The 72,089-nt window shown below is 28.0% G+C and overlaps 1 protein-coding gene and 1 long non-coding RNA gene across 3 annotated transcripts; one reads left to right on the forward strand and one right to left on the reverse strand.

Annotated features, from left to right (window-relative positions):
- The first annotated feature begins 23,123 nt into the window (after positions 1 to 23,123).
- On the forward strand, positions 23,124 to 44,297 carry LOC107451054 (transcriptional regulator ovo). 2 transcript variants are annotated; one of them, XM_016067031.3, is made up of 5 exons: positions 23,124 to 23,701; positions 37,896 to 38,521; positions 38,798 to 38,967; positions 39,647 to 39,804; positions 40,558 to 44,297. In XM_016067031.3, the coding sequence occupies exons 1-5, from the start codon at positions 23,497 to 23,499 to the stop codon at positions 40,851 to 40,853; spliced, it is 1,455 nt and encodes a 484-aa protein (XP_015922517.1). In that variant the 5' UTR covers positions 23,124 to 23,496; the 3' UTR covers positions 40,854 to 44,297. The 2 variants fall into 2 exon arrangements, with proteins under 2 accessions (XP_015922517.1, XP_015922516.1); XM_016067030.3 differs by having other exon boundaries at positions 23,126 to 23,701; positions 37,896 to 38,548.
- On the reverse strand, positions 32,298 to 37,319 carry LOC122270246 (uncharacterized). Its single transcript, XR_006225696.2, has 2 exons — positions 37,206 to 37,319; positions 32,298 to 32,470 (listed from the first exon to the last, which is right to left on the reverse strand). It is a non-coding gene; the product is annotated as an uncharacterized lncRNA (long non-coding RNA).
- Positions 44,298 to 72,089: the final 27,792 nt, after the last annotated feature.

The raw sequence follows: 72,089 nt of genomic DNA on the forward strand, positions 1-72,089 counted from the left end.
GTATAAAGTAATTTTGACGTTGTTAAAATAAATGCTTGATTAAGTATTTGCTAATGTAATGTTAGTATTTGCTAATTCAATTAATAGCTTATTATCCTGGCAGAAATTTTGCGAAATGTTTGAAATCTTTGAAAAGTAATTTCGAAAAGAAAAATAATTCTTCATGTCACTGTCTTCAAGACGTAGCAGTATTCTTATTTGATTCTATGTATTAGAAAAAGAATTAAAATAAAAGTTAACTGGATTTTTTTAACTTTTTACAGTTTTTGTTTCAAACTGAAAGGTTACATCAGGCAACCACCTTTGTTTCATTTGTAATATTAAAATTTTTTTCATGCCCCGTTTTAACAATTATCAATTCAATTGTGGCAAATGCTTCCCATAGCCTTACAAAGCTACAAAATGTTTTTTTTAAATATAACCATCTAAGTAATCATTGTTTGAATTTAGTGAGGAAAGAAAGAAAATCTCTTTTATTTATTTAATTTTACTGCATTGTTTTTAAGCTGAAAAGGGAAATCAGGTTTCAGTTCAATAGCCTTTGTATCAGCTGAAAAATTAAAAAATATTCATGTTCCCTCTTTACAACAAATACAAATTAATTTGTGTTATTTTTATAAAGCTGCTGAAAATTCGTAAAAATACTACATAAACAATCCTTATTTTATTTTACTGTAAAAGGCAAAAAAAGAAAAGCTACATTTATTTTGTTCATTTATTTTATTATCTTTACTGTTTTGTTTTTGAACATGAAAGAGAGAATCAGGCTTCAGGCAACCGCTTTTGTATCATTTATAATAATAAAATTTTTTCATGCCCCGTTTTTTTCAACTTACGATTCAATTGCGACGAATGTTTATTCTAGCCTTACAGAGATGACAAAAGTTCTTCAAAATATAACCGTATTAGCCATCCTTATTTGATTCCATTACAAAACGAAAAAAAAGTTTTTAAAAAAAAACCTACATTGATTTTTTTTCCTCACTGTTTTGGATTTAAACTAAAAGGGAGAATCAGGCATCAGGCAACCAACCAGTGCTTAGGTCAGGTCATCCTACTAAGCACAGAGAACCTGCTTGAAAACAGCAAAGAAAAAAGTCTTTGAATATTAAGGGGAGTTACCAACCCTATACCCCCTACCCCAATACAAAACCATTCAAGCATTTTCAATTTAATAGATCTTAGGGATTTCAGAGCACCTATGTAAGGGTTCTAGTGCTACCCCGTGACCTCCTTTCCCTGTTTTTAGCTTCAGTAGGTGCCTGGAACAGACGGTAAGAGTGAAAATAAGAGGGCACATGCAAGAGAGGGTGATTTTTGAACGAAAATATGACCCACATTACGAAATTGAAAGTGGAAGAGGTGCAGTGTTTACATCAACTTGAATGCTAAACCTGTTTATCCCCTTGCTGTTTATTGTCGTGGTTTTAAACGTTCAATTTAGGCAAGCTTTACTCAAAAGAACCAATTTGCTGTAATAGTTACTGAAATCGATCTGATTTTACTGACCTCTTTCCCTAAACTGTAAGTTTCCGTTGTAAGAAAATATTGTGAAGAAAGGAATAAATTTATGTCTCCAGTAAACTTTTTCAGTTCTTGTTTTTTTCCAATTTTACTAAAGAGTCTTTGTGGATAGCTATTTAACATATGGTGTTGTATCATCCTATCTTTGTTTTCATTTTTCTGCAGCGGATAACAGATGGCTTACAACGGGAAAGTTCGTAAAAAAAGTTCATAATCGATTGACTTTTCAAAGCGGTTTTCCACTCAAAGACACTGTTATGTATGAAAGTTTTGTCTTAAAAAAAAACGTTGATCTATTGAAAAGATTTTGAAAAAAATCCATTTCCTTATTCCTTTTTACTTTTATTTCTTTTCCTTTAGTTTACACTTCAAAAATAGCACTTACTTTTGGAGTATTATTAGAAACTCTTTAGTCAATAAACAATTGTTTTTTTACAATTAAAATATGTGACAATTCAAATGCATAAAAAAAAAATATCAATACATGTAAAATAGATGCCTTTTTTACTTCACTTTTGTAGTTAAAATTATCCACATAGAAAATGAAAAAGAATATATAAATATTCAAACAAATTTATTATTTCGAAATTAGTATTAGTCTAGATACTAAGTAATATTAATATTATTAATATATTTAGATAATATGTATATATAGTATAGTATATAGTATAGTATATAGTATAGTATATAGTATAGTATATAGTATAGTATATAGTATAGTATATAGTATAGTATATAGTATAGTATATAGTATAGTATATAGTATAGTATATAGTATAGTATATAGTATAGTATATAGTATAGTATATAGTATAGTATATAGTATAGTATATAGTATAGTATATAGTATAGTATATAGTATAGTATATAGTATAGTATATAGTATAGTATATAGTATAGTATATAGTATAGTATATAGTATAGTATATAGTATAGTATATAGTATAGTATATAGTATAGTATATAGTATAGTATATAGTATAGTATATAGTATAGTATATAGTATAGTATATAGTATAGTATATAGTATAGTATATAGTATAGTATATAGTATAGTATATAGTATAGTATATAGTATAGTATATAGTATAGTATATAGTATAGTATATAGTATAGTATATAGTATAGTATATAGTATAGTATATAGTATAGTATATAGTATAGTATATAGTATAGTATATAGTATAGTATATAGTATAGTATATAGTATAGTATATAGTATAGTATATAGTATAGTATATAGTATAGTATATAGTATAGTATATAGTATAGTATATAGTATAGTATATAGTATAGTATATAGTATAGTATATAGTATAGTATATAGTATAGTATATAGTATAGTATATAGTATAGTATATAGTATAGTATATAGTATAGTATATAGTATAGTATATAGTATAGTATATAGTATAGTATATAGTATAGTATATAGTATAGTATATAGTATAGTATATAGTATAGTATATAGTATAGTATATAGTATAGTATATAGTATAGTATATAGTATAGTATATAGTATAGTATATAGTATAGTATATAGTATAGTATATAGTATAGTATATAGTATAGTATATAGTATAGTATATAGTATAGTATATAGTATAGTATATAGTATAGTATATAGTATAGTATATAGTATAGTATATAGTATAGTATATAGTATAGTATATAGTATAGTATATAGTATAGTATATAGTATAGTATATAGTATAGTATATAGTATAGTATATAGTATAGTATATAGTATAGTATATAGTATAGTATATAGTATAGTATATAGTATAGTATATAGTATAGTATATAGTATAGTATATAGTATAGTATATAGTATAGTATATAGTATAGTATATAGTATAGTATATAGTATAGTATATAGTATAGTATATAGTATAGTATATAGTATAGTATATAGTATAGTATATAGTATAGTATATAGTATAGTATATAGTATAGTATATAGTATAGTATATAGTATAGTATATAGTATAGTATATAGTATAGTATATAGTATAGTATATAGTATAGTATATAGTATAGTATATAGTATAGTATATAGTATAGTATATAGTATAGTATATAGTATAGTATATAGTATAGTATATAGTATAGTATATAGTATAGTATATAGTATAGTATATAGTATAGTATATAGTATAGTATATAGTATAGTATATAGTATAGTATATAGTATAGTATATAGTATAGTATATAGTATAGTATATAGTATAGTATATAGTATAGTATATAGTATANATCGTTTATACGACGATCACTTATACGACGTTTACATTTATACGACGTTTTAGTGTGGTCCCAAATCATTCCTATTCATTTTAATGTAAAAATATATCGTTTATACGACGCACAGAATCGGTTATACGTCGGTTTTTAGATTTTGTTCACGTTTATTTAATTTTTTATTTTTACTTGTGTATTTTAAAAAAGGGCGGAATTTGCCAACATGAATGATACAGAGAAGGGTGCCAACAAGAATCCTTGGATGTCGACCGTAATTTTTACTAGATGACTGAAAAAACTTGACAATGTTATGAAGAAGGAAAAACGAAAAATTTTGTTATTCATCGACCAATGTGCAGCGCACCCATCGATACTAATTATTTCGGAAAATGTAAAAGCTCCCTTTTTTCCTGCAAATTGCACAAGTGCGCTTCAGCCATTAGATTTGGCAGTGATTGGAAATCTAAAATTGCATCATAGAAAGCAGTAAGTTCAACTCGCTATTCAAAGCATTGTAGAGACAAATAGCAGGAAAATATAATTAAAGGTAACATACATTCAAATTGCTCACTGCAATTTTTCTTCTTTGGTTATTTGTTTGTTTTGCTTTGTCTAATTCAGAAATTTATGTAAATCAACACGTTAAACATTAAATTAACTGAAAACAGAGTTAGTTTCAGTTTTAGGAGTTAAAATCGATTATACGACGTTATCGTTTATACGACGTTTTTCGGTGGTCCCTTCGGCGTCGTATAAACGATGCTCCACATTGCCGCGGGGTGCTGTCCTTCCGCCACACACTCTGAAGAGGAGGTATCGGGTTCAATATCTTTGTGTTGTTCTTATTTTTATACTATCTGTGAACTTGAAAAGAGACATTGCGTTAAGAGCACGAGTTTCCATCGAAAGAATTATTTATTAACTGTTACGCATCCCTGGTTAAACTTTGATTCGAACCCGCTATCTCCATTTTAAATAGCGTTTGACGGAAAGACAAAACTACTGTAAAAAAATAATTAAGAAAAACAATACTATTTCAAGTATTAATTCATTTATTTATTGTTACACATGCATATGAAGACTTGTGTGCTCATTACAAAGTTCGATTTATAAGCTCTTGCCAAGTTGAAGAAGAGATTTCTCAAATTAGAGAAAGACATTACTAAGATGCATGTATTGTAACGTAGAGGTATCGGGTTTGAATGATGTAGGATGAGGCTTTTAAAATCTTTCTCTATCTTGTGCTGTCTGCATTTCACTTTGACAAGGTTTTCGAGTGCTTTATGATAGCACAGCTTAAGGAGGACTGATACCGCACACCATCGGTACCTGCACAGGTTGATAAAAGTGGTCATCAAACAGTTTAATGAGAATACAAGTCTACATATGTATTGTAACAATAAATAATTCTTTTCTGTAATGGCTGAAACTGAACTTCTACGTCCTTCGGAGTTTTCGGAACTTAAGTCACGGAGGCGAGCAACATTACCCACGCCACACTGCCTCAGATACCCGTTTATAGGGTGAGCCACATTCATACATCACACAATAGCGAACAACACACAGAGAGAAACATCCATGCCCGGAGCGAGATTCGAACCCACAGCCATAGCCTTCTCAGTCAGACACGCTAACCGCTCGACCGTCTGGCGGCTCAATAGATAAATAATTACTTCTATTGTTGCGGTGTGATTCGAGCCCCCTACCTCTACGCTTCCATTTTAGGATGTTGGGACAGCACTGATGCGTATCAGTTAAGCTACTGATTTAGTTTATTCTTTTCCAGGCATTGGTAGATGTTAACTAAGGTTTGAAGATGTTAAGTTATAAATGCTAAATAGAATAGAGATTATTAAACTGAAAATTTTTGCGTCGTCTCCAACTATACTAGTGCTGTTAAAATTATAGTTTTTGTTTAAAATTACCAAATTTTACCACATTTACTACCAAACATCGTGATTTAAAATCATATTTTATTGTTAATTTGACAGAAACGTCGATATCGAATCGCTTCGGTAAAAATTTCAATGATTTTTTGGTGTTCTCATAGAAACAGATACATGGTAAAATTTACCATTTTCTAGTAGTTTCGACCATCCTTTTTTCTCAGTGTAGTCAACTCGTAAACATTTTTTTTTCCATTTTCAGATTTTAACAATTATAGCATCATAGTAAACAATTTATAGATTTATTTAGACTTGAAATTTACTATTATCTGAAATGTATAGACAAAAATTTAATTTATATACCATTCTAATATTCTTTTCGTTCTTTCTTTTGTTCTTTCTTTCCTTTTTTTTTTTTTTTTTGAGACGGGGGTCTNTTTAATTTTTTTTTTTTTTTTTTTTTTGAATAAAATTAATAAACAGTACTAAAAATAAATGCAGAATGACTTTTCAAAAAAATTATCTTTCATCGGAGTTTTCGCGGACAATGTATTTTTTGCCCCGTTAATTGTAATGTTATTTGAGATTTTATAAAATCAAAAAATAAATTATAAATTTAAAATTTAAGTTTAAAACTAAAATAATATAAATTAAATATTTACTCAAAAAGGAATTTATTTGCGATTAGTGAGATGACGTTTAATTTTAATAATATTTATTACATTTTTCTCCGGTATTTAAACGAAATGTTTATGTGTATATCACTACGTCAACAGTAATGTCATATATTCTTTATATGAATCCCCATTTTTATAAAAAAAGAAACACAAAAAAATTAATTTATGAAGTTATTAAATGTTGTAACAAACTCATTTATTATTGACTACGAATAAAGGCTTTCAGAATTTGACCTCAATTTAAGCATTGTCTAATTAGTTTCTTTATTTTTTACCGTTCCTGGAAGAGGAAAATATTACACAATTGCCATGCAACACGAAATATGAAAGCTAAGAAAACGTGATTTCTTCTTTTCCTGGAGTCAAACTGCGGCATTACTTGCCGAATGAAATCGAAAGTATTACGTATTTTTCACGAAATCACGTGTGAACATTTTTTTCAACTTATGCTGGTTATTTTATTGTGGTTTTCTCTACGGCTTTAAAAATGTAATAACGAAGATTCTGATGATTTTTTTAACTGTTTTATATTTATTTGTACATTGATTCGATGAAATGAGTTTCGTAGATTCTCTTTATCTAAAATTATCATTCATGCGAAGATGTACAAAGAGGGTGTCTATGGTACTAAGTATCAAACCAAGGACCATGTAAGTAATTGAACTGAAAATTAAGTCTTAAATGAAATCCTTATTATGACGATTTCTGAGGGAAAAATTTTCTGCCCCCTCTCTGCTGATCCTGTCTATTTGAAAATCACTTCACTCATAATTTGCACTATATCGTGAAAATTTAATAGATTCATTCTCGTTTATAGATGGAGTTCTGTAATTGCCTCTCTTAATAAATACTTTTAAAATCCTTATCAAAAAAGAATTAAGCAAAATAGCACATAAAGGGTCGAAACGTAATATTTGAATAAAAAACATAATAATAAAAAAAAAATAATCAAAATCCGACGAATCATTGTCGAACAAATTAGAATTGAATTCATTAATAACTAATTACCTGGGTAGTTGCAGGGAGTTTTATTATACTTTTAAAATCCTTATCAAGAGAAGAATGAAATAAAATCGCACATAATGGGTCGAAATGTAATATTTGAATGGGGGAAAAAAATACTATCGAAATCTATCAAATCAAAACTAAATTCATTTATAACTAATTATCGAGGTGAGTTGCTGGGAGCAAGTTGTCTGGGTTCACCCTGTTCACTTTAGTTATTTGGAAATCGATTGCCCCCAGATTTAAAATTTAGGGTCTTGTTCATGCATGTTTCACTGTAATCAACGCTCTTGATCTAAACTTTTGGATCCTTATCAGAAATGAAGAAAAGAAAACAATAGGGGCTCGACCATTAGAGTCACTTGAGGAGGAAAATTTATCTTAAATGTGAAGATACAGATCGTTATCAAAATCAGACGAATTATTATCGAATTAAGGGGGACTAAATGCATAAAAACTAATTATCAATACGAATTTGTTGGGATCCCCCTGTTTATCGTAGCTATTTCAAAATCAATTAGTCTCAGAGTTTCGTTCCACTCTAAGAAATTTAAAAAATTCTGTCTCGTTAATACTATCATTCTTCATATATACTTATAGATATGTTTCAAATATAAAATAAACAAAGGAATAGGGCTTAACAGGGGTTGAACACTAGGGGACAAAACTTAATTTTAAGTGGAGAAAAGTGAAAATATTATCAAAATCTGTCGGATCATTTTCAAAGAGAGCAGGATTAAATAGATAAAAGAAAAAAAAGAAAGATAAAGCTAAAGGAAATTAAAAAGAAACGTGACAGGAGATTATTAGAAGTATCTTTTAGTTTCTTCCGGCAATTAAATAATTTCCAACTCATTAAATTGAACTTAGTTTAATAATAATTTGTCAGGTTTCAATAAAGTTTATAATTTGTGAGCCCTGATGTGCTTATTTATTTACTTAATTTTTGACAATAATTTTTAAGTTATTTAAGTTACGGGTTTGCATGGTGGTTGATTACTATAAAACCTATATTAGAAGAATTAAGAACACGCGTATGCACCCAATTGTAAAACGCAGGGTTTTCCGCAATCACTATCCTTAATGTATATTTTTAGAAGCCTCGTCGAAAATAAAGTAGAAAAACGGATGCATATTACGGATTGTACATTAACATTTAAGAGAGAGAAAAAAACAAAAACGCCTCAAAGTCTAACAAGTCACTATTGAAGAAGGTGGAACTGAAAATCTCGAAACCTCTTCGGTTGCTGGGGGAGTTAGGGAGAAATTAAAAGGTGATTTAATAGAAACATCCCAAGTTTCATCTGACCATCAAACTGATTTCAGTGGTTTGAGTTCCGCTTTCTTCACTAGCGATTAGATATATTTCGATAACTTTTTTTGTTTCTTCATTGCTTCAAAATTTTGTTGAGTCCTTTTAATGTGTGTAATTTTTCTTTGCCAAAAAATATACTATGGGAGGTGGTTTTAAAAATATATACTATGGCTGGGAATTAAAAGATATTCTGCTGGTGTTTGAAGAGTTGTGCAACAGAAAATTGCTTGAATATATTAGACATTACTATTGCTGAAATCACTTAAAGAACCTTATAAATACTTGTACTAAATGAAAAATAACTGTGAAAATTGTTGCAAAACTTACATTATGTGAATAGGAAGTGAAGTGAAATCTTTTATTTAAAAAGAAACCACAATTGTTTGAGTAACAAATAAAGTTCTTCCAAATCTGTATCGTTGCCAAAAAGTGAGGACATAAAATAAAATTTAAATTTCACAATATAATATCTCCATGCATGACTTTTCATTCTTTTATCTTTTTGAATTAACTAAGAAACTGGAAAAATATGTGTTTTGGATTTAAACTAATTCCTAACTGCAATGTTGCAATTTTTGAGATGTTTTATTTTTTATGCTCAGCGGATTATGTAGTAATATCGCTGAAAAAACAATTATGGATCATGTAGTAATATTTTTATTGATTTATTCTGTTGTAAAGGCATTGGAAATACTACTTATTTTTTTCAAAAATGTATTCATCCTAACTGCACATTTAGTAATTAATATTTGAAATTAAATGTTTTTTTAGGTAGGTTCACCGTGGAAAATTTTAACAGCTTTTCTTCGCTTAAAATAGCGAGTTAAAGTATTATATATATATATATATATTCGAATTCGTAATTAATTATCTTTTTATGATGTACAATTATTATGTGATTTAAAATATTTAACTGGTTTTATATATTCTCCTTGAAAAGAAATCACTATTTAATAGCATAATCCCTCATTCTATTGAATTTTACTTAATATTTTCTCAAATAAATTTTTTTTAAAATTCAAATAGTAATAAATAAAGCATTTTTCGCCGTTTATTTGTAAATTATTATTATTATTGTTGTTATTATTTTGACATAGTACACTTATTTAAGAGCTGTGAGGGGGCACAGAGCTGTCTTTGTAAGAGACTGGAGATTTATCTTCGGTGACGGCTTAAAGCTCACCCAATGTCCCAGCTACAGTTATATATATATATATATATATATATATATATATATATATCAATTTGCTGGGAATTAAAGGTGGCCGGTGCGCAATTCCAACCGCATTACCTCCATTATGTGAACCCTGAACCTCCATAACCCCGTCGGCCGATAACTAGTTGTGGTGATAGGTAATTTTAAACTTATGTAAGTAGGTTTTATTAGGCTTTTTTGTTTAGGTACGCGTTTAATTCTTGAACATTAAAAAGTCCTATCCATCTGCTCCATTTTAAAATAAATTATTTTTTATTAAGAAAGGAGAGGCTCTTAAGGAAAAATTGCTGAACATTTTAGTATATTTTTTTAAATTAATAAAGTTATGCACGAGAAAATAAGTTTCAGAATTGCTTTTATTAGGTTTTTACCTCATCTTTTGCGTAGAATTTTTACTAAACATATTTTCATACTTTATTTCTTATTTGGTACTAGTTTAGGTCAAAATAAGTTTAAAATATTATATTTAGCATTTTAATATTTAATGGTTATGGAAATACAGCATGAAACATCGGTGTCCTTTTCTGCGCTAAAGCTTCCTCCAAACACTGCTCACTTCCAATCAATAATTTTTCAAATTTGCACTTATTTGCAGTTATTAAAACTCTAAGAGAAACTGTTATTCATCAACAAAATTTCTTCAGTTTATAAAATCAATTATTGATAAATTTCTGAATAGGAATAAAAAGAAAGTTTTTTTAAAGCTACTTTTTCAGATTTTATATTTTAGTACAAATATAATTCCGCTAATCTATCAGATATTTTTAGTAACTATTAGACTGCTCTTAAATGATACTCTAAAGTTTTATTCCATACGAATTAAAATGAAATACTATGGAGTGTAATAGCGTCTAGAAATGGAAACAGGTTTTTCTTAAACCTGCGACTTTTTTATTTATCATAAACTTCTTGAAAGTTTTAGAAAAATAAATGTACTTTTTTTTTCTGACGAACATATTTATTTTACTGTTTTTAATGATCCCTTCTCAAATAAAAATGTTAAGTGTTAGTTATTTGGTTTCATTTTAAGTTTTAATTCCATCTTAATCAATAAATTATTTTATATTTACAAAAAATTTATTTTTTCAAGCACATTTTACTGCAAAATATAAAATCTTCTTGTTCAAATTAAATAAAAAAAAACATATTTACTTAAACTTAACCCACTAAACGGATTTCATTTTATAACTGGCGTTGAGTAGCCAACTTAGGTCTGAGTTTACGACTATCAATGTTCACCTTTGCAGCTTTGTAATTTTGAGTCCTAACCCAGAAGACACGGGAACTCCTGTATCAAGAATTGGGACAAACTAGCCTTCGTGGAGGTCTTTCTAATGAAACTAACCCGCATTTGCGTTACATAGAGAAGAAAACCACGAAAACCTTCCATGGTTAGCCCGACGGCAAGGGGATTCTAACCCATAATTCATCTACCACTAAGGATATTTTATATCAGTACTGAGTTCGGTGTCTGGTGGGGTTGGTTAATTCGTATTAACTAGCCACCGCTGTACTTCGAACCTGGCACTATTGAGATTTGTGGATGAATGATGGATCCTGTTCACATGCATCATGCCTTATGCAGTTAGACGGTGTGTATAAAGATTAATGGCACAAGGCGCAATGCTGAATTAATAAGTACGTGGGTTAAACCCTTTTCAGATAAATGGATTCGACGACCCTGTGGCCTCCAAGTAGTTTTCTCCGTCCATATTTTTGTTTTTACTTAGACAAAGTTTTTGCCGTTTGAATTGCTTTGGAACAATATTTCTTTTCAAACTCTTTAGAACGTACTAACTCTTTAGAACGTACTGAGAGCGCTAAAGAAACTTTATGAGCTCCCAGATAGAACACTCACTCACTTCTTAAAATTCTTTATCTTTTTAATTCTATAAAAATAAAATAATAATAATCTATAAATATTTCGTTTTTAGTTATACTCTTGCAAAAATCCTTTTTTAAGTATTTTTACGGAATTCCATGCTTTAAAAACTTTAATAAAACTTCCTCTTATAAAATTTAAAATATTTAAATTCGAAATAAGAAGATGCGTATGAAAGTAAAGCAACAAGATCAGCTTTATACGCTTGTGTGCATTCACGTTTTCACTTTCTCTCTTAGTTCAAGTTGAAGGCTATAGTCAGCTTTTCTGCCACGCTCTGATAGTGCCGAGACCTGTTTGAAAGGCTTGTTCCGTATGTTGAGGATTGTGTCAGTGGCAAAAAAAGAGAGCCGGCCTGATGCCTGCGCGGACCATTCATGCAAAACATAACCTTGCCTTCTTAATTAAACTTTTCCCTTCTTTTTCAAACTTTGCGCATGCGTTTGAAAGAGGTTACTATGGTAGGCGAAAAATCGCTCTTAATATTAATTAAAAAAGAAATCACAACGCATTGCTAGAAAGCAGTATATAATTTATTTACTAGATAAAATGATTTAATAACAGAATAAATATAGATAAAGTGAATAGATCAACCGAATAAATATAAATAAAAAGGATTTAATAGCAGAAATTTTAATGATATTCTAACCTAGATAGATATCTTACTTTTAAAGCTGATTTATAAGACCAACTGTGAAAAAAATTTACTTTATTGAAGAAAAAATTGAAAAATATTAATAGAAAGCAAAATATTAACGCATCGAAAAATTTCATTGTTGATCAATTTTTTAATGCAATTCATATAGTATTAAATCTCATATTTTCTTCTGGAATAATTATTTAGAAATTTAATGAGTCTCGCATATATCGGGAGATCGTGTTCTCTGCAAGCACATCTCCATAATTTATTAAAGATGGATTTATTTTTAATTTGCCATTTATTTAGTTTAGAACTTAAATGAATCACCATTCTTGTGTCAATGAATTATCAAAAATTCATCAACATCAGATATTCAACATTTCTTTGGCCAATTAGCTGCATTTATCAAATTTTATATTCCAACAAATAGACGATCGCAAGTTTACTTAATTAATTATTCGAAGTACAGGTAAGAAAAATTTCAAAGATAGGAAGTATGTTGCTCTTCTTTCTTATCAATAAAGCTTAAAGCTTTTAGAGGTTTGAGGGATCGACAATAAATTACAATCAGAAAATAAACTTTGGAACACCCTATGCCAAAAAATACGGTAATATATTTGTAATTTGTAACAGTTTTTTTGGTTATTATATGCGATAATTGCGCTAACCTTCGTAAACCTAGCTTACATATTTATTAAAATATGGACACTTTTATTTAAAAAAAAAAAAAAAAAAAAAAAAAAAAAAAAAAAAAAAAACTAGATTTTTTGCTTTTTTGCTATAACTTTAAAAATATTCAATAAAATTAAGCAAAATTTTTGAAGCAATTTAAAATTAATTAAAAAATTATTGCTTCAAAACTTGAGAAAAATTTTTTTAAAACTGAGCAGGATATGAGTAATTAAAGTAGTGTTTTTAATACTCTGCATGAGAGGGAAAAATTTATTTATTTTTTCTTATTTTTGTAGCGAATCATATTTGACAACTAATAAAAGAAGTCTGATTTGAATATTTCAAAAATTTAAAAAGTTTCAAGCAATTTTCTATATAGTTTTCGGACTTTTTAAAAGAAAGCTTAAAATGATAAGGGGTTTTCCACAAATATCATTTTGTTCTATTAAACAACATTTATAAAAAATTACACCAGCATTTTTGGGATCATCCCCTTATAAAAGGATCTTTTCTTTCGCATGTTTTCTTTCCTTATACAATCACATTTCGGTGTATGAACATTTATAGTAAAGTATTATCATTGGTTATTCAATTTTGTCTAATGATGCAAATTAATATTTGTAGAAAACCCCTTATCATTCTGAGTTTCTTTTAAAAAGTACAGAAACTTCTTACAAAATTGCTTGAAACTTTATTAACTTTTAAAGTATTCAAATCGGAGTTTTTTCATTGGTTGCCAAATACGATTCACTGCAAAATTATGAAGAAAAAAAAAGGATTTTTCCACGCATGCGCAGCATAAAATAACTACTTTAATTACTTATGTAATGCACAATTTTCAACGAATTTTTTTCAAATTTTAAAGCAAATATTATGAAATAAGTTTTAAATTTCTCTAAATTCTTTTTTTTAATTTTATTGAATGTTTTTAAAGTTATAGCAGAAAAACGTAGAACAATTTTTTTTATATTAAAAATGTCCATATTTCCATAAATATTTAAGTTAGGCTTGCGAAATTTTGTGCGATCATTACATATAATAACCAAAATAATTGTTACAAGTTAAAAATTTATTGCTACATTTTTTGGTATAGGGTGTTTAAAAACATTATTTTCCATTTGCACATTATCACACTATTTTTTCAACTTCGATCTCTCAAGCTTTCAAAAGCTTTTAACTTCACTGATAAGTGTGAGAAATTGCATGACCTAAACACTTCTGAAGTTATAAAATAAATCTTTAAGTATTTCTTGAAAAATATGAGGAAATGTATTATAAAAGTGTTTCCCTTATTTTGTCCTCTCCCTATATTTCTTATTCAGCTTAATAAGTATCCTGAAACTATTTTCAGAAGATTGTTTCCCAGTACACAATAGCTAAACTCACTTCCCTGTATGCATTATTAGCTTTCAACAAGCTTATAGTTTAAGCAAATTGGCGGATGTAATTATTTAAACTATAATTCTCTCGGTATCTCAATACCTTTCTTAAACATTCTTACAATGTGGCAAGTCAAATTATATACTCTTTTTGCCAATTATGTCTTGTTTTTTATCCAGTCTTTACTTTAAATCGAATATAGAACAAGGCAATTAAAAAAATTCATTATAAAATAAGGACGAATATTATTCTGTAAAATGTAACCCCGTCGTAAGAGAGGTGATTGTGTGAGTAAGCGAGCTTTAGGAAAAGAACACATAGTTTATAATTTAATGAAGAGTCAGTCCTAGGCTGTTCGGTTCATTCACCAAAGTAAAGTTGACACCAGCACCAGGCAATAGAGGACTTATTGGCACAAGGCCACGAGTCACGAAAGATTTTTAGCACCTCAAATTGAGTTGACGTGCAAAGATCAGCGAGCATATAATTAACTAGATACAGGTTCTTTTGTAATCACCACTTTTTTATAATCCTTATCAAAAAGGAAAATTAAAATATGCGCATTGATGATCGCAAATTAATAACAAACCAAGGATAAAATAAATAAATTGTTAAACTTCATTATATCACAATGAGGAAAGTCGTGTGTTAAAGCATCAAAACTAGTCTGATTGCCGGATGAAACTTAGTGTTTCTAATAATCCCTTTCAATTTGTGTCTGTTTTTCCCGATAATCAAGCAAGTTCTGATGCTATGAGTTCCGGATTTCTCAGATAACTGAGACTTGTTTTTTCCTAACTTAAAATTAATTTACAACCCCTAGTGTAAACGTTATTTTTTTATTTTATCAAGGATTCTAAAAGTATGTATTAAGGTCGGTGATTACAGAACTCCTTGTATTTTATTTTGAAATTCTAGTCTCAACTGAGGAAAGGAGATACTAGAATTTGCAGTATCTCCTTTATAAGAATTACATTAAGGTCGGTGATTACAGAATATCCCGTATTATTTACTTTAAGATTCTAGTTTCAACTAAAAAATAACGACACCAGAATTAACAGTATATCCTCGGTGATTAGTTACATAACGCCCTTTATTTTTACTTTGAGATTATAGTTTCAACTGAAAGTAAGAAGATGAGAGAAGATTTTAAGAAATGTGTTTATTAAGTGCTCGCGGTTTGAATGTATTTTATTTTATTTAATTTATTGATTTACTTTTAATTTATTTATTTAAAAAAAACTAGTTTTAGCTGCTCTTGATACTTTGGTCTTACAAAGAATATTAGTAAGTGCAGATACAATTAGAAGTTTTTAATAATAAGGCAGCGTCTCCCTAACATTAATCTATAAATTTAAATTTATTCAGCACCTAAATGAAAATTAAAATGCGAAACTGAGAAAGCAATTAAGTTTTTTTTTCTGAAAATTATAGAAGCTATCATACTCATTTTTATACGCTTCTTATTTTGTTATACCACTAGAAATAGACTGTTAGTTATACCACTGGAAAATATCCACATGTAATGTTTAATGTGAAACTCTATATAGTCGTATCTGTGTATTAAAATCAAATGATAAGATGATTTTGACTTGAGAATCAGGCTGCACATACTTTGCTTAGTAATTTCTTAATTATATTTATTAATTTTATAATTAAATTGCTTTATTTTTTAATATATTAATACATTTTGTGTTAAATTTAATAATGATGACATATTAATCGGATTCTGTTATTTATGTGTTATAAATATAACGAGTAGTAATTAACATCCTACAATTGTTTCTTTTTAGCATTATAGCATGTTTTTATTAATGCCTTTATATATTTGCGAAATTTAGTAATTTAAAAAAAAAGTAATATTAAGTTTAACACTAACTTCTTAGAAATAATAAATTTTAAGGCACCTTTTTTTTGGGGGGGGGAAGAGGGGGTTGTTTAAAAATTTTTTAACAATAGTGCTTGTAGTATTGAAGTTATCTCTAATGCCGGTAGGAAAACTTATGCCATGATAAGATTAACAAGCATATATTCGTAGAATAATAAATTGTTCTTTGTTTGTTCGAGTACAAAATAATAGACCTAGTATTCAGATTAACATGGCTGATCAGTGTAGAACAAATTATTTTCTGGATCATTATCTTCTCAGGGTTCGCGAAAAGGGAGCACCACCCCAAGATGAGGATCCCTTACATTAGTAATTATATCTCATTGTATTGTTCTATAATGTAAGATTCACTTAGAATTCGTGACGCTTTGTGTTACTCTAGTGACCCTGTTCTGTTATCTAATTATAAGCACCGGTCTTTTTTTCTGATAAAACGGGCTTAATTGATTGAGAAGAAAGATACATTTCCTGGTGTGAACTGAAAATTTAGAAGAACACCTTGCCGTCTTTTTGGAACGGAAATAAGCTGTGAACCAAATTTTAAAGACGTTCTTATTTCGGCAAAAATATCGTTTTTTGCGAGGGAGTATGCAGGATGAATACAAAATTGACTATGTCTAGAGCCTACATTTTTTATACAGGCTTTGATAAAAAAAATTGCTACATCATATTAAATAATTTATAACTAATAATTATTTATAATATATTAAAATATTTTTTTTTAAATACTAAAAAAATGTAAGTTTTAAAAAAATTTAAGAAGTTAGAAAACAATATAAAGAAAAGATATAATGTCGTCGTAAGCACACATGACTATATCCGCAAATTGAGAGTGCTTTCTAATATTGTATTAATATAGCCAAAGCAAAATACATCAATACGATAGTGTGAGCTATATTGCGGATATAATCGTGAGAGCTGATGACCAGATTATATCTTTTCCTTTCATTGTTTTCTTGCATTTTAATTTTTAAATTTTTTTTTTAATATTTTGAAAAAAATATTTTCAAATAATTTTTCCTCTTCTTTTTTAAAATATTTTTCCCTTCATTTTATCGATATATATACAGACTTAGATAAAAATGAAAAACTCTCTGCAAGAATTGATCAAATCTCGTAACTAGTTTCAATCTCTTCGTCACCACTTCATTTTGGTGAAATTTGTTTTAAAACCACGTTTCGTTTGTTAAAAATTTTTTTTTCATTTTCATGAAACTCTGTATTGATTCATAAAAAGCCAAAAAAGCTAAAAATAGAAATCAAAAAACGCTTTTTAAATAATTGAAAAAATACCTGAAATTGGAGCAAGAAAAAGTGTATGTAAGAAGCATTTATCCATAGAACGTTATAGACGCTTTAATAAAAATATCGAAGCAATTTTTTTCTTATTTAAATTGTCAATCTCAATCTGTGGTTTTAAAATTACATGAATACGAATATCTACATTCAATTTTAAAATCACGCGTATAGGAATCTCGATGTTTGATTTTAAAATCCCGTAAATACGAATCTCGATGTTTGATTTTTAAATCGAGTATAATGAAATGCTGGTTCTTGATTAATAATTTTTAAGTCACTTGAACACGAATCATAATAGACGCTTTTAAATCGTATAAATAAGAAACGCGATACTTGATATAAAATCGTGAAAATGCAGAACACGATGAACGATCTTCAATCGCGTAAATAGGAATCGTGATGTGGGATTTAAAATCATGTGATTGTAATTTTAAATCGCGTTTGCATTGGTAGGAAAAAGAGTAAAAACGAATATCTTTCTTCTGGGAAACCTAAATGAGCAATAAAAAGTGGGTTTCTACATACGGCTTTAAAGTTGAGCAGAGAGGAGGGAGTTAAGTCGAGTACATTTTTGCCCTTTGAAAATAGTTTACACTTGTATCATTAGATTTTTCGTTCACTGTGTACTTCTCGAAATATGTTTCTCGCTTTCATACTTTTCGGATACCAAAATTTCTTTTATAGCTAAAGTTTTCAGCTTAGGCAAAGATTCTAAATTGAATAGTGATCTTTTTTTCGTTTTTTTTTTGGATCAGAGTTAAAAGTAAGGACACGATGCATGCATATTAATAGCACTACTCAGAAATATACATTTAGATTTTAACACAATTCTATTTACAAAAATCTGAAAACATTCCTTTAGAATATATCCTATTGTTAAAGATTAATTAAAAAAAATTCAAATTTTGAAATGAAATGTCATTAATGTAATTTTTTTTTTTACTGCAGTAATTCACTCAGTTTGGTTGACCTGTAAGTTTTATGATCGGCACATATGTCGCTTTTGCGTAGTTTTCCTCATGTTCACACATGAATGTTTTGCGCAATGTAGTTACTATATCAGTTCTCTGCAGAATTATTGCAGAATCAACCTATGAGAACTCGCTATATGCTACGTAAGAGTGGTAAATCTCTCCCTCTATTGTGATTACATTAAACACATCATATGCTCTATTATTGCAAATAAAAAGGATTAAATGTTAGTTTGAATCCTAGTAAACATATGCATTGATTGATTACAGCTACATTTATTACTTTCTCAATGCGATATAAAATAGTTAAGACATTTATTTAACCAAATATATATATAATTTCTTTGAAAGAAATTTTCTTTAAATATAAAACTTAGACATCGCAACTACATGCAATCAATTTAAAAGTATAACGTGGTCAAAGAATTGTTATTTGAAATCATGACTACTTCATATCAGGATCACTTATAATCAATGTCACACATAATCATGATTACAAATATCATACTATTACATTTAATCAAGATTTTAATTACAATGAAAATTATGACAGCTTTTAATCAATTACCATTTTGTTGAATTCTGCCATTGAAACACTCATCAAAGCTTTCTGAAAGTTTTAAGATCCTTTCTTGTTCTTTTTGAGATAAAAGTTTGGAAATCTTAAAAAAAATCAATGTACGCTTTCCTTAATTGTAAGAATCTAGAGTCTCACTCTGGAAGTACTAAGGAATTCCCGAACGTTTTGTGAACATTATCAGAAATATATATATAAAAATTACAATATACGAGTTATCCATACCGGCCAACAATCAGAATCTTTCAAGGTTGATTCCGGTGTTAGACAGGGTTGTATACTTTCTCCAGCCATCTGTTTAATTGCTATTGATTGAAGCAGTGGCGTAAATAACACCCCCGCGATGAGGCGTACGAGGTTTGAGGACGCACAATCCAGAAATAATAAATACACTATGAGAGGAATGCACAATATGCTGTATACCAGCTTTTCGTGTGAGACCCGCGATAGCACCTAAATATAATTTCTAAAAAATATTATAATTTTTTTTTGGAAAATGAAAAATATAAATTTTGAATTGTGCATTTTTTAATGAGCCAAATCTAAATCAATGTAGTTAGTTCTTCGATCGCTTTTTTCGGTGGCTATCGCTACGAATTTTCAAAGTTTTAAAAATCCCAATATTTTTATTTCGACAAAATTATGATACTAGAATTTCGAGTTTTAGTAATCACTTTTAAAATTCTTTTTTTATGTGCAGTTTATAGTTAATCTAAGTTACTTTTCGATCGTATTTTAGGAGGTTATTATTGGATTATCACGTGTTTCTTAAAATTCCAATCTTTTTCATGCATACATTATAACCTCTCGCGAGTTTTGAATTGTGCAAATAGTAATCACTTTTAACGTGATTTATTTGCGTCAATAGTATTCGCGCTATTTTCTATGTACCCTCTTTCTTTAGGTACTATTTCTGTATCGTTTCTATAAGTACGTATATCGAAGTTAACTCGTAACTAAAGTTTGATTTATACTTGTTTTTCAAAGTATCGTATCGTTTCTTTAAGTATTTTTTTCGATTGTTTTTACCACATGATCCTGATATTTTTTAATAAGTATTAATACGACACTCGAATCACGCATTTAAATATGCCCTTTATTTGTGCCACAAATAAAGGGCACATAAATTTTAGAGGCATCGCAAATCTAAGAGCTTTTTCTTAAATCGTTTTTTCAGCAGTTATTGCTACGCTTTTTCCTTGGATTTCGAAAATATTGATATTTTTTAATCTGGTATTATAACGACTTGCGATTTTCATTTACGAACATTAGAGGTAATTTGTTTTAAAATAAACTTTTGTGTTACGTGATATGAGAAAAAAAACATCACTTTTCACCCGTCTTTATATTTTTTTTCTCGACAAATCTGTTCTTTGATAAGAAGAAAATATTTTATTTTTGAAAAAGTATCAATTTGGTATTTTTCAGTTTCAAATGAATTGTAACATTTAAAAGAATTTAATTTTATGCAAATATTTACAAAGTTGCATGAAGAAAGGGGAAAAAATGAATTGAGGTAATAAATTCTTTTTAATTATTTAAAAATTTTAATTTATTGCAGATATTTTACTAAGTTGACTGATAAAAAGAATTGTGTCTGAAACACTGATATTTATGTTAAAATTATCATTATTTCCGTCAACATGTCTAGGTACGGGGGCATACGGCCCTTTATTCAAGAAAAGGTTGTGCACCCCTACAGTATATGAATTACAATAAAAATATTTTTTCTTTTATAGGATTTTCTTTAGTTCACTCTTCAAATAATAATAACCCTTAATTAAACTTTGAATATATTATAGCAATAAAGTGATTAATTTTTTCGTATTATTAAGATGAATTTCATTCAAATATGATAAGTTGCTAAGTGCATACAATGTTCCAATTCTAAATTCCCCCTTTCTTTCGTAATTATTAATTCCTTTTTAGTTGAAATTAAAATAATTTAAATTGAAATATAAGAATAAAATGAATGATTATAAATACTCCAATGTATCTTCATAATGTTTTTATTTCATATTAAAATTTTAAAACATTTAAATCTAAGATAGGGAGCATTTATAAATTTTGCAGAGAGGCACACCTAAATCTATCTACGCCACTGGATTTGATTATGAAGAAAGTATCAAAGAATTAAAGGGGTATAAGATGGAACCTTGCTGAACGTCTTTATGATCTTGATTTTGCAGACGACTTATGTTTACTGACCAGCACTTTTCAGGACATGAAAACAAACACAAACATTTTAAAAGTAGAGCAAAGAAAATGGGACTTATTATCAACCAAAATAAAACTAAAATTTTGAAAATTAATCTTAAACAATTAAATGACATATTTTTGGAAAATAATAAAATGGAGGAAGTAAGCTGTTTTACGTATCTTGGAAGTATAATTAACAACAAAGGAGGAAGTGATGAAGATATACTAAATAGACTAAACAAAGCCAGAAGCAGTTACGATATTCTCAATAAATTTAGAATTAAAAAAAAAACATAATAAATTCAACTAAAATTAGAATCTTCAGTACTAATGTTAAATTTGTCCTACTATATGGGTCTGAGACATGGCACTGTAATAAAAATAACATGAAAAATCTTTAAGTATTTATTAACAACTGTTTAAGAAGTATCTTACGTATCAAGTGGTTCCATAAAATTTGTCAAAGCAGAAATCCTTAGAAAAGCAAAACAAAAACGGATTAATCTGAAAATTAAAAAACGTAAATGAAAATGGATAGGTCATTTACTACGTAAACCTGAAAAATTTAAAGGGAAAAAGTTTTTTATTGGAACCCTCAAGGCAATAGAAAAAGAGGAAGACCTAAAAATACTTTGAACAAAAATAATATGATTAGCAAATTGAAAACAATATTAAAGACATGGAGAAAGGCAAAATATCTGGCCACAAATAGAATGAGATGAAAAGTTATGATAGAAGCCCTATGCTCCAATTCGGAGTGAAAAGGAATATGTATGTACTTATCTTCTTTCCTTTAAGTTAATTTTTTTTCGTCAGATATAGTTTAGTAATTTTTTGGATCAGTGTAGTTAGAGTGTTTAACGTCATTTACGTATAGCTCTTTAATCATTAGCATCTTCATATAAATGAACCACAAATTGACATTCTGCTGTTCATGTATTAGCTTTGAATATAATCATTTAACTTTAAATATTCAAGCATCGTTTCGTGCGATATTTATTCCGATACCCTAGTTATTGCTCCCAGCTCCCCAATAACATTCATTTTTTATTCTGTAATAATAACTTAATATTTAATTAATTTTTATTAAACTTCAAAAATCTCGTTCACAGACATAAGAATAGTTCACAGAATAGCTATTTTCCGAAAAGCTATAATAATTACGAACAATAGCTTTCAACATGAAGTGTTGTTCATAGCAGAATTTAGAAAATGTTTAGCCAGTTTGAAATAAAAATAGTCATTTATAGAAATATATCATCTTAAAATTATTAAAAACAGAAATCATTGACTTAATCCATGATATCAGTGTTTCCATGACTTACCATGATTGACAATCATGGTAAAATTAATGAATAATATTATTTTTTTTGTAAAGTTGTTGAATATCCCATCTCAGCTTAAGCTCACCATTCATTAATTTATAAAACGGAAGGTCTACATAACATTCAAATTGAAACGTTTTGACCTACTAGGACACAAACACATGTGGGACAACTGAATATAGCAGGAATATTTATCCCAGAAATCGCGAAGTATCAACAACAAAAGAAGTTGGCAAGTTTTACGATCAACGGAAATCGAAACCTAAGTTCACGGCTGACTTCCATAACATCTTCGCTGAAGGACCAGTTGAAATTGGCGCTTCCTTTTAAAAGCATCTTGGCGAGAGATGCTTTGGTGGCCTTCAACCTGGTAACCCGTCCCGTCAGCTTGCTTTTTTTTCACGGCCACCTGAAATTCCCTTACTTTCCCCATGTACAATGGATGATCTGGCCACCTCTCCGTGACGTCACGATCCTTTTTCGTCCATTCACTTTCGTTTGTGTTAACGAGTAGGCCCTCCTATAACTTCTCGATAGACTAGTACCCCACATTTACAATCAACATTTCGTTGGGGTAAGGAGTACTTGCAAAGTATCCTCCCGAATCAGTTTCATCCTTACTTCAGGATCTTTAACTTAGTTGATAAACATCTTCTCTACGCATATAGATATTCTTATTTGAAGTTGTCTTCAGTGATGAAACTCTTGTTTTATTTACTTTGACCAACAATTCCTTGGACTTCGTTTAAATCCGCGATTTTGCTTTTTAAAGGATAGGACTCGAAACTTTGTGTTCAAGATGCCAAAATCGTTTTTGGTTGGACGAAAATACCGCCAGCAATTATGGAAAAATGGAAATTGGGGAATTGTTACACCACCTCCCCAATACCGCCAGCAATTACGGAAAAATGGAAATTGGGGAATAGTTACACCACCTCCAAGTCCAGAACATCTTCAAACTACTCCTCCAGTTAAAAATGAACAAAGACAAACTTCGTTATCAGGTATTTATCTTTCTCTTAAACTTGGAATTTTTTAGAGATATGATGATTTTTGTTCAATGTGCATTTGATTGTCGTTTAAAAAATTTGCTTGTATTTTTAAATATTTTTGCATTTATTATTAAATGTTTATTATTTATCTTTAAATATCGCAACAATGTATTATCTTGTAAGTTTAAATTTTATTCTCATAAACTGATTAACTTCGATTATTTTAATTTTTGTAAATTATCGGACATTAATATTTTGAGAAAAATATTAATCATCTTAAGGGTTTAATATTACAAGTTCTTCCGTAAATTAAATTTTATTTTTTAAGATTTAAGATTGTTAATTCTATAAATTAAATAAGAGGTAATTCTTCAATTATATTATTATTTATCTTTTTTAATTTTCAAATTGTTTAAATTCTTATTATTTTATTGCTCATTCGCATTCTGTTTAAGAATTTTGCGGAAAATTGTTTAAAAATTGTCATAATGCGTAATTTTTTTATAAAATTGAAAAAAAAATTAACATATCAAGTTTCGAATCTGTGTTCAAAAAAAAAAAAAAAAAAGATTGGCGTTTTTTTTAGAACTTTTAATTACTGTCTTCAGTTCTCAAAATGTTACCATTGACCATGTCTTATAAAATATGTCAATGATTTTAAGTTAATAATTTGTTACTAGGTTAATAGTAGGAAAATGTTATTTTATTTAGGATTTTAGATTGTTTAAATTGTAAATATTTTTTTTCGTTAAAAAATATTAACCGGTAATGAATATTGAATCCCAATAAAAATTCTTACCGGGATCATCCGGTTTTTTTTTTCTTTACTTAGTAGGGCATAATTACGTGACTTAGTGGGAGAGTTAGAAATTTAGCAAATTAATCTTGTGATTGTTTTATTTAAAAATGTTAAAAAATTTTTGCTTTCAATCTCAATTAAAAATATTATGATTTTTGATAATTCAAAGAAAAAATTGTACTTAAATTTGAGTTTTTTTTTTTCTCGAAAAAAAAAATTTATAATTCGACAAGAAATTTTCATTTGATAATAAAAAGTGTTTAGAAGCCGGTTTTATTTATTATTTTGCCGGTTTCAGAAGCCACTGCTTTGTTTTTGCATGGGGCAAAATTTTCAGATGATTCTTCAAGGAGATGCATATGAAAATAAAATTATATTTATCTAACCCAGCCAGCCATAAATTGCGTAGTGTAGTAATTTATTGATTTTATCATTCGGTTAATAGTTAAAAAGTTAAATCCTAACCACTGATATATCATAACAGTTTCTTATCGCCACCCACTCTGCAACTTTTTCCCTGTTATAATGTAAATTTTCCTTGTCTTTTTTTTAAAATTGCGCAATCTGTTTTGGTCGTTTTGTAATTATGACGTCTTTAGACAGGATATCTTGTATGTTGAAATAAGAAAAATTCCAAAAATCTGAAAGAATAACTGCGTTTGATCGTTTATTCTCAAAACACAAAAGGAAGACATTAAATAGAAGACTTCGTAGGTATTTTGTTTTTCTTTCGTGGCCACTGTCCAAGATCATTTTCGAAGGCGGTCAAGTTCAGTATCAAGGTCTTCGCGGAATTGAGTTTGTTTTTAGTTTTTAACGAAGCTGTTATTATTCCGATTGCGTTGGAATAATCTCTCTCGTAAGCGAGGTGCGTAATGCCAGTTAATTTGAAGTAATAGGTGTTATGCGGTAAATTGATTTTGTTAATTGCGGTTTTTGTTATTTTATTTATTTTTTGTTGCAAAGGTATTTGTGGCTTTTTGGTGTTTCACTGATATCCCTTTTCCGCATTACATTTGCTGCGATTTTAAAAGTGCGGTTTTTAGATAATGTATATTTTGTAATTTTTTTTGTTTTATTTCATGGTTATGGTTCTAAAATTTTTAGTTCGCTACATTTTTACTTTTCTTCGCTACATTTCTGGTTTTGGTTAGGTGTGCAATCAGATGTAATTTTTCACCTATTGACTCATTTATATTGCTAAACCTCAATAAACCACTTAAAAAAAAAAATTTTAATTACAGTTTCAACTTACGTTAACTCAACATATAAAAATATAGGATTTATACCACAATATTTATAGAGTTTGTTATATTTTGATAGAAATATTTTTTAAATTTAGGATTTAGTTAAAATACTATATTGATAATTTTTTTAAGCGATACAGTGTTGCAGTTTAGAAGCAGAAACCGAAAAAAAAGCCCAAACATTAAACACGTTTTCTTTTTATTGCTATACAATTAAACTAAAAAATATCAATTGGAAAATTGAAATTATAGTTCCAGGTTTTTCGATTGACGTAATTGTTAAAAACAGAAAGAAATTGTAATGAGCAGAAAGAAAATAAGTAAACTCTATTTGAAGAATTAAGTCCGCCAATTTTCTTTAAGAAGTTTATAAAGATTTTTTACTATATTCTGTATATTTAGATTAAATGATAACAGATTTTGATACCTTGCTATTCATATTTTATTAAGTCTATAAGAAAGTAAGCTATTAAGATGAATTTTTAAGATTCTCTTTTGTCAGTGAAGTCTACAGCATTGTTTTAACTTCTAACAATTTGAAGTTCGTTGAAATAAACTAATAACGCTTATTTCCTACCTTACCTATATGTAAAAATTTCCACGGATTTTTAAAAGAAAAAACGTTAATAAGCTCTCACCTTATGCTTAATGAGATAAAACGAAGAATTTTTTTTTTGCACTTGTCCTTTTTTTATATAGATAAAGTGTAGTTTTCTTTTTAAAAAATCCCAATCCGTAAGTAATATTTTCTAACTGCTACGAAAATGTTAAGATTCATTTGAAATCCTAATATAGATTAAGTTCCGTCGTTAAAAATGTTGCTCCAACATTGACATATTTGTAAATACACTTTCTTACTTCAGCTATTGAAGTACTGCTACCGCCACATCTTCAGTTTTGAGTTGGTATCCCAGGTACCGACCTCGTCGGTTTCAACTACCAGTTTTGCTTAGCGAACCTAAAGTTTACCAGGAATAGTCTTCCTGTTGTGTTTTAGACAAAGTTTCTATTTAAGTTTTTAAAGTTGTCAAAAACAGCTGTATGTTCCAATCTGTATAATTACCAGGAAATGGCTTAGCAGTATGCTTGAAAAGATTAATAGAATATGCGATGTGTAGCGACCCCTGGTGCACACTAAAATAAATCTATTTTAAAATTTAATTATTTTTTGTCACATATTATTTTATTTATTTATCTTCTGTTTGAACGTACAAGTTTATACGGAACTTATAGGTTTATATACGTACATATAAACACGTCTGCTCCTTTGATAATAACACTTAAAACGTATGACTTTTATGCATCCCATTATAATCTGAAATGCATTATTGCCTTCTTACCACTCCCTACGCAGTAGAGAAGAGGGGCACTTAGTATTTACTTCAGTAAATTTTAAAATGTCCTGGTTAGGAAAATATTATTGAATAGCAGGAAAACTGTTGACAGAAACCGACTAAAATAAGCGACGCTAACATATTTAAGATTCGTTCATAAATCTAATAAAACGGATTAAAAAAAATTTTTTTCATGCGTTATATAACAGTTAAAATTAGCGTTGGTTTATAATGTTCGGTTTCTTTTTTAATTTATTTATTAATTATTATTTTTTACGGCTCTAAAAATTTTTTATTAATCAATGAAAAATTTCACCACAAAGTATTTTTAGCGCTGTTATTTAGTTCAAAATAATTTAGTTTACTCTTAAATAATTCATTTTGTTTTTAATCTTTTAATGAGTCAAATAAAATAAATAACGTTGATACTTATACGTAATGTATATAGACGTTTTATGCTTTCTTGTTGTTGAGAGCACAAAAGTATTAAAAAAAAAAGGGTCACTAGGACAGATGATACCAAACTAAGCATACGTCACTATAAATATCAAATATAAAAATTTAAAAGACCATTTAGATTTACTTCAGATGGCACATTTATATTTCCTTTAAATTTCAATAAAGAATAGACTTTTGTCAAATTTTGCTTCCAGCCGTTGGCATTTCTTTTTGATGGTGGGGGCGATAATTGTTTCTGCATCCTCAGGGGAGGACTGACCATTGCTTTCCATTTTAAAAACCGTTCTACATGAATGGTCAAGCGACAACATTACGCCTTTCTATAAAAGCACCCAACACCAGCGTTACGTAAAGTACAGGAACTCTTTTCTTGACTAGTCTAGGAAATAAAGGGGCAAGGAAATAAGGGTGTCTATTGACGTAATCGCGAGTGCATCTCCCCAGACGGTTCCTTTTTATTTATTTATTTATTTTTAGAAGATGGGTGAGAAAGGTGCTGCTGATTTCTTACCCACCCTACCTAGCTACAAGGTCAAGGTAGGGTGGGACAATGTGGGGGAGGAACTCGGAGAACTGCTTACCCTAACTCACTGACCGTAGTTTTCCCCGACAAACAAACATATCCTAAAAGGGGAGGATGTAAGAAAAGCTCGATGCTCTAGAAAAGTCTATGGGAATATTTTTCTGGCGGAGGGGGGGATGAAATATTTCTTTAGGAAAATAGAATTGTTGCGAGAGAACGGGGTCTGCCTACAGGTCACTAGGGTCTCCTTGTCCCACAGTTGCAGTTGAGCGAGTGAAATTTCGGATGATATAAAAGAATTTATTGGAATAAAAGTGTATGTATTGAATATATGGGGAGGGTATATGTTTCTTACCGTTTTGGAACAAACATCTCTAGAACCGGTTTGGGACACTCCTGTTTACTTATAACTGAACCAAGTTGTGATAAAAAAATACCAAAGATCTTGGAAAATAACTGATATATATATATTTACGTTTAAGGTCACCTGTAGATAGTAACAATGCGACAGCTATAACCTGTTAGACTGTTATGAAAGGCAAGTTATGTACCGCTACATAACCGAATTTTTTCCTTGCAAAACAATTTTTTTTTTTTAAATTCAGGATCTAAAAAAACTTGTTTTTGAACTTTCTTTGGTTAGAAGCTCCATGGTTAGAATAAAATTAAAAAAGCACCTATAGGGTGGTACTGTTGACTTCATTAAAGTGCTTTTAGTACGCAAAATCATTAAATATTTCTAAATATTTACCATTAATATATTTATTTGTTCGCTTTTAACTTCGTTTTTTTTTTTTTTTAGTTTCTGTAATATTGCTTGCTTTGTTTGGGAATCGTTTATTTAGAATAAGAACAAGATAATACAACCAAAAGTTAATTAGCCGAAAATACGACTGAAACGCTGTATTTTGCGAATAAGTTTTATTTTTCAAATCGAGTGCTGTAATTTTTAAAAAGTTATTTAATTTTGGAATGACTTCGAGCTTTGTTGCAGTAAAACACGAATCAAAATTTTTTTCATGCAGATTTCCAGCTTTTTTAAAAAATAAATAAATAAATACGGCATAAGATTTATTCATGGAAAATCTAAAGATAAGTTGGAAAATCCAATAATATGCTAATAACTGTAAAGATTTTCTTTACACTTATTAGCATATTATTGGATTTTCAACTTATCTTATTAATTGGATTTTCAACTTATCTCCCTCTTCTTGAAGTTGTAGCTTTACTAAATCTACACACAAATTTATTCAAGTTCAATAAATTTCAAAGGTTGGAATAAATTTTTAAATAAATTTAAATTTAAAAAATAATTCGATGGTAATTTACATACTTTCCCAGCACAGTTCGCCGTATTTTGTTCAGAAATTACTTTTTTTGGTTAAAATATATCTTGATATTTCCATTTTAATCAGAATATTTTTTTTTCTTAAAAAAAAAGCGTTACAACTAACGATTCTGTAACTAACGCGTAGTTTTAACTGCTTTTACTTTCGATTAAAGAGAAATTTTGATATTTTTGGGATAAAAATACCATAGCACGGATTTCATTATTTGTTCAAAACTATATTTTTGTAGATCATAATGAATGCGAAGTTCTTCTATGTTTATGACAAAGCCCATAAGTTATGCCTTTAATATCCATCTTTAGAAAGTTGTACATAAATGTACATTTATTTAAATTATTAGATTTTTGAAATATTTTCTTCGGTTCCAATGTATTACTGTACTGTTAAAAAGCAAAGAATTCGTCAAGCTAGTGGTCAAGGGTAAAGAATGTTAGAATATCATAACTTTAACAGATGGTCAACCTGAAAATCTAAACCATCGAATAAAACTTGTTTCTCGCAAACTACAATCAATAGAAACCGTAAGCACTAACGTTACAATACCCACCCCCTCTCCACGCACTCAGTACCTTCCACAGCATATCCAACGTCTGTTACTGCAATTGTAAGTTCGGCCCCCAACCCGTTATCTTGTTGCGAAGACCTGACCTTCACCCTCAATTTCACTTTCACTGCCTCAAAAGATCCTTCTTTACTAGGGATCGTTCACAAATTAAAAAATGTTCAGTACACTTGTTGATTCTGAATAGCTAAAAAATGTTACTGTATTATTTTATTTGTCTTTATAAATATTCCGTGAAATTTTTTGTACAAGGTAAGCAGATTGTATATTTTACGAGAAACATTTCTAAATGGTTGTAAATTCGGTAAGTACTTATTTAGTCAACTTGAAAGTAAATATCCACTTGGAAAATGTTAATCACAGGTAAGTGAAGTTTGATTATTTAAACAGGTAAGTTTTGATGTTTACAAATTTTAATCCAATCCTAATATGAGAAATGTATTTTTTTTACGTTTTAATAAAAAAAAATCGTCAGTATGCTGCTAATAAAATTTAATGTAATTTTAAAACTTTTATTGCAATGCCAATATAACAAAGCATTTATTTATTTTTATTTTCTATACAGCTTATTGAAAATAAATAATCAATGTAAATTAGATAAAAGTTGGAAATTTAGATTGTATTCATAAAAATTAGTGTGATGCATTATTAGTCTCTATAGTGATGCATTATTAGTCTCTTATATTTAGAGATAAATATTTTTAAGATATAAAGATTTAATGTTTATAATCGTGCAACGAATATTAAAGACGATGATTTGTATTTTTCATTCTCTTACTAAATAGTAATTCCATTACATTTCGATAAATACTGATTTGTGGATTTTTTGTCTGTAAGAATTTTAAACCAAGATGACACATCAATTCAAATTTTATGGAATTTGCCATTGAATTTTTGTAAGATTTGTGAGGAATTCATTTTATGATTACGCATAAATTTTAAATTACTGTAAGTTTCGTATTTACGCCCTAAAAGATTAAAAGGAATTAACTTCCAATTTTTTTTTAAATACATATTTGTCCCGTTTACGAATTATATTCTAAAGTCTTCACAACTATTTTTTTTATTTATGTTAATTTATAGAATTTTTTTTTTTTTTAATATATTTTTTTTAAATAAAGAGTTTGGAATTTCTTTTAGGTTCCTATTTACCTGTAAATAATCGCTTTTATTGCAACTAGATCTACCCCTGCAGACTATAAGGAAAGGTAGAGAAAGCTTTAGGGGAATGGGGGAGATGGTAAGAGGGAAAAAAATTCGAAGGTCACCCCAGGTAAAGCAATCACCATACCTAAGAACTAATCAAGCTCTCATAAACCTTGGAAAGGAGAGAAGAAAAAAACAACAGACAATTGATAAACATAAGAAAATTGACGCACCGCAAAAATAACGGATGATAGAACAAGATTTAAAGAGAAAGTTTTTCCTGCTTCAACCAATGGATAAAAATAAGAAAAAAATATAAGGAAATGTTGGAGATTTGCCAGAGCCGTGACATTAACCTCATCAGGAAGTAGGCGCGAATAAGATAAAAGATTTCTATCAATAAACAGAATACTTTTTTGAATCCGTGGCCTTGAAGTACGCAGCAAAATTATTCTGGTTATGTACGCCCCCTCTCATTATAAATACTATTATAGATCCGTTAGATCGAATTTATAATTCTTTCTCGGAATGGTTGGTTGCAGAATTCTTTAAAGTTGATGTAATGAAATATCTGTGTTGCAATTCATTTGTGGCTTGTAACGCATACGTTGCAAAATATACTACTCATGCCTTAACAATGAAGATTAAAGTAAATTCATAATAATTTCGGAAACATTGTGGCTATATTTTAGGTTTGAGGAATCCAAGAAATTTGAAATATTATTTATCGCTTATAATGTCACACTTTCTTTAATTAATTTTGTACAAAAATAAAATCTCGTAATGCTTTTTAATATAACCGACTTTGAACAGCCGATCCGATTTTGAGTTTACGACTTTCAATGTTCAACTCCGTAGACTTGTAATTTTGCACCCAACCCAGAAGACAAGGGGAACTCTTGGATCAAGCATTGGAGCAAACTAGCCTTCGCTGAGGACTTTTTTGATGAAACTAACGAGTATTTGTGTTGCATGGAGAGGAAAACCACGAAAGCCTCCCGTGGTTAGCTCAGTGGCAAGGGAATCCTAACCCATGATCCATCTACCACTGAGAATATTTTACGTCAAAACTGTGGTCGGTGCAAGACGTGAGCAGAATTCGCATCAACATAGCATCGCTGGGATTCGAACCTGGGACCTCATTGGAAGGCGTATGCCTTATCCCTAGTGGATGAGCTTTTGGCAAATATAATAAGATACATTTTTATTTCATTATTATTACATTGCAGTATTATACATTTTATTGTTGAAATTCAGACAAGAATACTGTACAGCTTGAATGTATTTTTTCTTCTTCGTATTTTAAGGTTTTCAGACAAATGCAGTTTAAATGTTATGCTTTTCTAACATAGTTGTACGCACCTAGGAAAACATAAAAAGTGGTAGCAATACTAAAATTTTAAAGATATTAAGAAATACTAATACAAGGAAATTTCTGTCTTCTCCTATTACATACGAACCCAATTCAAGAGTACATTGTTTTGCGAGCTTTCCGTATTTGAAATTGCTATTAGAATTTTATTACGAGTAATTGAATTATTTAAGGTTTATGTGAATATAAAACTGTACAGAAAGTATTTTATTCATGAGCTCGAGAAATGCTTAGTGAAAATTGATTTATTTTTTTAGAAAAAAATTTATAACCTAACATTAATATTGCAATTTTTAGAAAATTTGTGTAAATAAAAAATAAAAGAAATACGCATACGATTTTTGATGCAATGTATTTATTATACGCTATTATAAGAATAAGCTGGGGCGAAATTTTTTATCCATTGAAAAAAGTTTTAAGTTTTTGAAAAACTGTTATCTCTCTAACTCAAATAAATGATATCAAACTAAATTAATGATCAATTTAAAAAATAAATTATTTTTCTAAAACAAAGACTTTGTTAAGCAACAATTTTCTAAAATAAACTACACAAATCAAGAATTGCTATAATAAAAATATTACATTAACAATTGATAAAAATACATATAATAGTAATTAATTCAGGTTTACTAGCTTGCTTGAAATCTCAACATAAATAGTTTCTAACATTGTAAAGAACTTAAGGCTTTTTACAAATTTGCGGTTTTGTATTACACAATTTCAGTCTAAAATTATAATAGAATTGATGTCTAGAAGTGATAATCAGATATTTTAAATTAAATAGTTTTGTCCAATGTCTAGGTTAAGATAATTAAAAGCTTTTTCTTCATTTTATACTACTGTGATGAAATAATTTTCCTGGTGGTTAGAAAGTGACGAAATTTTTAATTTTTACCTCCTGTGTAGAGTAAATGGGAAGAAAAAAAATCCTGCAATTTTGACGACTACGCATTTACAAGAAATTAGTTTTCCTTCTTATTAATTAAGTGAAAGTTTCTTCAGTCCTTATTGCCGCATTCCATGGTCCTTGAAAATTACAGGTGCAGCACGAGGCTACGTTATAAAACCAGTGAAAGTAAAAATGACCTTCGCTGACAAAACACCGATTCAACCTTCAGTGCTAATCAACGGTTTTAAGATACCGCACTATTTGATTGCTGGGGATTTCTAACGGAATTCTCGCCAGCATCTTCATTTTTTATTTATCGTCCTTATTCCTTTTTTTTTTCCTTCATTTTTTTATTTATCGTCCTTATTCCTTTTTTTTTTTTTTTTTTTTTTTTAGACAAAGTCTCAAANTCTTTAATGCAACGATAGAGATTTTATGTTGCCAGATTCTGATTATTTCGTAAAATATCTTAGCTAAAAAAGGAGAAAGGAAAATATTCGAATTATTAAATTACTTTCCGAGTTGACCCTTGAGTTAAGAACGTAATCAATTTAAAAATGAGAACCTAAAAATCAAGTTTTAATTATAATGTATTTGATTGATACATACTTTTAAAGATATTTTTTAATTGAAAAATACTCTACATAAAATTAAAGATCTTTTTAAGACAAAGGTTTAGATAAAGATTTTTTTTCCACAATTTTTAATGCTCAACTATTGTCACAGATTCTTCTTTAAAAATAGTTACAAGAATTGCGCACGACAAACCTGTTTTTTTAGCATGTTATATTATTATATACATATAATATAAAGTGACGTTTTGTTATAAATTATGGAATTTTTATATATTTTATAAACATGTCCATAAATAAACTTTTAAGAAGTCCTGTCGGACTTCTTGAATATAATTAAAAAGAAACAAATTTAACACAGAATACAATTAATTAGTTCCAAACTGAATTAAAAATATGAAAGTTTTCTTGCCTAAACGTAAATAAGTGACTCTGATGTATCAGAGTAACTTTTTAAAAAAATTAGAATAAGACCTGAAATAATTCTCATGTAAACTAAAATTTTTTTGATGATTAATGATGTAAAAATAAAGTTTCTGTTGCTACTTAATGCAATTTAATAATTTTTTAATAATTGCTTACTTAAGATTTAAATAAGTATTAATGCTAAATAATGAAAAGCAGTAATAAAAGATAAGTTGTTAAAACTGATAATAATCAGTTGAAAACTTTTATTTAAAAAAGAAAAATTCTGGAATTTTTTTTAATGAGAATTTTCTGTTCTAAAATCAATTCAAAAATATTTATTTTTGTTACAATATATATATATATATATATTTAAATTTGTGGGCGATTTATTTTTATACATATATTCAGGAAATTTGCTATTACCGCACTTCGTATTTGATAAGGTTTCTAAAAATATAAAGTTTAAAAAAAACATCAATTTCCGTTCAGCAATCAAACTTGTTTTGATGTTTCCCATCCAGCTTTCCTTGCCAGCACATAGTGTTTTAGGTTCATTAAACATTAAATTTAGACTCCTTTAAATATTAAATTTTGACTCTAAATTTGCATACTTTTTTGACTTCATTTTCGACCAAGAATTTAAAATATATATTTAGGGAGTTCATTAGGGAGCACCCTGTATGATGCACAATAGTTGACACAGAAATAGAATTTACTTATCTGGAAAACTACTGGATTTTTGTTCAGAGTTATAGGCTATGAGTAAACAATTCGAAAACAATACTTGTTAAATTAAAAAGATTAAAAATTAAAGCTACAATACATAAATAAAAAAATTTACCTGAATAAATTTCAAAATCTCGAATTACTAAATATATATGAAAACATATTCCACATTAATTCACGTATCCAAAGGATTCCTTTTTAATTATGCTGATTAAGTGCGATTTACGTTATTGAGAGCTAGTTAAGGTCACCTTCATGAATAATAATTTGCCAAAAAAAAAAAAAAAAAAAATGNAAAAAAAAAAAAAAAAAAAGTGCAAAAATTGACAAATGAGCATGAACATTGGGGAGTATGTCAGTGAAAGCAGCCGCAATTATAATTATGTAGTCACGGCCAAGGCCGTAACACAAGACAGGTGTGGGCGAATTCAAACTAGTTTTTCTTTCTTTACTTTTTATCCGTGTCGTATCTCTGCGACGCAGGTGCAAAATGCTTACTTTCTCTTTTTGAGGTTTGTTTTAAATATGTACTTATTTATCTATTGATGCATTAACAAATTAATTACCATTTGTAAGTTATCATCGAAATCAACAAAAGGCAGAACTTTTTATTAGAAACGTTTAAAAAATCGTTAATTATTACACCACACCTTGACCAGGGAGAATTAATTGGTCATTTAGCAGGTGAAATTAAATCATTGCACCTTGCGATTCATATTAGTACATCTTTTTAAGCTAATTCTTTTTTTGCACATGAATTAGGGCTATTTATTTTCTTCTAGGTCTTTTTTTTTTAGACTTAATTTTAAAATTTAAAATGTCGCATATTATTTGAAGATGTTTTCAATTTTATCGACTTATTCAATTTTATTTTTCTTAAACATTGAACAATTTTTTAGCAAGTGTATTAATTACGGAGATGTCTGGTATTATTAGATATGAAAACAATTTTTAAAATCGCTTTTAAGTAATTTTTAATCCGCTTTTAGTTCATTTCTTACTTTTGTGATATATCCTTAAACATTTAATAACGTTTAAAAAAAAGGAAGAAAATGAAGCGTGACCTCCGTAGGGAGATGTTTTTTTTTCGAAAAAAAGAGTTCTTTAATAATTATTAGACTTTTTCTGGTTTTTAATTAAAAATGATGCAGTTTAAAAAAATTTTTTTAAAAAAAGGAAGAAAATGAAATGTGACCTCTGTTGGAAGATGTTTTTTTCGAAAAAAGGAGTTCTTGAATGACTTTTTCTGGTTTTTAATTAAAATTGAAACTGTTCAAAATTTAAAAAAAAAGAAATCCTAATAAAATGAAAGGTAATTTGTTTTAAATGAATTTTAAATGTTTTAATTCTTATTTTCATACGTAAACTCCACATTCAATTTATTTAGTTCCTTAAGAAAAGCTAACGAATTCAATTTTCGTTCTATAGCTCGTAATTAAATTCGCATTTCACCACTCGCAATTAAATCAGATGTTTTTCGGAAAGTGGGAAGATAGTGAAGCGTTTAAACACCAGTCTTGTTTGTAATAAAACTTTTTATGTTGAAATGTACAGCGCATCTCTTCCCATTTTCACATAAAATTCGATATTTTACTTTAACTTAATTTACATAACCTAAGATAAATCTTCAAGAAATAAGTTATTTTTTCTGAAAGTGGAAAGAATGTGGGGCGAATTATCAAGAGTATTAATAATATTAAAATTATTATAATATATTATGATAATTTTAAATTTAAGCTATAAAATATATTATGATAATTTTAAATTAAAATTATGTAATATATTAATTCAAAGTAATTTTATAAATTAAAATTATATAGTATATTAATTCAAAGAGTTTTCCTTCAAATTTTCCTATAAAATTAGACATTATTAAATCTAGTTTAATTTACATGCCTTAAAGTGTATATCTTTTATCATAATAAATATATAGAAAAACTCTTTTTAACCTAATTAATAGAGTATAATTTTAATATTAGCTTAATTATGATTTTATATTTTAATATTAGCTTAAAAGTTTATGCAAACAATAGCAAATACAATTTAAAAGAAATATCACTCAACTATCTAGATATGTTCTTTTCTTAAAATTAATAACTTCCTTTAATGATCAATGAAAAATTAGAATACCATCAATCCTACTGAAGATTCATGGCGGACAGGTAGAAAAGGACAAGTTGTGCAGGTGATTTCCTAATGGATGCTCTTTATATGTGGCAGGTGTGCTGCCTACTAAGTGTATAAAAAAACTGGCAAGATTATGAAGTGTTCTTTTCCTTTATTGTACCTCTTACAGTAATCATGTAATTACGGAAAAAATAAGTGCTTTTAAGCAATAAATATTGCGTGTTATTTAGGTCTCTATGTTGCATAAAATATTGTCGAGTGGAATAAAAAAAAACAAAAAAAAAACAGAAAACTTAGCTAATCTTAACTAGTTCTAATTTGTTATATTGACATTATTAAAGGTTTTCATTAATAAGAGAAAAAAAAAACATGTTTCATTTTCTATCATTATTTTTCTTTTATATAATGGAAAGTTTAATTCTGAATATTTAAGCAAAGATAAAATATTGTCTTAAAACTTTATTAAGTTGTTCTTTAAACATATTGAGCTTGCATCGAAAAATTTGCTTTGTGAAACTTTTTTTTAAACGATTTATTTAATATTTGTGTTTGTCGCAGTATAAACGCTTTGAGCTTCCATATCATTAACCTCTGTATTCAACGAAATAATTAATTGCTTTCTTTTAGAATTTTACTCATAATAAGACATGAAAAAAAATTGAATTGATCCTAATTATTTCTTTCTTTTACCAGATCTTCCACCCAGAGCACGATGGACTGAGACATGGCAGAAGCAGCGGCAAAAAGCTGAAGGTGGTAGAGGAGAAGCTGAAACAACTCCACCAATATCTCCTTGCAATCCTCCATCTCCTATTTTGCCAATTGAAAGATATAACACAGATACCAATGAAGTTCCTGTAACCACATTTTCTAGTAGAGTTTCATTCAAACCTGATAGCAGAGATGATTCTGCCTTGGAAGATTCATCAAGTTCATCTCATGCTCCTATGCAACCATCATATATGGCCGTTCCTGTCATTCAAACTATTGCTGCACAAGATCGTCCTTTGGATTATCATGTACCTCGAACAAGTCATCCAAAATTTGAAATTCGGGATCGAATGGAAACTGTTGTGGAACAGAACAATAATGCTAATAATATTCAGCAATTTAATCACGAACGAGATCATCTGAAACTTTCACCAACTCATAACACGAGACCTTGCTTGCCGATGTCAGACTCTCAAGATGATTCCCATTCTGATAGCTACTCCATAGGAATGCGTCCCAGTTCTCCTGGTGATAGTGATAGTAATTCTTCACGCTCTCCAGAAAGCTTGGATGAAAGAGGAGAGAAAATAGTGATGTCTTCCTTAACAGTACGTCTGAGCTTATTACAACAGCGGGTAAGGCTTAGCCTTAGCGCATGTTTAAACATGTTTGTGAAACTAAAGCCTTAAACCTGTTGTTTATTATAATTTAGTTAGTTTTAGAATACAACAAACATTAGATAAATTATAGTTAGAGATGTTTTTAGTTGATAAGAAATTGATTTAGATAGCTTAAAATAAAAGCAATGCACAATTTTAAGAGCACTATTTTTTATTGAGCTATTATCAATTTGAATTTGAAAAATAATTTATTTTTATTTACAGCTTGGACTTCCGACTGATACTCCTATTGAGTTCGTAAATGGAGGACATGGCATTAAAAATCCCCTTCTGCAAAGAAATCATAGACATTCTGCTACTGGACAAGAATTAACTCAAATAACCCCTCCTTGCCAAGAAATTCTTCCAGGAATTTCTGAGTCTGAAGCTGGAAGGTAAATAAAGCAGATATTTCCTTCATTTTTAAGGATTTTATTTGCATTTTCTAACAGAAATGCTTTATGCTTTCATTAATTTTGAGAAATAACGAAACATTTTTTTTAATAATGGTTTAAGTTTTATTAAATTAAATGCTTTGCTTTGGGACAAGTATTTGTTTTAAATTTTTACAAATTCTAAAAATTGCTCCTCCTAATTTCTACTGTTGGTGTTTAAAAAGTTTTAGTTTCATTCTCTTAGTTAAATGTTTAACCTTAATAAAAATGTCAATTTTAATTTTTTTAAAACTCAATTTCTGTTCAATTTGTGGTCCATGGGTAAGTAATTTTAGCTTATCAAATTCAGTCAGGCATTGTTCGACTTTATTTTCATTAACATTTGTAGTTTCTTCCACCATAACTAATGAACTCTGGTCTTAGCTCTAGCTGAAAAACAGTCTTTGATGTTCGAATTTCCACTGAATAATTTCAATAGGGATAGTTCTTAGTTTAAGAGTAACGAATTATGTGAATTAATTAAATTAAAATCATCTGTTACTTCCCCATAGAACATAAACTTAATTTATTTAAGTTAACTTACTTTTTCTTTGTTTTACCTCTTAATACAAATAGTTTAATAAAAACACATAGCTGTAAAGTAATGTAATGAAAATTAAAATAAAATACTCCTTTTCAGGCTAAGCTGTCGAGTTTGTGGGAAAATGTTCGGATTGCAAAGGCTGTTGAATAGGCATATGAAGTGTCATAGTGATATGAAGAGGTATTTATGCACATTCTGTGGCAAAGGTTTTAATGACACATTTGATCTGAAGAGACACACAAGAACACATACAGGTAAGTAAAATATATATAATTTTTTTAAAATTTTTTAATGAATTGATCCGTATTGCCTTATATTTTATATCTCTAAATCTAATCATAATGTTAAAGTTAGTCGAAAATTACTAATTTCAAATGCAGAGGCCTAGCTAAGGGTTACAGCACCGGAGACCAACTCAGATTTTGCACCCCTCAAGTACCATGATATACATGAAGTACCATTATATGGGTGATATAATGTCAAACTTAAGGGGGCTTTTTAAGACGGTTTTAAGTTTCAGATTGCATAATCATTAATTAAATTTTACATTGAATAAGATTTGACAACCTTAAAGTTTTTTTTAAATCAATATAACTCGACCATGTGAAAACATTAATTTAATATGGTTTAAAAATGAACAGTATATGTTACTAATATAGTTTCTGTTACATATGTTTTTTTTTTGGCACGTTTATTGTATTCAAAATAACTTTAAGACTCGAATTATTGCAATTTCGTTACATTATAATCATGAATGAAAATTGTCAAAAATTCTGTAAGCTATTTTTTTTTTTATTTATCGTGACATAATGCCAAGAAATTGTCCCAAATGATGGAATGTTAGGAAATTTGTAATGACAAAACCCACGAGTATATTTTTAAAATTAAACTAAGTTTATTTTCTTAGGCTAGGTATTATATCACAGTAGACTTAAAGTTGATTTAAAGTTGTTTTTTTCCCTTCTATTTAAAATGTTCTATTTTTAAATCTGAAAATTCTTTTTCAGGTGTGCGCCCATATAAATGCAATATGTGTGAGAAGTCTTTCACTCAAAGATGTTCTTTAGAATCCCATACTTTGAAAGTACATGGAATTCAGCATCAATACGCATATAAAGAGAGAAGAGCTAAAGTATATGTCTGTGAAGAATGTGGACATACTACAACTGAACCAGAAGTTCATTACATGCATTTGAAGTTAAATCATCCTCTTAGTCCCGCATTGCATAAATTTTATGACAAGAGACATTTTAAATTTTCTGAGGGTACATTTCCATTAGGTTTGTTAAGAGTTCACTCTTAACTCATCTAAACTCATTTCATAAGGATGGTGGGTTTTAAATTATATCATCTTTTGTGGTATTGCCTTGATAGAAACACACACTTGTCTGAGTTTTTAATATATTTTAAGAAACCTGTTTAAGTAACAGTTTAAATGTTTTTAACTAGCAGTTTTAAAGATGTTTACTTCATTGATAACATTAAAAACATTTAAAATGTTAATTGTGATTATTGTTACTGCCTAGATCAAATTTTTATATTTACAAATATGTTATGGTGTTGCTTTTTGTTTCTCTAGAATATATCTATACATTATGTATATAGTTTCCTTTTGGGGAGAGAGAATCTATGGTGATAACTTTATTAATGTCCATGTTTTAAGTAAATAATATGCACCAATTTATTTTGTTTTATTAGATTTAGCAAAAAACTCAGACAAATTGAATGAAATTTAAGAGATTTTGAGGCAATCAGCGAATTTCCACCCGACATTTGTCTAGTCTTATAAAGAGATTTTTATGGAACTACTGAGCCTTATTAAAGTAAAATTTACTTATATATTGCTTAATGTGATTTGGAAGAAACATTTTACTAAAATTTATAAATATATATTTTTCTAATGGATTGAATGATTGTGTTTGAATGAACATTAATTTAAAAGAAGTAGAGTATTTTGCATTGTTACTAAATTTTTTCTTCAATGAAAAAAGCCAAAACAAAATCAAACTGTAGTTTTCCTTTTTAAGGTCTTAATTAGTATGTTCCTGTCCGATGCTCAAGTGGTAGATATTTCTTTTTATATAGTATTATTTTCATATTCTCTGTAAATATGTATAGAGGCGGCGTCAAGTACAAACTAACGTGCTTTCACTTGTGCGTATCTTTGTTTTTTTTTCTTTTTTATTTAATTCATTATTATTAAAATGTATTTACATTTTTCACTTTTTGTGTTTTCATCATGAGAGAATATGAGTGTCATAAAAATTTAATTTTATAAAATCTTTGTTTTGAATTGTTATGCTTATGGTGAGCTGTTCAGAATTAATTAAAAGTTGGCTTATACATATGTTGTTCAGATGTAATTAAGATAAAATCTTTATGCATTTCAAAAAAATATTAAAAGTGCATATTAAAAAAATCAAAAGTAAACAAATTTTCAGAGAGAATCAAAAGTTACGTTCTGCACATATCTTCTTATGCACATTTTTTGTATCCAATTTGTCGAAAGTGTTGAAAAAATAAATATGAAAAATTTGCTTATACCCATGAGACTATTTTGTATGCATTAAATACAATATTTTGAGCTTTTTTTTTAACTTTATTTAATTCAATTATAATAAAAATTCATCTCTAATGTAGACTGCTTTTTTTCAACAAAATAAATTAATTTTATGACACGATTGTTAATACATTTATCACGTCAATACCTAACATCCCTTTTTAAAGACAGCTCTTAAAATCTACAATAAGCCATAAGAAAGTTTTTAAACATGAATTTTCTAGTAATTATTAAGTATTTGTTTTATCAATATTTTAAAAATCAAAGTTTGTATGAGGTAATCAATTATGCAGGATTATTTTAAAGTTGTTCATATGCAGACAAAATAAAAAAGTAATTGAAAGAAATATGATGTAGTTTTTTAAATATAAAAATTATTTTTATTGTTAAGTGGACCAGAAGAAAAAGTCCAAGTTGCTACATGAGTTGTTAATTATCTTACTCGCATTTAACAAATATTTCAGCTAGAGCAACTGTATAGTTTTCGTTAAAATAAAATTCCCATAGGCTTAGATTTTTATAGTGTTTTATGGCATTTTTGCATTGCATTTATGAACTTACATTAAATTCTTGCTTTTTAAAATGAAGCAAATTTTTTAAGTGAGGATTTGTTATTTTTTATGCCAGCTAATTTTTGAGAAACATTATTGAAAGAATGCAGTTTAAATAATTTGATAAAACTCTTAATGGAAACAAAAGCAAAGTAAAATTTTTAGAAATATTTCCTGTACCACTATCAACCTTATGTAAATAAATGAACTAATGGGAAAGAGTAACTTCAGATTTTATAATGCAAATTTTTTTTTAGTTTAGTTAAAATATTGCCTCCTAAAATCTTGGCCTTTTTTTTTCTTCATTTATATAAAATTTTACATGCCTTAAATTCAACCTTGTATAATTTTAATTTGTTTATAAGAAAATTATTTTATTTATTTTTATTCAAATATCTTCATACTTTGCTGAAAGTCATTTATCATTTACTACTAAGCTGTCTTAGCTACACACTGCCTATAGAATCTGTGTATGCAGCGTGTTTATTAAAGAGTAAAGATTATTTTAGTATATAAATTAATGTTCTTAAATATATTTAAATATAAATTTATATTTTTAAGTAATTTACTGTGATTAAATAATGTTCTAAATATAAATGGAGTATATAAATTTTATATAAATGGAGATAGATATATATACATATATATTTCTATATTTTTACGAAGGTATTTGGTGCTTCCTAATATGAAAGATTGTTTCATTTAATAAATATGAATATCATAGAGTTTAATAATGAATGTTAAATGTCAAATTTTTAAATGAAATGATTTATTATTCAAATGAAAAGCTATTATTGCATAATTAGACTTAATAAGGAGCATACTTTTTTAAAAAACAATTTTATGTTTAAATGTCTTTTTTTGTGATTGAGATTAGAATCAAAATATTATCTTAATGTCTGCACTGTACAAATTGATACATGCACTGTTGTGCTTAAGCCTTGAGCTTCAATCAAAATCTTATGGAAGTGATGATGTAGAATATTTGTATAAACATACACTTTCACATGTGATATGAATAACGTTTTTATATAATATTTACTTACAAGTATATGTAAGTATAAAATCAAACTTTATGATGCATTAGTTAAATGTCAAAATTTAAAATAAATTATTAGTTATAGAAAATCAAAAATCGTTATTGAGTAACTTAATTTAACAATGAGCATATATATTTTTTAAAAATTTATGTTTAAATATCTTTTTTGTGATTGAGATTAGAATCAAAATATTATCTTAATGTCTGCACTGTACAAATTAGTACATGCACTGTTTTTAAGCCTTCAGCTTCAATCAAAATCCTATCGAAGTGAATGATGTAGATTAATTGTTAAAAAAACACTTTCACATGTGATACGAGTGATGTTAATAGTATTTACTTACTATTATGTATAATTATAAAATCAAACTTTTTGATGTACGAGTTTTATGTAAAATACTTTAAAAGGTAATATTAACTTTGGTGCCTTTTTATAGTTTTCTTTGAAAGTTTTATTTAGTTACTTGCTTATAAGATCATTAATTTCTATCTGTTGAACAGATGCACATTTTCATATTCTGAAAGAAGTGGGTGTACTTTGGCTGATTTTGTATGTATATATTGTGAAGATGAAATAAAAACTTTGCTTCATACATTTATGCTGTCAATAATCATTTGTCAGATTTTTAATCATCATACTTATGACTGTTATGAGTACTTATCTTTCGTCATTTTAAGTTACATTTTTTTATTTTGTTTTTCCCTGTATTTTTAAAGCATTACAATTAGATAGTTTGTAATTTTTTAAAAATTATTTCAATACTGGAGCACTTGACTGTTTGAATTTAAAAAATTATCATTGTTTTTGTTTTAACTGATAGAAACTGATTTAAATGATGGAAAATTTCTATTAACTGAAATTTTTTTTCTAAAATTGTTAAATTAAGGAATTACCCCTATGGTATAAATTCATCAGAAAAATTCTGTGAAATTCTAAAATACCTAATTTAATTGAATAACAATCTTTCATTAGAAGTTTTTTGAAAAATATTACTAAATAATACATTTGAAAAATACTACGAAATATACTAGTAGAGTGAAATAATAATTAAGTTTTAAACAATGTAAGGTAATTAAAGCATAACGACTCTTCCTTATACACCCCTCTTTTATCTCAAGAATCCTTTGGAATGAAATTGAAGGATCCTTTTTTAATATAAAAATGTATTTAAGCTTCTGAAAATAACTTGGAGCACGATGTTGATACAATAAAATAAAACTTAAGAAACAATTATATCTTTATTTCACTGCTTTTTCATACGCATAACTGCCAATATTTGCACTTTTTAAAGGAACGTTTTTCTTAGTGGTAGTAAAGTAAAATTGCATTGATTACTAAACAGAATTGCTTAAAGTTTTGTTAGCTGTTTAAAAAGCAGAATGATTATCAAGCCTTGTATGTAACATAAAATACATATAGTAGATCTTGAAACGCAAGGATATGCGTTTTATAGAATTTTGCTTCATATAAATCATTTCACAAATCTTTAAACTTATATTTTAAGCATTTAGTATTTATTACTTTCAGAAAAAAAGCATAAATTTTTTAGAGCATTGGAGCTAATAAGCAAATTTATCAATTTTGGTTTGTTTAGCTTTTAAAATTGTAACGTGTTAACAATAAATAAATAATGCAAAACTTAATAGTTCTTGCTTAGCAACAGAAATTTCTTAACTGTAGTTTTCATTGTTCAGACTCCCAAATTTAATCGAGGTTTATCACCTCACCTCACCTATCCCCGTCGTGCATGATGCCTGCATTGCGGTTTATATATATTTATATTACCTGCAAAGTATGAAGCGCATACATTCCATAGAATGTCTAGGCATTGTATATCACGCCGGATGTTTTTAAGCAAGGTATAAAATATGAGAAGTATTACATACTTTCCCTAGGCATTCTGTAGAAGGACAATTGCTATTTAGGCAAAGTATGAAAAAAACATCCTGATGAGGTTATCAAGTAAATGATGTGAATTTCTCAAAAATAAAAATTTTATTCTGAAAAAAATAATGAAAGTGCCATTAAAAAAAATTATTCAAAACTCATAAAGAAAAATGAAAGTTGTACAAAACATAATTTATGCCTTTTATATAAAGAGAAACAAAATTTTCATGCAAAAAATAAGAAATTAACCTACTTGTTGCAACATGGCAGGCTTGAATGACATTTTGAATTACAGAATTGAATTGAAATCGGAGATGTATTTTATACTTTGCCGGTTTCTTATTTGGCATTCTGCAGAATGCCTAGGAAATGGGAGAAATATAAATCGTTTCGTACACTGTCGGCTAGTTTTAGGCATTATATACAATGCCAAGGCAGTCTATAGAATGCCGGATTTCACACTTTGCGGTAGATTAATTAGATATAATGTTGGTCAATATCATTTTGAATGAAATTTCTCAATTTAAGGATTAGATATCAAAGCAAACAATTTGAATACATAAAATGTCCCGGGGTAAAACAAGGAGACTTGGCAGCTGTACATGTGCATTCTTACAGATCTGATTTTTCTTAAATCGGTTAAATTTTTATTAGCAATCTTACGATTGAAATAATTCACCATATGTTAATAGCTCGAATACTGAGTATGGCCCGATTTCAAAGATCAGCACTTGTAGAATTTATAATTAAAAAGATCGGAATACGATGCAAAATTTTAAGGTTATTTCTATAAATTTTCTATAATAAAGTTTATTTCTATAAATCTCCGAGCCTTTTTTTTTTTTTAAATTTGCAGTTTAAATGTAAAGTTTTTTTTAAAAAAATCGTCAATTTAAAAAAAAAGAAAATGACGAATGCTTAAATCAAGTCATAAAAATATATGTTTCACGGAGCCAATTTGTAAAATTTATTTTTAAAGAAACTATTGTACCATTAAAAGTTTAGCCACTTTTCATATAAAAACTGACATTTGACAGCCATTTTTGATCTTTAAATAGTAACACAAATTACTGCGAATAGCACTAATTCCCTTGAAGAATTTAATATGGTTTTGAAGGAAAATGAGATAGGAACGTTCTCTAAGTTTGTATTAAAATCAAGTCATCATCAATATGTATTCAAATCAAGTAACTTTAGTTCTACTATTATTAGTAATTTTAACTTAATAAAAAAGGAATTTAAAAATGATAAACAAAAATATTTAATTTTAGAATTAAATTTATTAATAACTCATTAATAAATTTGATTCTAAAATTAATTATTAATTTAGTTAGAATTCTAACTAAAAATGCATTTAAGTGTTATATATTAATTTAATTAAAAAACTATTAAGGACACAAAATTTTTAAGTTTTTTTCATAAACACTTAAAATTTAAATTCTGTTTATCTGGTTTCAGTTATCAATTAATTCATTTAATTCAATTCACCTTAAATAAATTTATAAAGAATAATTTAAATGTGTCGAAATCGGACAAATGCTTTGTAAGAGCTTATTTTCCTAAAAGGTATTTTTTAATTAATAAAATAGTAAATAAAATTTTGTACGAATGTACATTACTGACTTAAAAAATAACTAAAATTTTATTTGTTAAAAAGAAGTTAACAAAATATATAATAATAAAAATAACGAAAATTTAATAAGTTTAACTTATTATCCAGTCAGGTTCTTGATTAAACAAATGATAAATTCGTAAAATTTCAATTTTATCGAAGCATCGATAATGCAAATTTATTTTATGTTATTTTAATCATTCGGTAATAAATTTGAATAAATGTTAAAAAATCTAAAGCACACTTAATTCCTACAATTCACTTTAAATTATTATCGATAGATAGCGCCACTAAATATTCAGAAATAAATAAGCAAAATATTTCGTAAAAATGTATGGAGCATGACAGAGACAGACGTCATTAATTGTCGAAGGATGTAAATCCATGGGTAAATCCGCTTTTGCAGAACAACATTCAATTTTCTGGTATTTGATTTAAAGATGTTGTGCTGCCATCTTTCGTGATTTGTAGAAATCGTAAAATATATTTTGAAAGATTAAAAAAAGTGTATTGTGCTGCCATCTTTTATTTTTTTTTATAGGAATCGTAAGGAAAATTTTAAAAAAGTAAAAAAATAATATGTGGCTAGTATAATTAATTTATGTTTGTTAGTAACTATTATGTAACAGAATTTTTTCTTTAAATTTTCATTTCAGAATGTCTTATCTCACATTTTGGTACTTCTTTTTCGGGCTTTTAAGGAATTGTGAATATTTAATAAAATTTCAAAGCAAAGTTCACCAAAAGTTTTAGTTTTTATAAGTGCCATAATATTAAGTTTCAGATTTAAAAAATAAATTGGAAAAAAAAAACGTTTCGTTAACAACCGAAATAAACACTCTAACTTTTTCGTTTTATAAAATTTTAATATTTTAGTAGAACATTAAGATGTGTTCAATATTTTTATAAAATTTCACTATTTTTCTTTCCATCTATATTTGAGCAAACACAATTTGTAAAAGGTTCGATCAAGTGCAGGAGGCAGAACCAAACCAGTTACCATTCTTATAAACACAATATATGCTTCTGGATAAGCAAATTGAAGAATTTTACAAGTTCCAAAATGAAATTTCTCTCTATAATTATAAACAGCTTTTTGACACTTTTTTTCCAACGCTTTTCATTCTAAAAACGCATTATAATTTTTTTGTTAGTGATCACAAAAGTTTTCCATTATTGGATTATTATAAAAAAATTCTACTATTTTAGTCATTATGAGTTACGCCTTTAACTTTTACGAAAAAATTGCTGTTTTATATTTTTAAATCATGAAGTTTCGAATTTTATTTTGAATTTAACATGAAGAGTGAAAATGTTTTTAAACCTTCAACTACAGATGACAGCACTAAAGTATCAAAGAATTCTCTTTATCACTTATGATGGAATGATAAAAACTGCCTATTTCTTGTTTAGTTTGCTTCTATTTATTTATTTACAACTTTATATTAAATAAACGTCATGACATAAAAAATACAAATTCTGAATAAAAATTTAAAATTTAGTGCATTGTTTCTGGGAGTCAGCTTTGTTAGACTAACAATGATCAGTTTCTCTTCTAAATTTTATAATGATTTTACCAAAGACATGTAATAGAAGGTAAAAATAGCTAAAAAAAAAAANAAAAAAAAAACGATGAGCCATTGCTGCACATCTGGACCTTTTCAGTTCACACTGGGCCAGGACAGTTTTTGCAACATTTTCCCATTCTTATCATAGCGATTAAAGACTCGTACTGCTTAATTTTTTCATTTGAAATATAAGTAAATGATATTTAAGTTGATTAGTCTTGGATGTATATTTTCAAAATCTGCATTTTCTATAAGTAACAAAATAATAAGTTCCACTTTTTGTTATAAAAATAAATGGTTAACATTTATTTCTTAAAAGCATCACTAGATAGCAGCACAAGTACTATACTATAGTTAGTTCCATAAAGTTTTAAACTCACTGAAATAAAATATATAGATTTTCCATTCTATAAAGTTTTCTTTTTTATAAAGTGGGCTCCCTTTCCTCCTCCCTTTACTAGGTCAATATCCCAATTTATAAATTTATAAAAATTTTCTTTTATTTTCTTCAAATTGAAAATTTTGTTTTTAGCTTTTCAATTTTTTTTCAACTCTGAAAAATGAAGTATATTTTGATTACAAAACGTACAAAAAAAAAAAAAAAAAAAAAAAANAAAAAAAAAAAAAAAAAAAAAAAAAAAAAAAAAAAAAAAAAAAAAAAAAAAACAGGACAGTTCTCAAACAATAACAAGAAAGTTCATTTATTAAAGTTGTAAAACAGCATTATTTTAGAAGAATTTTTGTCGAATTATTTTCCATTAAATATGGAATTTTCAAGCATAATAACAAATTAAAACAAAATATAGTAGGAAATAAAATTAATAACACATTTAAGCATTTATGATGCAAATTTGTAGAATAGTTTTTAATACTCTATTGTGACGTTTATAACTTGAAACGCATTCTCAGAAAAATAACTGAATATTCGAATTAAATTGCCGTTTTCAATGGAAAAATGAAATTAAATCCAAAGTGGTAAATACAATATGGTTTGTGTATTGCACCATTTTAAATTGAAATAGCTTATATTATATTTACGTTATAGCTTATATTATATTTACGTTATAGCTTATATTATATTTACGTTAAGAAAATATTAGTTTATTGGTGCACATTTCTATAATCTTATTAGAACATATCATATGTAAGCTTTTTTCTTAAATAAATAAATGTATGTTTATTTAAATTAATTTTTTTTTTGGTAACATTTATATGTTACTGAATCAGCTTTTTCGATTTTATTTAACAGACCTTACATTTTATAATTAGCCATACGCAACCTTTCATTGCATACTTTCACTGAAATGAGTCTATTTATAAATAATTTTTTGAAGCTATACCGGATTTGGAGATTGCATTCGGCATTATGGATTTTTCTGGCAGATGTCCTATTCATTTTTGTATACATAATTAATGCATTAATTTTTTATTCAACTTATACAGAATATTGTGCATCGTGTACCGATGTATTTTTAATTCTGTTCTTTAAAAAGCTACTTTATAAACTATGTATTTGTTGTAAAATAAGTAAATAAATAAAGTATTTTTAAAATCAAGTATTTGAAAATGTTTTGCCTTCCTGACAGCTGTTTTAAAAGATGCAGTTGCACCATACATATTTTAATTGTTGAGAAATAATTAGTCGGAAATAAGTGAAAAAGTGTTGTCAAAATCGATTTTTATTAATAACATCCAGTATAACAAATTATTATTATTTATTAAGTTTTTGCAGAAACAAGAAAAAAAAGAGGCCTTTCCTATTTCAATTGAACTAAACTGTCGAAAATGTGGAGACAGGGAGGGAATATTCTAAATATCCCTTAATATTCTTTATTCTCACAAATAAACTATTGAAGGCTATTTATAATATTTTGTAGCATTTTCCATGCGTGTAAAAATGTATACAGTATATGTATATGTATACAGTATGTAAATGTATGTAATATGTAAATGTATACAGTATGTGAATGTATGTAATGTGTAAATGTATACAGTATGTAAATGTATGTAATATGTAAATGTATACAGTATGTAAATGTATGTAATGTGTAAATGTATACAGTATATGCAAAAATGTATATTGTTCCATGCGTGTATACAAGGCTACCACCCAATCACAATTTGAAATTTTAAGCTTGTGGTATTTTGCATTCTCTATTAATTTTTTTTGACGAAATTATGTCAATATAATTCTGCAATCAACAGTTTTTGATAGGTAGTTAAATAGTATACAGTTGTCTGTTTCTAGATTTTTGATAAGTATCTTTGTTGCAATTAACGTTAAAAGAATTTATTAGTGTCATCCTGATCGGTTTTTATCAATTTAAACTGTAATAAAATTAGATTTTTAAAAATATAAAAACTGAGAATGTATAGTTTTAAATAACTTACTCAAAACCACTAATTACATCATTTTATTGCTTTTAAAATTTGAGAAAACATTAATAGAAGTTATAAAAATTATCGAAAGCTTTTTCCCCAAATCTAATAACGATACCCACTTATTTTCTACCTTTTTCAAAAGACATTGTGCTGTTTAATAATACTATATCATCAAAAGTTTGTTCAGTAAAAAATATATCAAGAAAACACACACTAAAAATTTTACCTTAAATCCAAGTTAGCGAGGGTAGATGCTTCTTAAATCGTATTATCAACGAATTTAATTCAACATAGATTCTATATACAAAATTGTTATATAAATAACTTACTAAATAACATCAAAGAGACAAGAGACTTTCAAATGAGCGAAAATTCGTCGAAAAATCGATTTTCTACTTTTTCTTATTTTTGAAATCTAACTGAACATTTTAAAACAAAAGCTTTTGAATCGGAGAAAAATTAACGAAGGTATGGCGATTTTTGTTTTGACTACGCTCCTTTGTTTACATTTTTTTGTCTACAGCTAGTTGTTTACCCCAATACGTTTTTGATTGTTTGTGAAAATTTTGTTTATTTTTTAAAATTTTGAAGCATATAATTATTTAAATTGTTTATAAGATCATATTTGTAGTTAATTATGCTTTTAAAAAAAGGAAATATTTGATCAAAAGAATTTGCAATAAATAACTACAAAAACACGTTTTTCTCAAAATGACCTTTTTGACAAATTTACGAATTTCAAACTGTTCCAGCTGTTTTTTACTGTTATTCGTTGCTATAGCAAAAAATAGAAAAAGTGCACCCAGCAATTTTTTAATGTTATCTAATGTATAATAAATTATGTCATTATAACAAAATTTCAGACACGAGAAATTAGAATTTATATAATAAAACAATATAAATACTGAAATTCTATGCTTCTTAATTTTTAAAATTTTAAAATATTTTTGTTGAAATTTTGTATATAAGTTGTTTTTAACGATACAAACATGTACAAAAAATTTCAAACCAACCCCTGGATAATTTCTAAAAAAAATTTTTTTAAAGTCCTTTGTCGCTTTTAAATAAAAACAAAAATGACCACATCTTAAAAGTTTGCAAAAAAACATTAGTTACAATTTCAAGCGCACGTTGCAAATTAATGAAAGTATTATTCACATATGTCTTTTTTTGTATGGGATACTATTTTTTATGTATTATGGAGCATAAAATAAGCATACTTTTTGAATTCGAATAAAAAACATTTCTTTACTGTTGTTGTACATGTAGTTTGTAGATTCTTTACCTTTCTTGGCTTCCTATCTGGTGCTCTAAAGAAAGATAATAATTTCATCTCTAATGAACTGACAAAATCCAGAACTAAATTTATAGAATTAAATAAATTTTAAAAGCTACGAAGTATGTAATGGCTATAATGACGTCACACATACTATCTACAAATCAATTCAACATAGATTTAATCTATAAACTTGTTTGATAACAAAAATTAAAGAACTTATCATAAAACATTAAAGTAGAAATAAAAATGTCTACATCTTAAAAGTTTGTAAAAAACTATTTGTTACAATTCCAAGCGCACCCCGACAATTAATAAAAGCATTATCATACATGTCTCTTTTTTTGTATGGGACAATGTTTTTTATGTATTCTGAAACATAAAAGAAGCATGCTTTTTGAATTCTAATAAGACGTACTTCTTTACTGTAGTTATACTTATCTACATGTAGATAGTGGGTTCTCTACCTTTCTTAGCTTCCAACCCGGAAACAGAAAGGATGAAGTGCTCCAAAGAAAGATAATTATTATATCTCCAATGAACTGACAAAACCCAGAACTTCACTTTTTTGTCTATGTCTTCTTGGATTCATATGTCGTACCAATTAAGAGAAGTCGATTAAGTGGTAATTTTTTCAGTCGTTGGAAGGTCGGATCAGGTTATTTTCACACAGATTTTCTTTTTTTAGTGGCATTTAATTACTGAAGAAATATGTTTAATGCGTATGTAATACCAATAGGAGTAATGCTTATTGATTTATTTTTTGCGTTTATTCATTTATTTTTAAGCATTGGCTTGAAAGGGTGAGTGGAAGCCTGGAGCAGTTTCTTTGGTTAGATGCCCTTAAAAAAAGGGGTATAATGTCCAAAGGGGCAAATAAAAACTTATTTAAAAAAATTAAATTAATAAACAAGAATCTAAAATCACAAACTGAAGACCACAAGAATCGAAGAATTTTTTAAGTTTTACGTCATTCAGAAATTTCTTTTTCGTTTGCATTTCAATTAAAACAAGTATGTTGTTATTTGTGTATATGTAAAAAATTTTGTTTATAACACTACATCTACATCACTCATATTTTAAGAATAAATCAAAAGTATTATTAACGAAGAAGTCTTAAGTAAAAATAAGCATTGATGAAGCTGTTTTACTCTGCTCCTTGGTTGCTGTACTTGAATGAATAAGCATTGATGGATAAAATATATATTATTAACATTATTATTAACAAATACATATTATTAACAAATAAACATTATTAACAAATAAATATTATTAAGAAATAAATATTATTAACAAAGAAATATTATTATCAAAAGTATTAAGTACTATGTGTTAATGCTTGCTTTTCAACATATATAATATTTCGATTTTATCAAATGAAATCGATTTTCCTCCTCTCCCTTTTGTATCGTTTGTGCTCCCCATTCGGCGTCATGGTGATTTTGAGAAAATTTAAGAAGGTTCTTAATCGGTAGTTTATGGTATTTCTGATGAAATATGTATATCAAATCGGCAATTTTCCAATCCAGAGGTCTTTAACGACTCGCTCTCCTGTTTGGCATTTTCTTAAATCAAAAAAAAAATTTATTCTTGATTTCTTTTAGTTCAGGAAACTAATTTTAAAAGAAATGCTAGCATTATAATTGCTATCAACTATAGCGAAGAGGAAAATTTTCGAAAAAGAGAGAGCAAGTTGTTGAAGGCCACTGAATTGTAAACTAGCGGAAGGGCATTCTAGATATACAACTTTGATTGGAATTTTTACTTAATTTTTAAGTAAATTCACGTAAATTATTATATATCATAGTTTAAAAAAATTAACCTTAGTAAACGATTGTAATATCTAGGTTTAAAAAAATATCCCTGAAACTTCATTATTAAAATTGATTGAAAACCATACTATTTTCATTGCAAAATATTTTCCTTGACCCAAGCATTGAACTACTAAAAAGTTTACTTTTACATGAAAAATAATAGGAAGTAGAAGGATTGAGTTAATTCTTTACTGAACAATTATTTTACAATTAGAAATGAATTGTAAAATGAAAAATTTAAAATTCGAATTCGGTTTTTGTACATTTGAAATTACATTTGTTTATATATTTTTTGTTTGAAGAAAATAAATCAAAATTATGAATTTTTGAAGCGGTAAAATTTAAATATTTTTCTAAATGTAATCTAATTACCTCATTCTATTTGAATGCATTTTTTGACGATAATCTTTAGCAAACATAAAATTAACTTAAAATTATGATATTTCAGATAAATAAGTATCAGTTCAAATGCGCACGAGTAACTAATTCATAATAAGGAGGTACCCTGCTTAGCAGCATACGGGGACATTTCTTGTTAGAGTAGTTTTCAGTTCGTGGAATAATGAAATGGAATTTTAGAACAGAAAAGTTAGTAATTGATTAGCAAATCAAAATTATATATTTTTTCAAAAGTAAAATTTTATATTTTTCGAAACATAACCTTAGTCGTGTACCTCATTTTATTTTAATGCATTTTTCGACGATAATCTTTAGCAAGCATAAAAATAACTTAAAATTATGAAATTTCAGATAAATAAGTATCAGTTCAAATGCGCACGAGTATCTAATTCATAATAAGGAGGTACCCTGCTTAGCAGCCTACGGGGACATTTCATGTTAGAGTAGTTTTCAGTTCGTGGAATAATGAAATGGAATTTTAAAACAGAAAAGTTAGTAATTGAATAACAAATCAAAATTATATATTTTTTCAAAAGTAAAATTTTATATTTTTCGAAACATAACCTTAGTCGTGTACCTCATTTTATTTTAATGCATTTTTCGACGATAATCATTAGATAAAGTTATGACATTTTAGTAAAATAAGTAAAGGTTCAAATGCGCATGAGTAACTTGTCCTTAATAGAGAGATGCCCTTAGCAGCGTACGATGAATTGTATGGCTAGTGTAGTTTTTTGTTCGTGAATAATGAAATGGAATTTTAAAGCAGAAAATTTGGTAACGTATTAACTATAAAGAGCAGGGACGTAATCAACTAATTCGTATACTCATATTCAACGAATACTCGATTTATTAACAACGAAGATAATGAATAAAGAAGTTTTCTTACAGAATTGCTTTCCTTTCTTCCGCTTTCAAATTCCTAATTTACCCGTCTTGAAAGACACAGTGCTTAGTTAGGAGTATATTTAAGAGCGTTTAAAAATGACAAGTTTGACAGTTGCGGCTAATTTTTGACATAACTTGAAAATGATGATTTTTGACATCTAATGATTATTTACTAGGTTGTAGAAGGTGGAAAATATGCTTAGAAGTATAATTTACTTTGGTTTAAAGAGTGTGATCTTCAACGTTGAGTTCATTGCAATTTTTAATTTAGTTTGCAGGCTAAGTTTTGAATCGTATAAGTATTTTGGTACAGATATTAGCATGATTCTTATCCTTCAATATTCTGGCGGCCCACAAATGATGTCATGATTTGATGGGGGGGGGGAGTTGTGAAATTGTGACATGAGAGGGGGGAACAAGAAGTGCTGCGCCACACATGACAAAAATATTTAAAATCAACAGATTAAAAATTGTATTTGAAGATGAAAAAAAAAATATGCACAAGTAAATATTATTTTATAATATTTATTTCCATTTTATTTATATTTAAAAAAATAAAATACCGTTTTCTGATGACTCTGTTTTACATTTCTTCTGATTTTATTTTGTATTTTAAATTCGTCGAGGTTGGTTAAGGCTTAAATTCATGTTTAATTTTCTTACAAGTTTAATGGAAAATATTTTCAGTATTTGCAATTTTAACAAAAAATTACGTGGAGCATTTTTCTTAAAATTCGAAAGATCTTAATGGCGAAAATAAAAATCAATTGTTGATATTGTGATTCACAATTCAGCATGACTCAGATCGAGAAAAGATTTAAAATAGAAATATGTTGCGCATGCTGTATTATATAATAAAATATCTTTCTTTTTGCTGAAATAGAGAATTATATTCTTGCAAGAGTTTATTACTTTGTGTATTTCCTGGAAAAAGTTAAACAACAATGTACACTGAGAAAAAAAAGTATGGTCAAAACTACCAGAATATGGTAAAATTTATCGTGTTTCTGGCTCTATGGGAACACCGAAATGCTCGTTAATTTTTGCAGAAGTGCTTTGATAATGATTTTGGTAAAATTAACAATGAAATATAGTTTTACAATGTGTGATAAAATTTGGGATATGTAGTAAAATTTTTGTAATTTTATCATAATACCTTAAAGCATGGCTCTAAATGGTAATCAGAACTATAATGTTGAAAACCAGAATTTCCGGTAAACTTTTACTATATGAACGGAAAAATTACTAAATAAATGGTATAAATACCGTTAATTTTGGTTTTATTAACAAGATCTATGTTTTTTTTTACCAGAATTTATTTTCTTCTTGTACTATTATATTTAGTAAACAATTGTTAACTTTCGTTTAGGCAGTAAGTCTTATTTTCATTTCTGTGTAAGCTATAAGCTAACATTTATCAACTTTATAAAACTGTGAAAAATGAGTATTTTACCAGAATTTTTTTCCCGTGCAATGGAATTAATTCTAAGTTGCTTAGTTCTGCAAGAATCTGAACGGATACCAAAAACTTTCTCTAACAACACAAAATACAGAGTCAGCAAATAAATATCCCACACGTTTTTAAAAAAACAATTCTAATTTGTTTTTCGTAGCTTAACACGCTACTTGTAACATTTTCAAACGAAAGGGAAAATTTTTCCGATTGTCATTTCTACGATTGAACATGACAAGCCAGCAGATCACAATAGAAAAGAAGACAAAAAAAATCATTAAACTCATCGGTTTAAGTATTCCATAATCATAAGAATAAGAAGGATTATTTTTTTCACTCTTTCGAAATATGCACCCACTCTAAAATGCTGGACAATACATGACATTAAATCTCGTATCACTTTCTGACCTATATTCGTCAATCGTTAACATTTCACACGGATATCGAAAGCTCTACTTTCTCTGCTTATTCGAGAATTAACCTCTCTGTGAAAACAATTTAGTAGCCTTGGTCAAAATGGTATTTTAGTAAAGCATCGAACATGCTTCCTGATGGAAAATGCTTCAAACACTAAGGCAACTGCCTGCATGTCTGGAGAATTTATTTTCAAATTAATACATTTTTTTTTTAACAGAATGTCTATTTAGTTAGCTTGATTGGTATATAAAATAAAGTAAACGATATAAATTAAATTGATTTTTCATACACTTTGAGAAAAAATAAGGTTAAAACTACCAGAATGTGGTAAAATTTACCGTTTTCTAGCTCTATGGGAAAAAGCTCGGAGATTTTTACCCAAGCGTTTTTGAAATGATTTTATAATTAATAACAAAATACGGTCGTGTAATATATGATAAAATTTGGCAAATTTGATAATTTTGTTATGATACCTTAAAACAAGGCATAAAAACTATTTATTCAGTTAAATCAACTCTTAAGTTTTGCATTTTTCACGAACTATAAAAACAAAAATTTCGCAAATCAGAATTCCCGGTAAAACGTTACCTTATGAATAAAAAAATTACCAAATGAATGGTTTAAATATCGCATATTTTATACTGCACCATTTGTTCTTTTTTATTTTTCATTTTCATTTTTGAAGAATAAGTCTTTCTGAGTAATTTATGTATATATATATATATTGTATATACCAAGGACATTTGAAAATTGAGGATACTGTTGTTAAAAATACAAGCTACAGTCTTAAGATGGGATACATTAACTTTCCAAAATCATCTACCATATGACTTTAGTGTTTTAAATTTCGAAAATAAAAAAATTAAAGAAAAACATGCGGAAGTTTTGTTAGTTAAGTGCTATTAGTTTTGTTAGTTAAGTTTATTTCCCAGCGTTTTTGTAAGAGGTTATGCTCAAGGATGATATTCTAATTTCATAAGTTTATTTAAAAGCCTAAAAAAAATGACAATAAAAAATGAATCGTAAGATCCTAGATAGAGAGAGCATAAAGCTCTTAAGAGGAGTTGAATGTTCCCAGGTTGCCAGCTTTTGTTAAATTTCTAGTCAATTTTCTCAGAAACTGCTGAATCGATTTTAAAAAATTTCTTTTTGCTTGAGTTCTCTGCCCTTTTAGAGTATTTTATTTTGAGGTCGGCAATGTAAACTTTTTTCGTGTGGCTTGATAACTCAATTAGTTTCCAGTCATTTTACTTAAAAATGTGGCAACATGAATAGTAATGATAATTTCGGTTACTAGTAGTTTTTTTTTTAAAAATATCATTTTAATATACACAGCAAAAAATTCATTAAATGTCATTGAGGTATTAAAAAAGTTAATACGTAAAAAAAGTCTCATGTGTAACGCAAATTACATTAGTCGATAAATCTGTTAAAAAATTTGGAAAATTAAGTAATGATATGAATTTCCCGCATCTAGACACGTTTAAACTAAAATTCATTTATTCAAAAAGTTAATACGTAAAAAAAGTCTCATGTGTAACGCAAATTACATTAGTGGATAAATCTGTTAAAAGATTTGGAAAATTAAGTAATGATATGAATTTCCCGCATCTAGACACGTTTAGACTGAAATTCATTTATTCAAAAAGTTAATGCGTAAAAAAAGTCTCATGTGTAACGCAAATTGCATTAGTGGATAAGCCGGCCAGGTGGCCGAGCGGTTAGCGTGCCTGACTGCGAAGCCATAGGCTGCGGGTTCGAATCCCGCTCTGGGCATGGATGTTTCTCTCTCTCTTTGTGCTGTCCTCTGTTGTGTGTGTGCGTATGATGTGTGAATGTGGCCCACCCTATAAACGGGCTTGTGACAGTGTGGCGTGGGCAATGTTGCTCGCCTCCGTGACTTTGGTTCACAGGTGCCCACTGGGTAACGCGATATGAGCAACTATTCTGGCATAGTATAGGCAAAGATTCAAATTCAGTGCCTGCCATTGAAAAAAAAAACATTAGTGGATAAATCTGTTAAAAGATTTGAAAATTAAGTAATGATATGAATTTCCCGCATCTAGACACGTTTAGACTAAAATTCATTTATTCAAAAAGTTAATGCGTAAAAAAAGTCTCATGTGTAACGCAAATTACATTAGTGGATGAATCTGTTAAAAGATTTGAAAAATTAAGTAATGATATGAATTTCACGCATCTAGACATGTTTAGACTAAAATTCATTTCGACAGTTTATGAGAAACTTCTAATTTTTCTGCTAATTCTACGCCAATTCTTTAAGGAGAAAATAATATAATTCTCAAAATTGCACCAGAATTGTAGCACACCAGAAAAAAACAGGCCTTTAGAAAAAAAAAAAAAAAACACTTTTTAGTCACGAAATCAACTTTTAGAAAAGGACTAATCCTCAAATTTTGTATGCTTACATAAAACACTAGTTCTAAAAGTTTTGATAACTATATTCAGAAATGTGTAAACAGCTTAGTAATATTAATAGCACCAAGTAAATGTTGTAAGTTGAAAATCGTAACATTAACACAATATTCGTTTCAAAACTTTTTACATAAGTGTATTGGAATCATTATTGCGCAGTGGAGGATGAACTTAAGCATTCCATTATTAATTTAATAAATCTGACATCTGACGGAAAAATCATACAGCTTTAAACAAAAAAGGAACAGGATAATTATATATAACAATTGCAAAACAAACTTTTGTGTCGAGAAGTTACGGATAATAATAAACAAACATCAATATAGAGGCAATGAACTTCAAATTAATTGATTCAATTTGATATGATTGGGCTATTCACGACCTATTTAAAAGAAAATTGATCATTTTTGTATTCATAAAGTATTTTTTAAGATGTCACGAGCATGACAATGTCTTTCAGTTGGACATGTGCTTTTGTAATAATAAGCAAGTTCATTCTCGTTTTCATTAAAAGTAAATTATGTCTTCCTCCACATTACACCTGCGTTTAAATCATTTGACGGAGCGGACTTTTACCTTTGCCATTTTTCTTAGTTGCTAAGAAGATTCACTTTTTTTTTGGTTCACATTATTCAAGGAAAGGGAAACTTGCCCGGCAAGGCAAATTAGTTTGTAATTTGTCATACTTACGAACGCTGTTTTAAGTGAATCTCAGTGAATAGTTATTTTGGTCCACAGTTTAAGGCGAAGTGGTTGCCGTGCGGTGTGTTTATTACGTACGGGTATAAGAAAATTACGATTATTATTTTTAAAAAAAATCTCAAAAATCTCTTTAAAAAAAGCTCTTTACTCAAGAGCTGTAAAAAAGTATGGACCCGGAACTTTATTTGGCCTTTTGATGATAAATTTGCATTTAAAAGTCACTTGTGTTCTAAAACTTACAATTTGCTTTTTCTAATTGTTCCAATGAATTTTAATAAATACACTCATGGACAAAAAAATTAGCGCACCAAGAAGGAGTCGTCAAAATGAAACGAAATTTTACATACGTAATGACTACTTTGATATAAGTAAATGATTAGAAAATTAATGGATATCGTTTTTCGTTGTTTTTCTAATCATTTACTTATATCAAAGTAGTCATTACGTATGTAAAATTTNTTGTAATAATAAGCAAGTTCATTCTCGTTTTCATTAAAAGTAAATTATGTCTTCCTCCACATTACACCTGCGTTTAAATCATTTGACGGAGCGGACTTTTACCTTTGCCATTTTTCTTAGTTGCTAAGAAGATTCACTTTTTTTTTGGTTCACATTATTCAAGGAAAGGGAAACTTGCCCGGCAAGGCAAATTAGTTTGTAATTTGTCATACTTACGAACGCTGTTTTAAGTGAATCTCAGTGAATAGTTATTTTGGTCCACAGTTTAAGGCGAAGTGGTTGCTGTGCGGTGTGTTTATTACGTACGGGTATAAGAAAATTACGATTATTATTTTTAAAAAAAATCTCAAAAACCTCTTTAAAAAAAGCTCTTTACTCAAGAGCTGTAGAAAAGTATGGACCCGGAGCTTTATTTGGCCTTTTGATGATAAATTTGAATTTCAAAGTGACTTGTGTTCTAAAACTTACAATTTGATTTTTCTAATTGTTCCAATGAATTTTAATAAATACACTCATGGACAAAAAAACTAGCGCACCAAGAAGGAGTCGTCAAAATGAAACGAAATTTTACATACGTAATGACTACTTTGATGTAAGTAAATGATTAGAAAATTAATGGTTATCGTTTTTCTTTGTTTTTCTAATCATTTACTTATATAAAAGTAGTCATTACGTTTGTAAAATTTCGCTTCATTTTGACTATTGCTTGGTGCGCTAATTTTTTTATCAATGAGTGTATTTCGTTATAATTCTAAAGCAAAGTCAATTGAAACTTTTCTTCTTTTAGTTATCACAATGTAAAATTTTATATTTGAAAAGAAATAGGAAAAAGGTTTGGGGTAATTTCCCAAATAACGCAAAGAGCTCAAGAATATACTAGACATTTTCCTAAAATAATACCCTCCCTTCCCGATATCTTTTTACAATCTTGAACACCGTTAATTGCATTACTTTTTACACAGTTATTTTTATTTTATAACAGTCGTTGAACATCTGACCCAATTTTTGGGTTTACGACTACTAATGTTCAACGCCGTAGCCTTGTAATTTTGAACCCAATCAAGAAGACAAGGGAACTCCTGGATCAAGTATTGGGAAAAATTTCCTTCGTGGAGGACTTTTTGATGGAACTAACCCGTATTTTCGCTACATGGAGAGGAACACCACGAGAGCCTCCCACGGTTAGCCTGAGGGCAAAGGGACTTTTTACCCATGCTCCATCTACCACTGACGATATTTTACGTCTGCACAGTGCTCGGTGCNCCCAATCCAGAAGACAAGGGAACTCCTGGATCAAGTATTGGGAAAAATTTGCCTTCGTGGAGGACTTTTTGATGGAACTAACCCGTATTTTTGCTACATGGAGAGGAACACCACGAGAACCTCCCACGGTTAGCCTGACGGCAAAAGAACTCCGTGTACTTTGAGGATATTTCACGTCAACACTGTGATCGGTGCAAGTCGGATGCAGATTCGTTTCGACCAGTCATCTCTGGGGATTCGAACCCGGTTCACGTCATTGGAACGCGAACGCTCTATCCCCTGAGCCATCGAGACATTTCTCTGTAAAAATGGCTAAATAGCAATTCTTTTAATTGCTATTTAATCATACAGTTAAACAACTAGATTTCTATTTGCGCCAACTAGGCCCGCCATTTTTTCCCGCGCAGTTGAGTACATACTGTAGCTTAGAGGGCCAATTAGTCATATAGTTAGTCGAATATCGTTAAAAGAAACTCGACAAATATCTTCCAGTAATATTCTATTGCCCAATATTTATTTAATATCATACCCCTATGTAAATAAGGTATTTTACCGATAATTCCGATATTTATTTGGTATTGCACGGTTATTTAAACTATATTTTACAGCTAATTATCGGAATTATTATATCAGATATTTCAATGACATATCCGACCTTCATTCGAAATTGAATAAATACATTTTTTTTTCAGTTTCAGATGATATAATTATTCAAGACTTATTTAAAAGAAAATTCTAGTCATAAAGTGTTTTAGATGACATGGGCATGACAATGTCTTTCAGTTTTACACGTGTTTCAGTAACAATAAGCAAAATCATTCTCGTTCTCATTAAAAGCGAATTATGTTTTCCAGCATATAACACCTGCGTTTAAATCATCTTATATAGCGGACTTTTACCCTTGCCATTTTCTTTCTTTGTTACTAAGATCATTTACTTTTCTTTTTTGTTTCACATTATTTATGAAAAGGGAAACTTGCGCAGCAAGGCAAATTAGTTTGATATTTGTCATGATCACAAGCGCTGTTTGTTGCTCTTAGCGAACAGTTATTTTAATCCACAGGTGAACGCAGAGCGGTTACTGTGCGTTATATTATTTTCTAAACAAATAATCCATCCATGGATGAAAGGAATTGCTTATTCTTTATGTTGCCTTTCTTTTTCTCAACGACCCATGACCATAAGATAGATATGGCTATGACACCAAAGTTGCGATGTCGAAAACTACGTTACGCCTTCAGAAATCGCTGCATAAATATTCTTCATAGGATCTTAAATCAATTGAATAAACCTAGATGCAACGATGTAACCTGCGACAAAAACAGTTAAATTGCGTTTTTGAAGCGTCTGACGTAATTTTGGGCTTACTGGGGTGAAATGTGATTTATCACTCGCTGTCTAAGTTAGAAAGTTGGCGTAAATTTATGGTTATTTTTCTGCAATGAGGCAACGTTTAGCTGTTTTTAAAATTTTTTTGTTGTATGTCTAGAAACGAATTATTTAAAAAAAAAATTTATAGTTTGGTAAATTTTTAATTAAAACATAAAGTTGTAAAACAAATTAAAAAATAAAATTTATGACTCTGAAATTAGTTTAGCAATGATTTTAGAATATTATTTAGAAAATTATGATTTTGGAATATTGTTTAGAAAATAGTTTTTGCATCTTATTATCATTTTTTTAATTTAAAGATTATTTGTTGCGTTGTTGAAAACTACTTCACGCCTTCAGAAATCGCTACATAAATATTCTTCATAGGATCTTAAATCAATTGAATAAACCTAGATGCAACGATGTAACCTGCGACAAAAACAGTTAAATTGCGTTTTTGAAGCGTCTGACGTAATTTTGGGCTTACTGGGGTGAAATGAGATTTATCACTCGCTGTCTAAGTTAGAAAGTTGGCGTAAATTTATGGTTATTTTTCTGCAATGAGGCAATGTTTAGCTGCTTTTAAACTTTTTTTGTTGTATGTCTAGCAACGAATTATTTAAAAAAAAAATTTGTAATTTGGTAAATTTTTAATTAAAGCATAAATCTGTGAAACAAATTAATAAATAAAATTTATGACTCTGAAATTAGTTTAGCAATGATTTTAAAATATTATTTAGAAAATTATGATTTTGGAATATTGTGTAGAAAGTAATTTTTGTATCTTATTATCATTATTTTGATTTAAAAACGCTCCGGTGCGATGTTGAAAACTACTTCACACCTTCAGAAATCGCTACATATAATTTTTTCATAGAATCTTAAATCAATTGAATAAATCTACATGTAACGATGTAACTGAGATAAAACAGTTAAATTGCATTTTTGAAATGTCTGACGCAATCGCGGGCTTACTGGGGTTAGCTGGTGAGAAATCACTAGCTGTCTAAGTTAGAAAGTTGACGTAAATTTATGGTTATTTTTCTGCAATGAGGCAATGTTTAGTTGTTTTTTAAATTTTTTTGTTTTATGTCTAGAAACGAATTATTAAAAAAAAATATTTATAGTTTGGTAAATTTTTAATTAAAACATAAATCAGTAAAACAAATTAAAAAATAAAATTTATGACTCTGAAATTAGTTTAGCAATGATTTTAGAATATTACTTAAAAAATTATGATTTTGGAATATTGGGCAGAAAGCAATTTTTTTCTTCTTACTATCATTATTTTAATTTAAAAACGTTCCGTTGCGATGTTGAAAACTACTTCAAGCCTTCAGAAATCGCTACACAAAAGTTTTTCATAGAGTCTTAAATCAATTGAATAAATCTAGATGTAACTGAGACAAAACAGTTAAATTGCATTTTTGAAATGTCTGACAAAATCGCGGGCTTACTGGGGTTAGCTGGTGAGAAATCACTAGCTGTCTAAGTTAGAAAGTTTCCGTAAATTTATGGTTATTTTCACATATTGTATTAATGAACCTATATTAGTTCCTTTAAACTCTTTTTTTGTTACATGCTTTGCAAAAACTTATTACAAAATTATTTGTAATTAAATAGGTTTTTATTAGAAAATAAATAAATTTGTAAAACAAATAAGAAAATAAAATTTATCACTATAAAATTAATTTAAAAATAATTTTAGAATATTATTTAGAAAATAATGATTTCGGAATATTGCTTTGAAAATAATTTTAAACTCTTACTATGATTGCTCCAATTTAAAAAGATTTCACAACAAACTATTTACTATAATGTTAGGTCCATTTAGCTGAAGCTACATGCATGGTAAAATGTATAGCAATCGTAAAATGATCGTACTGTACGGTAATGGTAATTCTGGTAAAAGACAACATAATTCTGGTAAAAGAAAACATAATTCTGGTAAAAAACTATAATTCTGATAATAAATACCATAATTCTGGTTAATAAAATCAAAATGTACGGTATTTAAACCATTCAGTTAGTAACTTTTCCATCAATATGGTAACTATTTACAAGAAATTCTGGTTTTCGAAATTATAGTTCTTATTACCACACATTTAATAAAAATTACAAAATTGAAAAGTAAATGTAACCGAATAAATGGTTTTTATGCCATGTTTAAAGGTATCATAAGAAAATTAAGAAATTTTGCCGCATTTACTAAATTTTATCACATATAATTTAAGACCATTTATTTTTTTATTAGTCTTAAAATCATTTCCAACAAAATATATATGACAATGAATAATGCCAAATAAATGAATAAATAAAAGCTACAAAATACATGCTCTTTTTTTAAATATATACACTAATAATTTTTTATCTAAACAAACACGTGCAATTATTATTTATACATAGATTTCATTTCTTTGTATCAGAATTTTCCTGTAAAGGAATTAAACATGGAAGAAATATTTACTAAGCATAAATGAAACATTTACTAAGCATAAATGAAACTTTTGCTAAGCATAAAAGAAACATTTACTTAGCATAAATCGAATTATCTAAACAAACACGTGCAATTAATATTTATACGTAGATTTCCTTCCTTTGTATCAGAATTTTCCAGTGAAAGAATGTACGGAAGAAATGTTTACTAAGCATAAATCGAATTTTTATATAATCAATTTTTTATTTAAATTCTGAAAATATTTTTTCCCCGATATAATTTGCAAATTTTCTCATTACATCCCTCAATTTAACGTATTTGGACAGTTTTTTTCATTTTATTAAAATAATGTTTATTAACTAAATAATAAATAAAGTGCAATTAATTAAGGTGTTACTTATTAGGTGAAAACTGTAAATCAATTAAAAAGTATTATTAATAAGGAATTGAAAACTGCAAATTAAGTTGAATGTTCGGATAGATTCGAATTTACATTATTATTATAATTTTTACTTTACGTTTAACGCAGAACACCCTTACAATTTATGAAACAGCAGTTCACTGAATTTTTAAGAATGAACTACAGAACATAATACTATAATCGATTCATTTTGTTTTGTCAAAAGTCATTGTCAATTTAAGATAGCAATGCATGAGTCATATTTTTCAAATCTTGATGATTTAAATAGAAAAGTAGTTCTTAGAAATTGATACAGTTATGTTTTAGAAAAAACGCCCGAAGCTTATAAGTTTTAGCTAAAAGCATACTCGCACAATATTTTACGGTGGTAATATCACACTGTAAAAAATTTCGAATCAAATTACGGTATAAAGTACTTAGGGTGCATCATCCGTAAAATCCATTTTTACCATAAAATATTAAATCGTATTTTTTACAGCGATATTTATTCTATTAGAGTGATTTAAAACAGTAATAATTACAGTGAAATCTCTGAATCACTCTAATGAAATAAATATTACTATAAAAATGACGGTACAGCAGATTTTTTGTTCCGTAACATGTTCCGGTAAAAATGGATTTTACGGTAAAAACTGCCAAAAGGTACCGGCACCCCGAGTACCGGTACTTTTTACCGTAATTTGATCCGAAATTGCTTGCAGTGCAGTGAAATTATTATAAATAGACATTGCTTTGTTTTCTATGTATTAATATATGAAGCAATGATAGCAGGAATGATTTAAAAATTACAATTATATTTCATCAAGCATTCGTTTTGTATTTTATTAAATATTTCACGTTTTTTATGTAACATGTTTGCTGATAAATATGACTGATAAAAACCCTCGAAACACTCAAATTAGTCTGAATTATCGATGTGTAACATAGACCGAAACTTAGTTAACAATGTTTTGATGGATTTATTTTAACATAGGAGTCAATGAAGCACTTAGCGTTTCGTATTTTTTCAAATCAGGTGACACATTTATTTCTATCAAACAAGAATTCGTTTGTTATATTTGATGAAGAAAAATAATCAACACTTGAAACCATCCGTAAACCATTAAAGTAGTTTTATGGAAACAGAACATATCATTGCGATTTGTAATGAAAGAACTTCTGGCATTTGAGGAAGAGCTATCTGATAAAGAAACAAAACAGTTTCTGAAAAAACAACAGCAACATCATTTAATGACTTGTCTGCAACTAAACGGACATTTTTTATATTATTTCGCTTCCGGATTGTAATATAATTAAGAATGTATGTTTGATAAGAAGAAAATGAAAGATTTGAATTGTGTACGTTTCGCAAAAATAGTATTAGTAATATTTACGTGGAAATTTCTAAGGAAATCAGGGCCTTTTTCTTACATTTCCTATAGTTTAGTAGTAAAATACTCTAAAATGATTCATTCGGAACCAAATAAAATACAATACACATTTAGAAAAATGTATTTGTTAACCAACAATGTATTTTCCTTCTTTGATGCCAAAATAGGGCAATATATGGGCAGATCTCTAAAACCTTTAACTTTTGAGAATAAAAAAAATAATAAAAAATAATAGGCACACTATTTTTACAGCTCCAGCATTGTTTGAAAATGCATAAAATATCAGAAAATAATCGTGAACATCGAAAATTTTGATGCCCTAATAAGTATAAACAAAAAAGTAAAACTTTTGAACTAATTTGTCTAGGTTTATATATATTTCATTAAAAATCATAAAAACGACTAAAGTATCATTTATAAACATATAAACTTATTGAACCCATTTCTCTTTTATTGAGCAATTTTTTCTTTTTAATAATTTCCTCCATATTTACCCTTTATTTTTCATCAAAAATTATTAGTATCATAAATGAATTGAAAAATTTTAATATTAAGTTAAATTGTTATAAAATGTATAAAAAGGCTTACTTTAATTATTTTCAGTCAAAAAATATCTTCAATTAGTAAAACATAGGGAAAAAACTAAGTTCTGATATGTTAAATTCAATTAATTAATCCTGAGGTTACGGTTTGACAGGGTTACGGTCTGGACAACCTAGAGAATAGATCGAAAACTTTACTCAGATGCAACGCAATGCGATGCACACAACACAGAAAATAAATTAGGCAATGACAAACGTGTGATCAAAATTTTGATTGATTTTAACATTTACTTTTTAGATCTGCGCCTGATTACGGTCTTGACATCGTAACTGTAACCTCTCCGAATGACAGTTTGTGATTATAAACCTAGAAAAATTAGTTCAAAAACTTTGATTTTTTGTTTATACTTATAAGGGCATCAAAATTTTCGATGTTCACGATTCTTTTCTCATATTTTATACATTTTCAAACCATTCTGGAGGTGTAAAAATAGTGCGTTTATTATTTTTTATTATTCTTTTTTTATTATCAAAATTTAAAGGTTTTAGAGATCTGCCCATATACTTTTTGTCATTATAATTCAACTAATTATTTTCTCAATAAATATTCCTTAAATCTTTTTTTCACCATGCATTGTCGAAAATTCTGGATCAAATTAATGTAAAAAGTGCACTCAGGGTGCCTGTACTTTTTTACCGTATAATCTACTTTCACCAGTGATTGTTACGGAACAAAAAATCTGATAAACCGTAATTTTTACAGTAATAATTGCTGTAAAATCACTAAGTTACTCTAATAAAATAAATATTATTGTAAAATTACGGAATAATACTAAAAATGGATTTTATGGATGATGCATTGTAAGTGCTGGTACTTTAAACCGTAATTTGATCAGGAATTTTTTACAGTGTAGTTGCTTTTGAACGGAAATGATACAAATGCAAATAATAAAATAAAATAATATTAAAAGCTGAATAAAGTTTCTTCAAATTGAATATTTTTATTCAAATGATTAGAATTTTGGCTGAAAACATTTTACATTTTCAAATTATTCAGATTTATGTTTCGCTGTTCATCAAATATTTGCCAGCATTTAAAAAGAACAAACATCCAGAAAGAACTATTTATTTGACAGTATGTGGATTATCTTTGAACTGTTTTCTAGTCCTTTTGCTATTCATTCTTCTAAGAGTTTTTCAGATACACATAATCAAAGATATTTGGGGGAAAAAACGCAGATTTAAGAAACAAAAACATATAATAAAAGTGGGGAGCAAATGTTTTGTTACATTTATGCAAATTCTTGATCTTGCTTAATTCGGGTGTGGGGATTTCTAATCAGAAATTAGGTTTGCTCCTAGAGCTACATATTTTTTTTAAACTGACTCGTTTAGTCAATTTTTCTTGAAATAGGCACGTTTTTAAACGTTATATATAGGAGGGGGTGGCAAAAATATTGCGACAATTTTCTAGGTGAGTTAAGGTACATTATCGGGATTAAAATTGAAATCGGAACCAATGCCTGGAAACGTCATCATGCGCGGCTAGGGTCACTTCTCTATTACGACCTGTTTAAAAGCTCATCAAGAAGCAGTTCATAATTGGGATGCCCAGTGGCCTAAGATGATATTTTCAGCAGGTTTTTTAAGCAGTATAGTGTTAAGCCTCACTTTTCCCAAAGAGAACACTTTAACATAAAACTGTTTCCTAGTATTTCCAGTTAGGTACCTTAAAATTTTCAGAATTTCCATTGGATAAAAGCACAATACATCGAAATTCCTTATGGTCTATACTTGAATTGTAAAGTTTTTCAACAAAAACTATCTCCCGAAAAATTTATAATGTGGGTAATCATTATATTGCTTCAAGCCCTACATATACACAAAACAAACAGAATTCTCAGAATAGAGTATTTTTTGTGCTATCCCAGGTTCAGAAGATTAAAAATAACACTATAAGTTTCAAATTTGTCATTATTGACCCTATTATTTATCGAAACAATTGCTGTTATATTAATTTTAAACTCAATTTGCGTCTCTTTCTGTTTGCAGTTTCATTTAAACTTTGTTGTATTATGTACTAAAATTGTTTCATGAAAGATGAATGCGATCTTCTTCAAATAAAGAAAACGAGAAACAAAATCTATGATATCAAAAAATAGGGCGAAGCAGTAACAAACAACAACAATAACTAGTTCATGAAGATTGAAAAAATCACAATTCTATTTTTATTTTCCGCATCAGATGGCATAAATAGTTATTTTTTGACAGATGATATGAGACCGAAAATATCATTATTTTATTGTATTTGTTTTCTTCGTGTTGTATTTTATAAATGATAATTAATATAAGATCAATAAATGATTGAATATCAATTGTTGAATATCAGAAACATATTACAAATAATGAGTTATTTAATTATGTATTAGAATAACACTAATTGTGATGTCGAAAAACAAAATGGAGGAGAGAATTTGTGATGAGCATGTTAAGGTTAATTGACAGCTATTTATTCTTCGAGTTTATTAAATTTTTTTGAATTGTGATTAAGATTTCCAAGTAATTTTTCTTTTCTAATGGCTTAAAAGTTCTTTTTTCCTTTGTGAGAAACTTTAACAAAATATTTTTTTAACGGTACTGTTAAAAATTCCGGGTTAAATTACGATAAAAAGTATTGACAATGAAGGTGCCAGTACAATTTACTGTAAAATCCATTTTCAGCGCTAAGTTTTCGAGCACTAAAAATCTGATTTACCTTAAGTAATACTTATTGTAAAATCACTGTAATTAAATATATATTACTTAAAAAATTGCGGTATAAAAATTTATGATTAAAATGAATTTTGCCACGATAAAATGGATTTTAAGGATGAAGAAAGCTTGCTAGTACTTTTTACAAAGGGGGGCTTGTGAACTCGTGCTGGGAACTTTGCAGCAAAGGTAGGTACAGTCAAAGAAAAATATACAAACCTAAAAAGTATTAGCTCGAATGCTTGGATTTTCATAGATTAAGTGCCAGTGTTGATGGATCAAGTACCAGTATTTTCTGTAAATGAGGAGACTTTTTTCTGATTAATTTTGGTTTCTGACTATCGAAATTTTTTAAATTTATGAATGAAAAAATTTATAACATTTAAAAATTTTTTAAATTTAGATGGTTATGAGTTGTAATAATTTCCACTATTTCCATGTAGTTTTATCACGAATTTCGACGCATTGTGCTGTTATCTAATGGAAATTCCTATTTGGAAATTGTATTAAGGGACAGTTTGATGTAAAAACGTCCTCTTAGTGAAAACTATGGCTTAACATTATACAGCCTTAAGTCCTTCGAAAAATATTAAATGTTCTAAAAATACAGTTAAAATATATTCTAACCTCTTTTTCATTTTAGCAACCAACGAGTAAGGCTACACCCACGAACTAAGAGAACACCGAAAAGCTCGTTAACTTTTACCGAAGCGCTTTGATAATGATTTTGGTAAAATTATCAATGAAATTTGGTTCCTTAATACGTAATAAAATTTGGTAAATGTGGTAAAATTTACTAGTTTTATCACGATACCTTAGGGCATGACATAAAAACCATTCATTCAGTGAAACTTATTTTTCAGTTTTGTATTTTTTATTAAATGTGTGGAATAAGAACTATAATTTCTTGAACGAGAATATCCGGTAAGCCGTTATCATA

The sequence above is a fragment of the Parasteatoda tepidariorum genome, chromosome X1, assembly GCF_043381705.1.
Source record: "Parasteatoda tepidariorum isolate YZ-2023 chromosome X1, CAS_Ptep_4.0, whole genome shotgun sequence".
Classification (NCBI taxonomy): Eukaryota; Metazoa; Arthropoda; class Arachnida; order Araneae; family Theridiidae; genus Parasteatoda; species Parasteatoda tepidariorum.

Bases quoted from the DNA above. Each gene is read 5' to 3' on its own strand.
- LOC107451054 (XM_016067030.3), top strand. From the start codon at position 23,497: ATGCCAAAATCGTTTTTGGTTGGACGAAAATACCGCCAGCAATTATGG. The intron at 38,549-38,797 runs GTAAGGCTTAGC...TTTTATTTACAG, and splicing joins TGAGCTTATTACAACAGCGG to CTTGGACTTCCGACTGATAC. The intron at 39,805-40,557 runs GTAAGTAAAATA...ATTCTTTTTCAG, and splicing joins ACACACAAGAACACATACAG to GTGTGCGCCCATATAAATGC.